The sequence below is a fragment of the Solanum dulcamara genome, chromosome 11, assembly GCF_947179165.1.
Source record: "Solanum dulcamara chromosome 11, daSolDulc1.2, whole genome shotgun sequence".
NCBI classification, from domain to species: domain Eukaryota; kingdom Viridiplantae; phylum Streptophyta; class Magnoliopsida; order Solanales; family Solanaceae; genus Solanum; species Solanum dulcamara.
This window is the reverse complement of record NC_077247.1, coordinates 48,269,741-48,330,688: the sequence shown is the minus strand read 5'-3', so window position 1 is coordinate 48,330,688 and position 60,948 is coordinate 48,269,741. Positions and strand designations below refer to the sequence as shown.

General features: G+C 34.6%; 6 protein-coding genes across 6 annotated transcripts; 3 read left to right on the top strand and 3 right to left on the bottom strand.

Annotated features, from left to right (window-relative positions):
- Nucleotides 1-2,924: 2,924 nt before the first annotated feature.
- On the top strand, nucleotides 2,925-28,095 carry LOC129874259 (protein MOR1). Its single transcript, XM_055949521.1, has 54 exons — nucleotides 2,925-3,342; nucleotides 3,501-3,606; nucleotides 3,700-3,823; nucleotides 7,247-7,326; nucleotides 7,408-7,585; nucleotides 7,677-7,741; nucleotides 10,802-10,884; nucleotides 11,903-11,988; nucleotides 12,162-12,275; nucleotides 13,260-13,379; nucleotides 13,615-13,717; nucleotides 14,414-14,550; nucleotides 15,892-15,957; nucleotides 16,052-16,169; nucleotides 16,276-16,316; nucleotides 16,919-16,990; nucleotides 17,072-17,176; nucleotides 17,288-17,393; nucleotides 18,042-18,154; nucleotides 18,250-18,337; nucleotides 18,443-18,543; nucleotides 18,688-18,795; nucleotides 18,888-18,993; nucleotides 19,068-19,147; nucleotides 19,219-19,365; nucleotides 19,442-19,517; nucleotides 19,613-19,737; nucleotides 19,819-19,929; nucleotides 20,009-20,158; nucleotides 20,273-20,347; nucleotides 20,443-20,524; nucleotides 20,650-20,771; nucleotides 20,853-20,954; nucleotides 21,038-21,112; nucleotides 21,195-21,290; nucleotides 21,364-21,465; nucleotides 21,573-21,674; nucleotides 22,238-22,420; nucleotides 22,493-22,604; nucleotides 22,810-22,886; nucleotides 23,098-23,177; nucleotides 23,609-23,671; nucleotides 23,769-23,895; nucleotides 24,823-24,945; nucleotides 25,030-25,107; nucleotides 25,245-25,403; nucleotides 25,504-25,662; nucleotides 25,922-26,019; nucleotides 26,126-26,282; nucleotides 26,368-26,481; nucleotides 26,607-26,702; nucleotides 26,789-26,860; nucleotides 26,943-27,243; nucleotides 27,362-28,095. Exons 1-54 carry the CDS (start codon nucleotides 3,183-3,185, stop codon nucleotides 27,625-27,627), a joined length of 6,090 nt encoding a protein of 2,029 aa, XP_055805496.1. The 5' UTR covers nucleotides 2,925-3,182; the 3' UTR covers nucleotides 27,628-28,095.
- Nucleotides 28,096-28,944: 849 nt separating this feature from the next.
- On the top strand, nucleotides 28,945-32,312 carry LOC129873431 (uncharacterized). The gene is made up of 4 exons (XM_055948528.1): nucleotides 28,945-29,078; nucleotides 29,231-29,350; nucleotides 31,384-31,583; nucleotides 31,720-32,312. The coding sequence occupies exons 2-4, from the start codon at nucleotides 29,261-29,263 to the stop codon at nucleotides 31,976-31,978; spliced, it is 549 nt and encodes a 182-aa protein (XP_055804503.1). The 5' UTR covers nucleotides 28,945-29,078; nucleotides 29,231-29,260; the 3' UTR covers nucleotides 31,979-32,312.
- Nucleotides 32,313-33,999: 1,687 nt separating this feature from the next.
- Nucleotides 34,000-35,259, bottom strand: LOC129873930 (dof zinc finger protein DOF1.1-like). The gene has a single exon (XM_055949123.1). The coding sequence runs from the start codon at nucleotides 35,116-35,118 to the stop codon at nucleotides 34,252-34,254; it is 867 nt and encodes a 288-aa protein (XP_055805098.1). The 5' UTR covers nucleotides 35,119-35,259; the 3' UTR covers nucleotides 34,000-34,251.
- Nucleotides 35,260-41,750: 6,491 nt separating this feature from the next.
- Nucleotides 41,751-50,527, bottom strand: LOC129873614 (uncharacterized). Its single transcript, XM_055948743.1, has 18 exons — nucleotides 50,087-50,527; nucleotides 47,887-48,006; nucleotides 47,380-47,505; nucleotides 47,224-47,286; nucleotides 46,322-46,429; nucleotides 45,637-45,714; nucleotides 44,870-44,962; nucleotides 44,670-44,756; nucleotides 44,026-44,127; nucleotides 43,780-43,899; nucleotides 43,602-43,664; nucleotides 43,095-43,228; nucleotides 42,853-42,934; nucleotides 42,699-42,757; nucleotides 42,552-42,597; nucleotides 42,313-42,404; nucleotides 42,155-42,224; nucleotides 41,751-42,043 (listed from the first exon to the last, which is right to left on the bottom strand). The coding sequence occupies exons 1-18, from the start codon at nucleotides 50,330-50,332 to the stop codon at nucleotides 41,972-41,974; spliced, it is 1,761 nt and encodes a 586-aa protein (XP_055804718.1). The 5' UTR covers nucleotides 50,333-50,527; the 3' UTR covers nucleotides 41,751-41,971.
- A 1,799-nt stretch (nucleotides 50,528-52,326) lies between these two features.
- LOC129873644 (probable polyol transporter 4) lies at nucleotides 52,327-55,792 on the top strand. The gene is made up of 2 exons (XM_055948772.1): nucleotides 52,327-52,838; nucleotides 54,074-55,792. Exons 1-2 carry the CDS (start codon nucleotides 52,661-52,663, stop codon nucleotides 55,435-55,437), a joined length of 1,542 nt encoding a protein of 513 aa, XP_055804747.1. The 5' UTR covers nucleotides 52,327-52,660; the 3' UTR covers nucleotides 55,438-55,792.
- Nucleotides 55,793-57,667: 1,875 nt separating this feature from the next.
- Nucleotides 57,668-59,621, bottom strand: LOC129873645 (uncharacterized protein At4g19900). The gene is given in 2 exon segments (XM_055948773.1): nucleotides 57,668-59,242; nucleotides 59,245-59,621. Coding segments are annotated over 2 exon segments (1,350 nt in total). The 5' UTR covers nucleotides 59,264-59,621; the 3' UTR covers nucleotides 57,668-57,911.
- Between the last annotated feature and the right edge of the window lie 1,327 nt (nucleotides 59,622-60,948).

Below are 60,948 nucleotides of genomic sequence, written 5' to 3'. Positions count from 1 at the left end.
ATTTCCATGTTTTAAAATTTCTAACAAATTGAAATTTCTAATAAACTCATCCAATCAATAAAAGCTCTCACTATGTGGAGAAATAATTCATTACCCAAAAAATGATAAATACTATAAAACAAAAATTACATATGACAGATTTAAAATATGGTTATCTTACTAAACCTAACAGAAATTTATTGCTATAGTAATGGATCACATAAAAGATTAAAAGTATTATCAACTCCCGCATAAAAAAGACAATACAAGAGCAAAAAATACCCAACTTGACAAGATAGGACCATTAGATAAAAGAAATAAAAAATAAAAATATTCATGTGTAATAACTTATACTTATTTCATTTATAAATATAATAAGCGGTCGTAATCGATATTATTATTTTTTCTTCATTTTTTGAAGTACAAGCTTGAAATCTGCAATCAAATTAAATTACTTGTTATGTTCAATGTTTTTAAAATTCAAACATGCATAATAAGAACTCAACAACCTCCCTATGGCCTAGGCCAAGCTAAATTAAGAAACAAAGAAAAATGCTCTTCATCTCTTTATTTTATATATGGGTCGGTCATGTTTCATTGTGAATTTGAAAAAAAGCATTTTTTATTTTCAAAGTAATGAATGAAATTCGAAAATTGATTCAGTTGTGTTTGATTATGAATACAATTTTAATTGTTTTTGTGAGTAATTCAGAGTGAAAATAACTTTTTTATATTTTTTAAAAATTCTGAAAATTTCAAAATTTAATGATCAAATGTGTTTTTTAAAGTTTAATTCACGATTATGATCAAACGTTAGACTGTGAAAAATTCAGTGCTCTCGAATAATGACGATGAACATACCATTTACATTAGCTAAATTTAATGGTGGGATGAGATATATTGCTCATAGAAAAATATAAGATGATAAAAAAAATCATATAGTAATGTTTTAATCTCTATAAAAGTTTAAAACTTGATCTCCTGTGGATTTTCTGTTTCATTTTGTTTTTTTTTTAAAAAGCGTAAAAGAGCTTTTAATGACCCAAAAAGAATCCACAAAATGAGATCATGAGATAGATAAGTCTATTTGGCCACACTTGTTGTCATAATCTGAAGATTAAAAATTATAATTAAAAGTAAATACTTACCTATAGAGAATGGAATATAAAAGTACAATTGAAATTAAACAATATATGAAAAGAAAAAAAAGACGAAAAAAAATGACTCCTCAGCTAACCAATACAAGAGACCAAGGTGCTTTTGCGTATGGTGTGTAGCAGGGAATATTTGCCTCTTCCCATAATTAATTAACAAGTAAATAAGAATAGCCATTCTAAGCCTTCTGCCAAATTAATAATTAACCTCTTAATCACAAAGTATTTCCTACTCACCAATAGTATTTATATCCATTAGATGAAAAAAATTAAAATTACGTACAGTGAGGTTTATTAGCACTGGAATATTTCCCTGATTAATAAACTGCTCCTTAATTTGAATTCCAAATTTTTACAAATTTCTCTTTTATTGGGTCCCACCACAATCCCCCTTCAAAATACACCGCTCAACCACAACAAATCAAACCTTAATCCCCCCCACGCGCCTCTTATTATAATACTCATTTGAATTTGAATTAAAAATACCTCATTTTAAATCTTTGACTAATTGTATTAAATAGTACATATTATTTTGTTTAATTTAGACTATCCACATCCATTTAATCTATTCTATGATACAACACTAATTTATTTAACCAAAAGTACTCAAAAATTATTATAATAATATCACAACCTCTTTTATCACAGACCTTTTCAACTAGTTTGAAATAAAAAATATAATTGATTTAGATTGCATTTACTTAATTAAAATAAATATAGTAGTAGTTTTTTTTAACTGTATCTCAACAAACTCCAACAAAAAAAAAATTAAAAATTTCTTTGGGGGAATTTGTTTGAAACGCTAATTTTATCGAACAATACTTATAATGGGGTGATAAAGATGAAGTCAAAATTTAAAATTTATGAGTTCTGAATTTTAAGACAAGACAATGATGATCATAATAAGTAAGAAAGAAGCAACAAATGATGCAGGAGATTTTAAACCCACATATCGAATAATCACAGCTTTGTTAGTCACACGCATCTCACTTAATTGTCCGTTTTTCTTTGTATAGAAGTTCGCACACAAAGATATATATTCTTGATTTTTAGTACAAATATAAGGTCCACGCAACAATTATTGGATTTTTCCGAAATCGTTATAGAATCATTAAGATATTGATTTATTATTTATCGATTTATCAATTATTGTTCATTATTGATTTAACTGTTAAGATTAAACACGAAAAAAATACAAAGATCATTTAGAAACAAGATGACAAACCAAATGAACCATGCACATGATTTGACATCTTGCTCAAAAACGAACACTGACACATTGTAAAATTACCAAGCGTTTGATGCAACCAAAAATAAAAATATGAAATTAACTTCCAAATTAAGGACTTTATATATCGAATGATATAAATATAATTTATTAATTTACTATTGAGTTATCAATTAACCCGTTAAGAAAAAAACTTTAAATTATTAATAACCGATGACCCAATAATCAAAAAAAAGAAAAATCTTTTAACCAATAACCTAAATCAATAACTTATTTTTAGTTCGGGTTATCAATTTCAATTTGATCTTGAACAACTTTACTTTATTTTCAATGTGAATTTTTCAGCATAAATTCAAATATAATCAAAATTCAATATAGGTACCAAAAACCTAATGAAAATCAAGATTATTTTTTTGAAAAAAATTAGCATTTTAATTCAGTATTCAGTTTATTATATAACATGAAATGTTATTGCTCACTAACTATTTCACGCTCCTTCCTGTGAGGGTGGTTCTTTTTCCCATTGAAGCGTAAAACATAAATTAGCCCCCTCCGCTCTCTCTTTCTCTCTCTTCTCTCTTACCCCCACTCTGTGTTTTTTTTGAAACGAGAAAGATAAAAGGTATTATCGCACTCGATTGCAACCCATATTTTCCCAAACTCGCCGGCACTCGGCTGAAACCAAAACGACAAACAAGGAAGCAGAAATAAATCCCAAAACGACCCCTTCCTCTTTCTCCGGGTGCTTCTCCGAGCGGTGTATATAAACATCGAGAAATTCATATACATTTCCAACCTTCTGTGCATATATAGGTTATATAATGTCGGAAGATGAGAAGTTGTTGAAAGAGGCAAAGAAATTCCCATGGGATGAGCGGTTAACGCATAAGAACTGGAAGGTTCGAAATGACGCTAACATTGACCTTGCCGCCGTCTGCGACTCCATTACTGATCCCAAGGACCCGCGCCTACGTGAATTCGGTGAGTGTTTACTTCAGTTAGGGTTATGATTCCGTTAGATCTGGATTACATTGCGTACGATCTCATTTATAGCGATCTATATGTTTTGTGTATGTAATGTGATTGTATTTGTTGATAGATTTTCATTTTTGAATATTTTTCTTTTTGGAATTTTTCAGGTCCTTTTTTTAGGAAGGCTGTAGCAGATTCAAATGCGCCCGTTCAGGATAAAGCTCTTGATGCTTTGATTTGTTACTTGAAAGCTGCTGATTCTGATGCTGGGAGGTCATATTTTATTTAATTACTTTTAGCTTAATTCTATTTAATTGTTGTTGCGTTGGTTAATTTTATTTGATGTGTTTATTGGATGATGAGTAGATATGCGAAAGAAGTATGTGATGCAATAGTGGCTAAATGCTTAACGGGAAGGCCCAAGACAGTGGAGAAGGCACAGATGGTGTTTTTGCTTTGGATAGAGTTGGAGGCTGTTGAGGCATTTTTGGTATGTGTTAAATCAAAATGCTTTATTTCCCAAATGCTTACCGTGTACTCGGTAGTTACTCTTGTTTAAATAGAGCACCTTTTCGGGTCTTCCACTCTTTTGCTCACTTCTAGGCGTTATTGAGTTGAAGTAAAATAGCAAACAGTATGGAAGTAATTTTTTGGCCATTAAAAATTCTTACAGAAAGCTACTTATATTTCTTTAAATTTTTGTTATTGTTTCCTTCATGCAACATTCATGCTGTTGTCTTGTATGCTACTGGAACTTATTTGAGTCACATTTCGTGCCAGAGAATTCACCTTTTCGTTAGTTAGTGGAAAAGTTATTGGCAATATATTCACCTCTTTGTCTGAGATTTCAGTGGCGTTTTATTTGTATTTTGTGCTATTTGTTGTTAGAAATCTAAAATGTGTAATCATAATGAAGTGTAGAAAATGGATTCAGCTGCTAAAGGGCTATTAGTGTTGACTCAAGCTTGTATGACTAGCATATCTGGTGGTTAAAGAATACAGTTAGAAGGCTTCCACGGAAATATTTTAAATTTGATGTCTTCCCCTAAATGGTGCGAACAATATTATTTAGTAACTTGAGGATATCACATTGAAATACCCAAGTGATGGAAGCAACAAGTAGGAGCACATGCAGTTGTTAATTTATAATTGCTAATTTTTAGAGGATATTTCTCGAGGGAGTGAATCTAGCTCTGAATACGTTGTTTAGTGCCTTTTCTGCTTCAAGACCGGTGATAGGGTTGATGACAGCTGTTCTTTTGGTCTTTTCATCACCAGGTGATATATGAAACCCTCACTGTATAACTGGAAGACTTTTGGACTTTTTGTCTAAGAAGATGAACTCTTTTTGCTTAAGACGGTTGATTGTTATCATTTTGTATAAAATCCATTTATATTCTTTCTTTTTAAATCATACACGTTAGAGTTGCACTTAGAGGGTAAGAAGATGGACACTTGGAATTGGAGGCCAAAGTTTAACTTGTATGGAGTGTCCGTGCTTCAAATTCATCACGTAGGATAGTGACTCATATTTTAACTCTGCGATTCTGTTGGCAAAAAGTCGTGATTGAACAATTCTTTAGAATAAAAGTCATGACTCATGATAAATAAATAAGAAGACATGTTAATTTGAAACAAGGAATTGCATAATTGCTACTCTATTTTATATGTTCTAAGATTATACTGTTTCTGTCTTAGCGATGAGGTGTACCATTAATACATAAGTTTATCAACTTAAAGCTTGCCTTTTGGTGTCTTAACTAAGCTTTGATATAGAGGATCTTCTTGTTATCAGAAATAGGGATTTTACCACTGATCCTATTGTTCCAGAGTGAGTATTCGTCTTTCATTTTTGTTCTAAATGAATGTAAGCCTATTTTTGGGGCTACTTCTATAATAAAAACTATGTGCCACGTTACGCTAGTTCTCTTCTCATCAGGGTCAGATATAGTGTTGATGTTATTGCTCATCTGAGACCAGTAATTTTGTTTCAGACTTTGTTTATACATTCGAAAAATTTGCTAAGTTCAAATAATAGATTTCAAACCTATTAAATCAAATGGGCTATGGTAGAATCTCGTACTCGTACCCATGAAGTTCAAATCTTGGGCCCACCTTTGTGGAGCACTGGAGCCAGTCTCCATTAGTGCTCCTCTTTTGTGTGAAGAGAAGTCTCAGATGTGAAATGCTGAAACATGTATAGTCATTGTATTAAAAGCGAATAAACCCAATAAAGCAACAAGGTCCCGGGTGCTTGAAGCGGAAAATGAAAATTGAAGCGCATATTTTTTCGAAGAGAGTGTACAATTTACAGATAATTAACAGATGGCAAACATATATTAATTTAGTGCTATAATAATCACATCACATCACAATTAAAATTACAAATTTCATCTGATTTGTAATAATGTCCATATCTATCCTTGATCAAAAAAAAGTTCATATCTATCCTACTCCTTACGTTGAGATTCAAAGGACTGATTGCTTCTAGTTTGGATCATTTTGCGCTTGAAACACACTTCTCTGAAGTTGCATGGCTTCACCCATAAAAGAAATAGTGATAACCCCTCCCTTCGTAAAAAAACACGAAGTTGATGACCTTTTTTTTGAAAGAAGTTGGCATTAGTTACACTAAACATTGCACGTCCTTAGTGTACAACATTGCACATCCTTAAGTGTACGCTTCAAAATGTAATTTTTTCTCCTCAATTTTTAAACAATAGCAAGTTTTAGCCATCTTGTTCTTCTTTTCTCATATTAAGCTACACTATTTTCCAGTGTTGTCAAAGGCGCGGTTAAGCCCCGAAGCTAGACACAAACATGTTGAGTGCTTCACCTCACTTCATGGGCACCCTTCAATATCGTCATCAAAACTCTAAAACATACTCTTTCTTGTCAATGAGTGCAATCATGAGCATGCGACACTACACAATTGATATTTCACTTTATAATTTTTTAAAATTTCTTTTGCCATATTAGTTATTCGTGTTTATGGTTAATAATCTTGGACTACACATACATATTTATATGTTTTCTCCATTTTCGCTGTTTTTCATTAGAGCCCACACTTCATTTGTGTTTGCGCTTTAAGCCTGAAAGACCTTAGAGCTTTTTTGCAGTTTTCGCTTCTGATAAGCACCGCCTTTTACTAATTCTCATCAGTAACCATGCGATTCGAAACTCGCCATTTTATTTGGGGGTTTTGGAATCTTCATCCAAACAAATTGGGGATTATAGAGTAATATATGTCAGATGAAAGTGCTGAAGGAGGTCACAATAATTACTTCAGATGGAAAGATAAGTTGATAACTTCTCATATAACATGTGAAAGAGTTACTTTGGAGAACCAATTGCAATGGTGACCTTGTAATGATTCCATTATGATGCTTGGGAAACTAATAATTGCTTTAACAGATATTATTAGTACTGTCTCTTTGTGGGTGATCTTATTAGTCCATTCCAAGGTCTATCATGAACAACCTCTCTACCCCGCAAAGGTAGGGGTAAGGTTTGCGTATATTTACCCTCTCAAATTTCACTTGTGGGATTACACTGGGTATGTTATATTTTTGAGAACTAAATTAGTCCATTAAGCATCAAACAAACTGTTTAAAGTTGTAGTTGTGTTTATTCTGTTGTTCCAAATGTTTTAGTTTAGAAAGTTCTCAGAAGTTGTAGCTTTTAAGTGATAATCTTCTCTTAGCTAATGACAAGATATTGTTTTGGAACAATTTTCTTCTGATGATTGAACAGTCTTTGAGTCAGATGCTTTATAATAAGTTTATCTTCTCTCCACTTAAATAATAATTATATTTTGCATTCTTTTTGTGCATTTCTTGATTTTTGTTCAAGGGTGCCCCCTGCTATACATTTTATTAGTTGCCTTTCTCACCAATATAGTTTTGTGGTTTAGGATGCTATGGAGAAAGCAATTAAAAATAAAGTTGCCAAAGCTGTGGTTCCTGCGATTGATGTCATGTTTCAGGCTTTGAGGTTTGTGAAGATCTGTGTTCAAATTTTAGATTAGTCTGCTTAGTTCCTAATTGGATTATGACACTTTACCAATATGAATAGTGAATTTGGGACAAAGGTTGTTCCACCAAAAAGAATCTTGAAGATGCTCCCTGAACTGTTTGACCATCAAGATCAGAATGTTCGTGCTTCATCTAAGGGGCTGACACTGGAGCTCTGCCGCTGGATTGGAAAAGATCCTGTGAAATCTATATTGTTTGAGAAAATGCGTGATACAATGGTATACTGCTACCTAGGAAACTTCTGATGTTTTTATGGTGTGTTTTGGATGAGTCTTCACCTTACCTTTCTTTTTCTTTTTTCTTCTTAAGAAAAAAGAATTGGAAGCTGAGCTTGTCAATGTTTCGGGGACTGCTAAGCCAACACGCAAAATAAGGTATTTTCTCCAATCCGACAAATTTTCTTTTTTTTTCTTTTTTTCTCATTCCATAACAGTTTATCCAAATTTTAGCCAGAAAGGTGAATTATTTGTGCTGAAGTCATGGTTCTTCTGATTCATGTCTTTGATTGTGTGGGGATGGATTCTTGGCTTGGTCATCTTGTTGAGGACAAAGGTCAATCATTTAGGTCACAGGTGCTTGATAAAGAGACAGATTGCACCTCACCTATATGATTCAAAAATATAATTAGCTTGAAGGGTCTTTTTGCTCAAGTCCTCCATGTAGGTTCTTTTACCATAGCAGGTGGAAGAAAGACGGGCTAGGAATTCCACCTCGAATTATCTAGAATGATCCCCTATAGTAGGCCTGCATGACACAGCTACACGAAAAACTGTGTAAGCTCATTAAGAGCACTGAAATAGAACTTAAGATACACATTCTCGTCCTAATGAGCTACAATTTTCTAAGACAATGGTAAATTAATTAGGTGAGTGGCACTTGATAAAGAGAGAGTGATTGCATCTAACTATATGATTCATTAAAGATCAAGACCATGAAGAAGCAGCTTGCTCAAGTCTCCTCAGCGCTTTTACGTAGCAAGTGAATTGGAAGAAACTGTTTTGGAATTACACCTTGAATTATCTAGGAATGATTCCGTAGAATGGGGCTTCATAATGCAATAACTAGAAAGAAAGCTGTGAAAGCTCAATTAAGAGCAAAAAAATAGAATTTAAGATAGCTCTCTTTTTTTGTTAAAAAACAATGCAGTTATGTAAAAACATAGTTACGGGCAAACACTTGAAAATAGATTACCTGATTCCAACAGTCGATGGGTGGATATCATGATGATCTTTCTTTGATATTGGTGTAGAAATTACTGCATAGCTGATCAAAAGCTTTAATTTGTCAATATTATAATTCAGCTTTATTTTGCTGGTTGTTAGCCATAAGTTTGAGACAGAAAAGGGTGTTACTCTGTGAATTATTTTAGTTTGATGGACGTTTATTGCCGCGTGATATTTATTGTGTCTATAGGGATCTTGATGACTCTGGGCTATATTTGTGTTGTCATTGCTTGTTGCATCAAAAGTTGAATTAGCAGGTTAATTCGTGTTGCATGTTTGACAAGTGAATTGGAAGAGACCATTTAGGAATCCTATCTTGAATTATCTAGGACGAGGAACCCCCAAGAGCCACAAACAATTAATACTTAAGGTACATTAGCTCTCATTCGATTGATTATCTTTTCCTGAAGACACATATAATCAATTAGGTGATAGGCACTTGATAAAGAGATCGATTGCACTTGACTATATGATTCATAACTATAAAGGTCTTTATTGAGTTCCACATCAGGTGGGAACCGTGTGATGAGGAAATTTGACTCCTTTATATGGTCTTGGGAAATCCTCACCTATTGAGCTAGCTTTTGGGATTGAGTTAGTCCCAAAATTCATTTCTTTAACAACCTTGAAGGAGCTACTAGCTCAGGATCTTAGAACAATAGTAGGTGGTTTGGAAGAAAGTGTCCCACCTTGAACTATGTAGCAGTGACCCCCTTTAGCAGCGCTGCTTAATGCAACAAGAACAAAAAGCCATGAAAGCTTCTGATGTAATTACTACTGAATACACCTTTGGTGTATTGCTGTCTATAAAATGTCAACTTTATCAAAAAAGAAAAGAAGCCATGAAAGCTCTAATCATGAGCACAAAAGTAGAACTTAAGTTTTATAAGCTCTCATTGTATTGTCTATAAAATTGCATGCGTTACAATCAGTCAGTAACAAATGCTTCAAAATAAATTACCAGATTCCAAAATTCAATAGGTGGATATCCATGTTGATCTCTCTTCAACATTTTTATTTTTATTTTTTATGATGAAGTAAGGAAATTTCATTAGAAGGCATCAAGAAGATGCAAGGAAAAAATTACAGCAAACGAAGGGGTTTGCTCCTGTACAAGAATTTACTAAATAACTGATGGATTCTCAATAACTTAAATTTGTCAATACTTTAATTAGACTTTTTTTTTGCTGGCTGTTTTCTGTAAAGTTGGAGGCACATTGGGGGTGATTCTTTGTGACCTATTATAGTTTGATGGTTGTTTATTTCAGTCTGATATTTGTTGTCTTTAGTCGGAGCTTGATGTCTCTGGGGATTCTTTTTTCTGTGGTGTCTGATTGCAAGCTGCATTGGAAGTTGACGTTGCGAAAATTGAAATTGATATATTCTTCTTTGAATGAGGCCTGAATAGTGGCTACTACAAAGTATGTATTATTTGAGAATTTGTGATGGTCACGATGAAGGTTGGGAAGACATTGCAGATGGATATAATAGAAGGTTGAAGAAATTTAGTCTTTGCTATCTTTGAGGATTAGTTGGATAACTGCAGATTCCAAATTCCTTAACTAGGGTTTTAAGAAGGTTTTGTTTTCCATTTAAATGTTATTAGCACCCTGCTTTTGGAATTGTAAAAATGTGTATATCTTATCTTTGCTTCACTTTTGCTGTCTGTCACGATGTTATTTAGTGCTACTAGAAATTGGTAATACTGTACTCACAGTAACTATCCATTGCTGTATCCAGCTTGTCTTACTTGCTGCTCGCTTGTACAACATTTTTTGTACTTGTGTATTTTGTGGATTGTGAAAGGACACATGCAGTATTGACTAGTGCAATATACAATCTTTATTGATGGAAGAATGTAAACGTTTTTGTCAGAATGTAACCAGACTTGGCAGTCTCCTCTAAGTTTAATTTTAATCTAGTTAAACATGTACCTGTTCATAAACATTCTCGTTCAACATGCTGATTTTTTTGCCGTGTTAGGTTTGATGTTAGATTGACCTGATAAAAAACCCTGATAAAAAAGGTTTGATGCTGATTGAATATTTTTCATTCTATAGATCTGGGCTGCCATGTGAGATTACCTAATGATTTTCAGTCAGGACCATTCCATTTATGCATAACTGATTAACATCACTATGATTAGCAACATTTTTCTGGTGGAGATGATTAGCAACATTGTTTTAAACTTTTATTTTTATTTATTATCAGATCTGAGCAGGACAAAGAGCCAGAACAGGAAGCAGTTTCTGAGGCAGTTGCCTCTGGCCCTTCTGACGAATCTGCTGCAGACGGTATGTAACTTAACTCAAGATTCCTTATCCATTTGAATCAATATTTTCTAGATAAGTCAAAAGTCTTCTAGCACACCAAACTAGTAAAAAATATTTATAATTGGGGTATGTGGCTCAACCACAATACCCCAAGAGTCAGTGCAGCTCTCTACACAAAGGGGAATTCTCGATTTACATTTGAAAAAAAGATCTTGTTAATAATCACACTCAGTATTCTGGAATGTTCTCATATTTCTTTCATGCCAAAATAAGACAAATAGATTGGTATTCTTCTCTAAGATGCCCTTACTTTTGCTGCAGATCTTCTGCAATCTCCTACTTGACTTTGCGTCACCTACAATGATGGCAATTTTTTTTTTGGTTGGGAAAAAGATACATGAATTGTGAACATTGAGAATGAATGGTCATGTCTGTGACATGCCACTAGTTGCATGAATAGTTATGGGGGACAGTCCTTTTTATAATTTTGGTTCTATGGAGGGGAGGACATAAGAGAACTTTTGATGGGGCAGGGAATCAAATTTTGGGAGTCAAAAGTTCTCGTTATTTCTTTCCAAATTGTGTAGACAGTTGAGTAGATTTTTGGGAGGCGCCTAATGTATTTCCAAGCAATACCCTTGTAAATATTATACCATACCATCTTGGTGATCCTGAAATGACTATTCACCAACACAAATACTGTTTAAGTTGTAACTTTGCCCATAAATCTTAGGCAACTAGGGAGAAATCACCTAAAAATATATATTATAGAAAAACATAAGTCACAATGCAACAGTTGATGATTTGTCTTCTCCCCAATAATCCGGCTCTTCTTTAAAGCAATCCATATCACTATTTTGTTTGGCTTAGTTGCTGTTTTGCTCATACTATTGTCATTTGGTAAGGAAGTGCATATAATTTAATCAAAACCAGGGAAAATTGCAGCTAATTGCACTAATTTAGTGTTTGGAATTTTTCTCAATGTGAAAATTTTCATTGCAGTTTGAATTATCCCACTTGACACACCCTCTTCTTTCAGTTCCACAGGAGATAGATGAGTATGACCTTGTGGATCCTGTTGACATTTTGACCCCTCTGGAGAAGACAGGATTTTGGGAAGGAGTGGTGAGTGTTGTCTCTTATTCTTTTAGGCTTCCTGTTTATTTTATTGCATTAAACTGTTAGGGTTTTTATATGTTTAAAGTTCTGTGAGGCATCCTTTTACTGATGTGACAAATTTCTTTACGAGTGACACACATATTCATTCATTGATTTGTTTTTCAATTGATTTTGTGTAGAAAGCAACCAAGTGGTCAGAGCGTAAAGAGGCTGTTGCAGAGCTAACGAAGCTTGCATCTACAAAGAAAATCGCACCTGGTGATTTCGCTGAAATTTGCAGGACACTTAAGAAGGTTTCTAATTTTATCCTCCTTGGTTAAAGAAATTGATCGTTTATCTGATGCAGAGTTTGTGATGGCTAGCTGTCAATGATTCTTAGATTTGATTATTGACCAGTAGTAATTTCTTATTGATTGGGAAGTACAGAAAGATAAGTATGATAGGTTTAAAGAAGAAAAGCATTGCTAAGTGCCTGTCTAATACTTATGTGGCTCTTCGTACACTATGGCATCACTGGTGGTGAAATCAACCAGTGGTGCTTGTTAAGTGTCCCACATCGGTGGAAGAAATGGGTTGTTGTCTCCTTATATTGTCTTGGGCATTCATCGACTCATGAACTAGCTTTTGGGTTGAGTTAGTGCCAAGGTCCATTCTTTAACAGTGCTAACCATGAGCTAGTCTAGAAGCTTAGGTGGAACCCCTTCACTTTATTTCTGATGTTCTAAAAACTCTCATCTCTTACTTTATTTCTGATCTCTCAACTCCTCGCACATTAAATGGTTCTAGCTGAGTTTGTACGAGCATGAGCTCTTTACCATTTTGCCGATATGTTCACGGATGTCTGTTTTCACATCAATGAAGTGAATTGAAGCTTATGCTTGGGCATGGTAAATAGTATTTTGTTTGCTAAGTGTCGCTTCACCTACAGTTCCGTGATGTTGCTGTTGATTGTGGTGTTACCAACTGTTTCAATGTTTTTTTTTTTGAACCCATGAAGAGTTTTCTTTCTCTTTTATTTTATATTCCTACTTTTTTACTTCGTGGAACTGTTACTCTCTTTTTTGTGTATTTTTTGTGTTTGCGGTGTTTTGACCACATTGTTGTAGTCTATCTCAAGTTTATACTTACTTTATTTCAATTATTTCTTTTTGTAAGAATTGTATGTTTGTGGCATTATATTGATGGCTAATTGGTTCTTGTTTATTTATTGTTACATTGCACATTTGGTCATGCACCGTCTTTCAGTACAAATTGACTGTTGTCTTTTGACTTTGCAGCTCATCACAGATGTAAATATTGCCGTGGCAGTTGAAGCCATCCAGGCAATCGGAAATCTTGCAAGGGGACTGAGAACACATTTTTCAGGAAGCTCTCGCTTCTTGTTGCCGACATTACTGGTAAGCATTTGGCTTTAAGACGAGCATCTTTCTTTGTTATATACTTGGCGCATGTATATCTCTATGTGAACTTGCTATTTCGTGGACCTTAAGTTAGACCCCGTGTTTGGAAATTGAGGTTTGTGTTCTGTCCCTTGTTAGAGTGCAATTAGAAGACAGGTCTCTTGGGGACTGGTCAGCCTTCATTCACTTCTTGTTCCCGTATTTCTCTTTTACATTTTCTTTTTCTTTATAGGAAAAACTGAAAGAGAAAAAACCAACTTTGACGGATGCACTTACTCAAACACTCCAGGCGATGCACAAATCCGGATGCTTAAATCTTGCTGATATTGTTGAAGGCAGGTTCCCATTTTCAATTCTAATAAGCCATCTACATTTGTTGCAAATATTTTTCAGATACTGCAATTGCTAATATAAATTCAACATGTGAAAATTTTTAAGCTGTCATATGTTGCTTCTCTATGTTCACAGCGATAATTTAATCCCCTTCTCTATATGATTCCTAGACTTTTACTTGAAAGAACTTTATTGAATTTAGAAGACTTTCATGTCTTACATTGTGAAGCTGACAAACATCTAAGGATGCATCTGGTTCGTCTTTACCTACTTTGTGCAAGATTTACAATTATAGTATTTGACATATGCCATTCAAGATATTGGTAGCTTCTACTTTTGTCCACAATTTGACTGAACAATATTCAAATCTGTCAAAGTGTGAACAAGATTTTGATGCCTGGTGGTGCTGCATGAGTCCAAGACACAGCATCGATGATGCAACAATATGGCGGCATCTACTGTCTAACGCTACCTAGATACTATAAGGAAGCTCTTGGTTACTGCTTATTTCTTAGTTTCTTAAATTGCCTTAGGGACTTTCCAGAAGGACTTGTAGTAATATGGAGTTATTAAATTGCCTGTATTTTTGTGGTGGAGGTGTGTCTTATATGTTGTCCTTTGCCTTGTAAATAATTGATTTCACTAAAGTAAAACATTGTATTCGAAAAATTACCTAATTTGTTTATATATTTTTGCAGATGTCAAGACTGCCACGAAAAATAAAGTACCCCTTGTGCGATCTCTGACTTTAAATTGGGTGACGTTTTGCATTGAGACAAGCAACAAAGTTGTTATTCTAAAAGTGCACAAGGAATATGTTCCCATTTGCATGGAGGTTAGTTTGATCGTTGCCATGTACTTTGTTTCTTATAGTGATCTTTTTCTTTTGATATTTTAACGTTTGTATTGTGCATACCCAAAATCAATCACTCCCTCCATCCCAATTGGGTTGATACTTTTTCCGTTCTAATCTATCCCAAAAGAAGGATACCTTTCTATGTTTAGAAATAATTTAACTTTAAACTTTCCCTTTTACACTTAGTAAGATGAGTTATAGCCATTACTAATATCTATGGCTTGTTTTAGACCACAAGTTTCAAAGGTTTTTTCCTCTTTTTAAAATTTTGTGCCAGTCAAACAACATGACATAGATTGGAAAGGAGGGAGTATTAAACTTTGTTTTGGGAGTACTCTTGTATTTGCTGGTATTCTGCCGGTGTTTTACAAATTGCCTTATTCTAAATCCTGGTAAGAAAGATTGTGGTTTATCACAAATTTTTGTGAAGGCAAATGTTTAGTGACTTTAATGAGATTCGTCTATACACTTTTTCCTTGGTACGGAATTCTCTGGTTCTTATCTTTTTGTAGAAATGGTCTAGGATGTTTTCAGCATGCAATGAAAATTCAGTGCTTGTTTAGCTTGGTACAATGGACCCAATGTGGTCTAGCTCTGCCTAGGACCCCGTGAGTGTTGGAACATAATGTACCGGGCTTTCCACTTTAATATGTATAAACTGTAGTTGAAATGTATGAAAATAAAGAAAGTTACCAAGTTAAAAAAAAAGGGTATGAAAATAAAGTTAATGGGTATAAAAGAGCGTCATCAATGCCAAATAACACGAATTTGTCAATTTTTTTTAATTGGAAAATTTCAAAACAGGTGGCCTAGTCATTAAGAGGTAATGGTCAGATTTAGTTCGATTGAGGAGTATGTTTCTTTTTCTTTCCTCCTTTTTAAAAAGAAAAGATGATGTTTTACTGCCAATTATAGTTTTGTGACTTAGTTGAAGTCTTATGTTTGGATAGTTGCTGTTATAAGGACATTGATCCTTTCCATTATCTGATAGGATGTGTCTTAGTTGGTTTCATCAGGTCTTCCAAATATCTTCTTCCTTTTGATGGGAAGTGTTATTAACTTGGACTTTTTTAGTTGCTTATTTGAATGTTGAGGTGAACCTACACATCTTGCACTGACATAGCTCCTTTTCACCTCCTGATAGTATCTCACACTCTCTCTCTCTTAGATTATTCACTACTTGCCTATATTTGCTTCATTTGCATGGATGCTAAGTTTATGATTCTGTTTTCTTTTAAATTATATTATTATTATTATTATTATTATTATTATTGTTATTGTTATTGTTATTATTTTTACTACTACAATTATGTTTTACAGAGCCTGAATGATGGAACTCCAGATGTTAGAGATGCTGCTTTTTCAGCCTTGGCAGCTGTGGCCAAGGTACTTATGTCTGGGATTTCTTTTCTCTATTTGTAGAGCTTCTCACTCAACTGCCCTATTGACAACTGTTGCTATGTTTTTCCTTCTGCATCAGTCGGTTGGCATGAGACCTCTGGAAAAGTCATTGGAGAAATTAGATGATGTTAGAAAGAAGAAGTTATCTGAAATGATTGGGGGCTCTGATGGTGGTCCACCTGTCACATTCACCTCTGGTTTGAAATTCTTCTAGTTTTTCAAGTTCTCCTTTGTATATGCTGTATTATCTATTTATTGCTTACATCTTCTGTCTTACCATACTCAATTGTATAAAATTGCCAGCTGCAGTCCCATCATCTGGAGGAATTGTGTTGTCCACTCAGGTGACTATCTTTCTTTTAACATACTGATCAATTGTATTTAAAGTATGCTACATAGGTCTATTTGAGTTATTTTGGGAGAATGTGGGCAAACTTTTTTGTTTTACTTTACTGCACTTATGAATATATTTTCCCAAATTAATTTGACTTGTTGCTTCTAGCTACAGCTTGGTGCAATTGCATTTAGACATTCGTTGGTACAATAAAATTGTGTTCCTAGCTACATGGAGCAGTTTAGAAACTGTTATTTTTGTCATTAGAGTTGTATTCTTGCTGATCCAACACTCTGTATGGCTAGTGATGGCCAACATTATTTGTTCGTTTTGTTTTCCTTTAAAGTTTTTTGGGTAATTCAATATTTCGAAATGATCTTTCCATGTCAGTCTATGTTGGTATCTATTTCCAGTTAATTTTCAGATCACTTTTTGTCTATGTTCTTCAGTTTTTAAAGCATATTAAATTAAATTTGCTCATCTTTAATCAGGCTGTAGTAGGTGTTAGCTAACAGAGTGCAAACAATAGCACTCCATTTTGTAATGATGCTTAGTATGTTACAAAATATTTCCTTTTGAACCAAAAAGGTATCTTGCTCTTTTTTCTTGTAGGCTTTAAGTGGATCACTTATTAAGAGGTCTGCGGCGAGCATGCTGAGTGGAAAGAAACCTGTACAAGCCGCTGTGAGTTTTGCATTGTTTTTCTACCACAATTATCTTTCTTTTGCTCTTTGTTCTTCCTCATTTTTGCCATATGATTCTCAGCCTCCTAGTAAGAAAGGGACATCTGCAAAATCCGGTACAAGTAAGAAGGGTGATGGAACTTCTCAGTTAAAAGCATCTAAGTCTGTTGAAGTTGAAGATGTTGAGGTGATGACTGTTATTTTGTTTTAACTTTAACTTTTGTCTTACAATCCTTTCATAATCCTTGGTACTGTGAAAAACATACATGATCAATAAGTTAATTTTGAATATGAACAGCCTGCAGAGATGAGTCTTGAAGAGATTGAAAGTAAGTTAGGGCCGCTTATACAGACGGAGACAATTACTCAGTTGAAGAGTGCTGTGTGGAAAGAGAGGCTTGAAGGTTCTTTCTTCTTTTTTTGGTCTTTTTGTCCTTTTATGCTATTCATTGCCCCCCCCCCCCCCCCCCCCGTCTTTTTTCTTTTGGGAAAAAAAAGGAAGATGGAACCCTGTATGTACAATGGCCTACAGAGTATTCAGTTGAGAGTATCTATTATATTTTGTAGTTTTGATTCACCTAGTTATCTGTTGTTGCACTAGGATCATCTATCATGTTGTGGTCACTGCTTGTTTGTGTCCTCTTACTGTGTCATTTCTTTGAAACAAGGTGAATGTCGTGTCACCTGTCTTTATTAACCCTTACAAAGTTAGTGATGTTTGATCTCCTTCCTATAACCTTCAACAAGAATTTGTACTATAAAACATGTATATACCCCCATAGCAGTTAGCATGCGTCCACGTAAGATGTGGATCCTCTTCTGTGGACTTTCCGTTCCTCGAATGTTGCCACAGTTTACTTAATTTTAGTAGCATTTCTTTTTGTTTGTTTAATTTGCTAGTTTTCTCTATTAGTCCCTGCAGTTTTCCTGCTTTTAGACCTGATGTGGAAACATCTTAAGAATGTAATATTCTTTTCAATGTATTCCTTTACACCTCTGTTAGTTTCTTTTTGGTTTGAAAGTTGATAATATTTCTCTACTATCTTATGCAGCTATTACTTCATTCAAAGAACAGGTTGAAGCACTACAAGTGCTTGACCCATCAGTCGAGATTTTGGTCCGTCTTCTCTGTGCTGTTCCTGGCTGGAGTGAAAAGAATGTCCAGGTTTTTCTCTTTTACCTGAATTGAACTTAGTGAAGATGATTGATCTGGAAAGTGACATGCTTCCCTGGTTCTTGTCAATATATGTCGAAGTGCAGGTCCAGCAGCAGGTTATTGATGTAATTACTCACATTGCTTCAACTGCATCAAGATACCCAAAAAAATGTGTTGTGCTTTGCATTCAAGGTCTCTTCATTTTTCCCTTTTTCTCCTACTTAGTTGCATCATCCGAACATGCAATTTTTATTTTATTTTTTTGGCTAATTTTAACTTGAGATTCATTTTTGTCAGGTGTAAGTGAAAGGGTTGCTGACATTAAGACTCGTGCTCAGTCCATGAAATGTCTAACTACGTTTTGTGAAGCTGTGGGCCCAGGGTTTATTTTTGAGAGAGTAAGTTAAGTTTGTACATGCACTGTTTTTACTTTCTTAACTTCATGTTATGAAATACTAGTATTTGGATGTTGTTATTGAAGTATGACTTGTCTATACTTTCATGTTACTCAGCTATTACTTTTTGTATCTGCTTTGTTTTAGCTTTATAAAATTATGAAAGAGCACAAGAACCCTAAGGTTCTTAGTGAAGGCATATTGTGGATGATTACTGCAGTTGATGATTTTGGTGTTTCACTTCTTAAACTCAAGGTATTCTGATCTTATAAAAATCTGAATTCACTTGAGATTAATTCACAATTTTAGGGCGGCTTAATCTCTGAAAATGGTTATTATTCCTATAGGATTTAATTGATTTCTGCAAAGATACTGGCTTACAATCCAGTGCCCCTGCCACAAGGAATGCAACCATTAAACTTATTGGCACTTTGCACAAGTTTGTCGGTCCAGGTGAGCTTTCTTGGAAATTCTTACATGCCTTTTAGATTATTGCTGGGGCTGAAATGTACTTATTGTATTTACAGATATCAAAGGGTTCTTGTCAGATGTAAAACCTGCTCTTATTAGTGCACTTGATGCAGAATATGAAAAAAATCCATTTGAGGTATATTTGATTGCCTTCAACATTTCTTGTCCTTGTGACTAGTGGCTTTAACTTCATCTCCATGTATGTAGGGGACATCTGCAGTCCCAAAGAAGACTGTGAAGGTATCGGATACCCCTTCCTTGTCTAGCGGTGGGCTTGATAGTCTACCACGCGAAGACATTAGTGGAAAGATAACTCCTGCTTTGCTCAAGGGGTTGGAAAGTTCTGACTGGAAGGTACCTCAATTGTTATCGATGTTATCAGTAATTGGTGTCTTAATAGTACTGCTGTAATTCTTGTTTTGAATTTCAGGCTCGCTTAGAATCTATTGAAACTGTAAATAAGATATTGGAAGAAGCCAATAAGCGCATTCAGCCTGCTGGAACTGGTATGGTGTTCTTACTGTGCTGTGAGTGATTATCTGGCAATAGTACTTGTGTACATTTGAATGTCACTTCATCCCCCCCCCCCCTAACTGTGCAGGAGAGTTGTTTGGTGCTCTTAGGGGTCGTCTATATGACAGCAACAAGAATTTAATCATGGCAACTTTGTCAACTTTTGGTGCTGTTGCTTCTGCTATGGGACCAGCAGTTGAGAAGTCGAGCAAGGTTCAAGTTGTTCAGAACCTAAATTTTTTATCTCGGTTTTTTTTCTTGTTACTGATTATCCAATAATATTTTTCCTTGCAGGGGATTCTGTTGGACATATTGAAATGTCTTGGTGACAATAAAAAGCACATGAGAGAGTGCACTTTGAATACATTAGATTCTTGGCTTGCTGCTGTTCATCTGGATAAAATGGTTTCCACTGCGCCAGTTCTGTGCTATGTTTTAGTTTTGGTTAGCATTGTTCACCCCATTCACAATAATTGTTATGTAGGTGCCTTACATTACTACTGCGCTAACTGATGCCAAACTTGGTGCGGAAGGACGCAAAGATCTCTTTGATTGGTTGTCCAAACAACTAACTGGAATGAAAGAATTTCCTGATGCTGTACATCTTCTAAAGCCTGTAGCCTCTGCTATGACGGTAAATTGATGGCTCTTGCACTAATCGTTTAGTATCTGGCATATAATCTCTGCCTTCTTTTACTGGACCTAATGTCTATTTCGTACACTAAAGTGATTGCATTCTTTATGTTAGGACAAATCAGCTGATGTTCGGAAAGCAGCAGAAGCGTGCTTTGGAGAACTTGTTAGAGTGTGCGGGCAGGAGACGGTATATGAGCTTTAAATATTTTTGAGTTATCTCTGCTTGTCAACCAATTATTTGCTTGACGTCTTTCTTTTTTATTGCGTTACTCTCTGATGTAGGTGAGCAAGAACTTGAAAGATATTCAAGGACCTGCATTAGCTATTGTTGTTGAACGATTGAGACCATATGGGGTCCTTCAAGGTATACTCTACGCTATGTTCTAACTTTACGTTTTCGTTGTCATCCTCTTGTGATGGTATCTCTACTCAAAATCTATCATTTCATCTTTGGTTTACGTGATTGCAATAATTATTATTGCTTATCAGAAACCTCTGATCTGGGAAGAACAACTTCCACTGGGACAACATCGAAGGTGGGGTCAAAGATAGGAAAATCCTCTGGTCCTGCTGATCGTGCTTCTAGGCATGGAAACAGAGCTGGTGCTTCGGTATGTTTCTATGTGGTTGAATGACTGAAGGCAGGGAACAACTGGAGTACTGATTTTTCTTCCTTTAATTTGTTTCTCTAGAGAGTTATTCCTGCAAGGAGCTCAAGGCAAGAGACCCTAATGTCTGTTCAGGACATTAGTATCCAGTCACAAGCTTTGATAAATGTCAAGGACTCAAACAAGGTATATCTATATTTCAGGAAATATTATATTTGTGTTATCTATTCCTTTTTGTTCAACGATGCTATGATCAAATACACTTGCAGGGTGACCGAGAGAGAATAGTTGTGCGCAGATTTAAGTTTGAAGAGCCACGATTGGAACAGATACAAGATCTTGAGGTTTCTGGAAGATTCATTTAATGAAATTATAATAATTCTAGTTTTCATTTGATTGGTGAATCTCATTAATCTTTAATTGCAGACTGACCTGATGAAGTACTTCAGAGAGGATTTGCATCGGAGGCTTCTCAGTACAGACTTCAAGAAACAAGTTGATGGAATAGAGATGCTGCAAAAGGTGCTTTTATTATTAGATCAATGTTCTTTTGGGAATTGACTATAATCAACCATATTCCGTTTGCTCATTTCAGGTGCTTCCATCAATTGGGAAGGAATTAATTGAAGTTCTTGATATAGTACTAAGATGGTTTGTCTTGAGGTTCTGCGAATCAAACACTTCCTGCATATTAAAGGTTTGTTCCCATTCCTGTCCTTTTCCTCAATGCTATCATGTTATTTTAGCTCTGTTGCTTTCTGCCCTGAAGTCATTCCGCTACTTCGCTGTGATAATTTTTCTCAGGTTCTGGAATTTCTGCCTGAGCTTTTTGAGATGTTAAGGAACGAGGGATACATGATGACTGAAGCTGAAGCTGCCATTTTCCTTCCTTGTTTGGTTGAGAAGGTACGTGTCCAATGATCTCCTTTACTTCAAATTGTTGTGATGTTCTTTATGCTTGTTCTTTGAAGCTCATAGGTCTATATGGGCTCTCCTTTGCTATCTCCATAATATTGTATATTCATTTGTGATTTTTGTTTCGGGCTGTTCCTATTGTATTTAATCTTAGATGTGTGTATATATAAGCACATTTGCCTGTAATTGGGCAAACTGCCGTTTCTGGTATTGCCTTGCCTTCAGATGACATGCTGTGTTAGATGTTTGGTTTTTATACTAGTCTGACATTATTTCCTCGTTTTCTTTAATTGCGTGTTTCCTAGTGTCATAGTAGTTTAGTTGTTATGCTCACTTCTTGGTATCGGTTGATTAGATAGGTCGTAATAGTTTTATTTAGTATATGGTTAAATCACAAGAACTGTTATTGGTACTATATTCACACATACATGGATATTTAAGCGCTGTGCCGATGCTTTGTATATGTAACATCTCCTCTTAACCAACATATTCCTTCCTATTTTGTTCACGTGAACACCGACTTTGTCTCATATATCTCCTTTTAATCTTTTCAGTCTGGCCATAACATTGAAAAAGTGCGAGAAAAAATGCGAGAGCTGACTAAGCAAATCATCCAAGCGTATTCTGCTGCAAAGACTTTTCCTTACATTGTGGAAGGTTTACGATCAAGGAGCAATCGAACTCGTATAGAATGTGCTGACCTTGTTGGCTACTTACTGGATAATCATGAAGCTGAGGTAAATATCTGAGTTATTGATCTTCTCATCTCTAGAGGTTGCTAAATCCTCTTCTGTCCTTCCTGGTGATAGATTGGTGGACAATTGAAATCCTTGCAAGTTGTTGCAAGTTTAACAGCAGAACGAGATGGCGAAACTAGGAAGGCTGGTTTAAATACTCTGGCTACTGGCTATAAGATTCTTGGTGAGTGTGTGTGTTCTGTGAGGTTCTTTAGTTATGAATACTGGTATAAGTTTGACTGTCTGAGTTTAGCTGGCTTCCGGTTTTAGATTCTGTGAGCCCTTGGCATGTGTGTTTTGCCTCCTTAAATATGTTTTTTTCAGTGAACTGGATGAATGACAGAGTAGTTTGGATGTAGTTTTAAGGTTCTTAATTAAATGTCTTTCAGGTGATGACATTTGGAAATATCTTGGAAAGCTGACAGAGGCACAAAGAAGCATGTTAGATGATAGATTCAAGTGGAAGGTTGCTAAACATTTCTGCTAATTTTTTTTTGCTTTATTTTCTTGCATATTTTGCTGAGGGTGTTTCGGAAACAACCTCTCTACCTCCACGAGGTAGGGGTAAGATCTGCCCAGACCCCACTTTTTGGGATTTCATTGGGTATGTTGTTATTCTCTTGCGTATTTTGTTCCCTTACCTTTCTCTCACAACATTGCATACTAATTTCTTCCAGGCAAGAGAGATGGACAAAAGAAGAGAGGGCAAACCTGGGGAAGCTAGGGCTGCTTTAAGGCGTTCAGTGAGGGATAACGGGTATCTATTTATTGCTAATATTTGGATCTTCTTGTACTTTCGGTGTAGAAAGTTTCAACTAGGCAAGAAACATCTTTTGGAGGGTATGTTTAATGCTCAACATTTCATCTAGACAAGAGACAACTTTTAAGGGTATTGAGTTGCCTCTTTCCCCAGGATTGCGAATCCAACCTATATGTTAATCAACTGTCCAGGACCTGGATGATAATTATAGAACACTTTGACCGTGTAACTTACTAATTGACGGTTTTTGTTTGTGTTCTAATTTGTCTTACATTTTGTTTCGATGAAAAAAACATTTGTTTGAAAATTTCAAAGGTAGAATACCACATCTATTTGTGCTTTCGTTCTGTGTTTTGTACCCAGGTTGAGCTCAAATTATTTGTTATTTCTTCTTCGACATTTGATATTTTTGGTTTCCTGATCTTTAGGACTGATCTGGCAGAGCCGAGCGGTGAAGTTTCACGGTCTATAGCTGGCCCAATATTAAATAGGTGTTTAAGAGATCCTTGCATCGTATTTCTCCTACCAATCTGAATATGAGTTGCTAACTTTTTTTCTTTGTATGTTTGTTTTATCTCTTCTTTCCAGGGATATTTATAACAATACAGAGCTTCCCATGGAAAGAAATGTGAATCTACGGCCAGTTGCTGGTACAATTGGTCCCTCAGACTGGAATGAAGCTCTTGATATTATATCATATGATTCACCTGAGCAGGTTGTTTCCCCTTTTCCTTTTCATGAATTAGGATTGACTTTTATCTTAATCCCTTTTCATACCCCGTGTTTAAAGCAATGAAGGATTATATAAGCTTAAGTACTCCATACACCCACCAACAACTGAATAAAAATGAGCATTCTCCAAACAAGACTACTTTAAGGGTGTGTTTGGCATGAAGATTTTTCCAATTTTTTCATGTTTGGTTCGTCAAAGAGTTTGGAAAACACTTCCTCTAGTTAAACAAGTTCCTTGAAAATGAGGAAAATGACTTTCATGGGGAAGTATGGAATACAAGTTCCATAAGTGGTATTCCACTCTTCCCCATCCTCTCCAACACACCCCATTGCTCCCACCTCCACCCCTACCAGTCTACCACCACCCATCCCCATAGTGTCTCCAGATTATATGTTGATAATATTTTCTGCACACTTACGGAACACCAGAAAATAAGTAGGAAATCCATTTAGTTTCCAAGAAAACATTTTCCACTGAGATGTTTTCCATACCCTGAACCATATTGGGTGATCCAAATGATTGCCATAAAGTTAACATGATCCTCAATGTTTGTATTGTTGCTTAAGAATATGAATGGTTTTTGTCCCCATTGAAATATAGAAATTTGGGTCCCTAATTAGACTGCTGGAGTAGTATATCTTCTTCTGATGATGATTTCTTTCTTTTTTGATTTTGGGGATAAATTCTCATTGCTAAACTTGTTATGAGTTTATCAAAAATTGCGTACGTTGTCTAAAATTCAGCACAGCGTATGGTGCACATTTTATTATAGCTGGTTATGGGTTCATCTTTCTGTTTGTTTGTGTGTCTATGTCCTGGTTTTTCTGCTTCTATGGATTCATCATTAAAGAGGATGGAGGGTAACTGTCAATTATTCACTGATTCAAGCAATTCTCTCCCTTGTTGCAGTCTGTTGAAGGAATGAAAGTTGTGTGCCATTTGTTGGCCCTAGCAACCAATGATCCTGAAGGCAGTGCTATGGATGAAATTGTCAAAGATGCAGATAGGCTTGTTTCCTGCTTAGCAAATAAGGCGCGATATAAATCATTCTTTGTGTAACTAATTCGTTGTTGTCTGTGTATGCTTCAAATTGCTCATGTTCTAGATTTACTACAGGTAGCAAAAACTTTTGACTTCAGCCTGATGGGTGCATCTTCAAGATCTTGCAAATATGTTCTTAACACACTCATGCAGGCATGTGGTTATCCAATTTCTATTAATTTTGCATCGACATTGTTTTTTCCTTGTATATATGATCAAGTATCAGAACAGTTATTGGTCTAACACGTATTGGGAAATATCTCAATTTCCGGCTGTTTCCTTGTTTGCAGACATTTCAGAATAAAACGCTTTCTCATGCCGTAAAGGAGAGTACCCTAGATATCCTCATTACTGAACTTTTGCTTTGGCTTCTTGATGAGAGAGTACCCCGCATGGATGATGGCAGTCAGCTCTTGAAAGCGTTGAACGTTCTGATGCTAAAAATTTTGGTACCTCTGCTTCTGACATTGCACAAAAAGAGTGCACTTTACCTTTATTTTAGCTGACTTGTCCTGATTATTTTCTATCTATTTTTGGACACTAACATAGGACAATGCTGATCGAACATCATCCTTTGTTGTGTTGATTAATCTATTACGGCCTTTGGACCCATCAAGGTGGCCCTCTCCAGCAACAAATGAATCACTTGTCATAAGAAATCAGAAGTTTTCTGATTTGGTCGTCAAATGTCTTATAAAACTTACAAAGGTGATTTTTCCTGCTTTTTGGTACTACGGTTGTGGGTTTTTTAAAGATTGTGACGACTAGCAATTTTTGAGCTGTATCTACATTCTTATGCAAATATGTACATCTGCCGCCTTTTCTCTGTTTGTTCTATGTGATGTGGTAAGTTTCTGGATGCAAAATCTATACAAGCTCTCCCATGTTGCAGTAGTAGTGTAGTGGATTTGTTTCTTTCTTTAAGGTTGATATTGTGACTATTAACCCTTGCTTTCACATTTTATAGGTTCTTCAAAGCACCATATATGATGTCGACCTTGATCGTATCCTTCAGAGTATTCACATTTACCTGCAAGAACTAGGAATGGAAGAGATCAGGAGGAGGTAGCTTTCAATTAGATTTCAGATTTTGCGTTTTTGGGTATGCACTTCGATATGGATTAATCAGCTATTTTTCTTTCCTAATCCTTGTTTTATAAAATACTGAAAGAGCGGGAGCGGATGATAAACCTTTACGAATGGTGAAAACTGTGCTGCATGAACTTGTCAAGCTACGTGGTACTGCCATAAAAGGTCATCTGTCCATGGTGCCAATAGACATGCAACCACCACCCATCATTCTTGCCTACATTGATCTTAACCTTCAGGTCATGCAATTTTTAGCTGCCATATTGCCTTTTCTGCGCTAGTAATTCATGTAGAATTTCCCAATTGATGTCAATAATCTTTCAGACCTTGGCCGCTGCGAGGATGTTGACTCCGTCTGTACCTGGCCAAACTCACTGGGGTGATTCTGCAGCAAATAATCCAGCACCTGCAACACATAATGCAGATGCTCAGTTGAAGGTATAATGTGGCATTTTTTTCTAGCTTGTTTTTTCTTTCGAAAGTGAACTTTATCTTTCCTTTGCAATATACTTTTGTTGCATTGTACTAGTAAATAACATAGTGTTATGTTTTGTGTTTTACAGCAAGAACTTGCTGCCATATTTAAGAAGATCGGTGACAAGCAAACCTGCACAATTGGTCTTTATGAGTTATACCGGATCACACAATTGTATCCCAAGGCATTATGCTTTATCCTTTTCAGTGTCAACTTATTTGACTTTAAAGATGAACTTCTTGTAATATCATTTTGTCCAATCTGTATTAGGTTGATATATTTGCTCAGCTACAAAATGCTAGTGAGGCATTCCGAACTTATATTAGAGATGGTCTAGCGCAGGTGTGCATTGGATCTCTTCGTACTACACATTTATAGATTCGTAGTTACTAGTCATGAAATAATTGTTCTTATGAAATTGCAGATGGAAAAGAATGCTGCGGCTGGAAGGACGCCTTCCAGTGTACCCATGCCAACTCCTCCTCCGTCTTCACTAAATCTGTCTTCTCCCAAATTTGGCCCTTTATCTCCTGTAAATACGAACCCATTGAATGATGCAAAATCTGTAAACAATAAAATTGAACCATCACACTTTACTTTGCCACCGTCGTATGGGGAAGATGATAGAGGTGGTAATGCTCTACCCTCAAGAGGACTATCATCTGAACATTTGGAGTTGCGTCAACAATTGGGGGAACAGAGAAATGATAGATTTCCTTCTGGAGGTAACATGTGCCAAACTATTTCTATTCTAGCTTTTGTGTTTTCCTTTCTCTTTTTTCATTTTTGATATATTAACTGTTCACCTCAAATGTCAGTTACAAAGTAGTTTTTTTGTTGCAGTTACCAGTGGAACACTAGAAGCAATCCGCGAAAGAATGAAAAGTATTTCATTAGCTACTACCACGGGGAACGCGGACCCAAGTAATAGACCACTAATGTCCATGAATGGTAACATCAGTCATGTGGTGTCAAATCACGCTCCTGGCACTGAACATTCTAGTGTTGAAAATACCATTCAGAGTGGGGTTCTTCCCATGGATGAGAAGGCACTTTCAGGGCTCCAGGCACGAATGGAGAGGCTGAAGAGTGGATCTATGGAATTCTAGATGACAGAGCTTCATGATATTTTGCCGCAAGAGTGATTCCTCGGGCATTTCCCTGTGAACTTGCATCATAAGATGCTTTATGTTTGCCTGAGAAATACCTTGAACGTTTATTATTGCAGTCGTCAATCCGCTCATGTCTGATTACAAGTGGAAAACAAGGAAAGGTCGGTCAAATGTTGCCATCTCAATTTTATGGGACAGAGATTGTGTTCTTGAGATCTCGTAGATAATGTAATGCTTCAAGATGTACCATAATGGGTTTTTCCGGCAGGGTTAGCTGTATATTTTTGTAGAGATATCTACTGATTTGATTTGGTCTAATTTAATTGAGAGGCGCTCGTGTGTTTCAGAAATCTTGATCTAGTATGTCATGCCCCAGTTGATATCTAGTTCTGGCAAGGTAGTTGAAAGTGTTGTAAGCTGTATGATAACACTTTAATGTTGAAATCTTCCTATTTTCACGTTTCATTCCGACTCCTTCGTGGTACACAATATAAAGGATAGTATATTACTGTTATTGGTGCTCCAGAGTAATATTGTTTAGTTATCTGTGTTTTGGAAGTAAAAAATCTGAAGATTCTAAACAATATTACATGAGATATCAATAACTTGTTTTGCCTTGAATTTAACTGGTTATTGAGTGTGCTTGTTACAAAAGAAAGAATTCATCTGGGTGCCTATTTGTTTCAACCAGAACTGTCTTGTACTGAAAGGGGGCTAAGCACATCCCACGTTTGTGAGTAAATTGAAATTTAGTTGTTCAAACTTTTTATATACACGTAAGCTTTTTGATGTTTTTGTCAACGTGATTGGCTCCCTGTGGAACACACGTGACCACTTTAATTTCCTTTACTGGACATGTGACCACACTTTATTTTAAAGAGGAAAACAGTAGCTTTTTACAATTTAACTTTTAAACAATTATATTTATGTTTATAGGAGTTTAAGTCATATGCATCAAACATCATAATTTTTTATAATTTGATAAAGTAGTAACAAATTTGATATCATAACCTAAATTACATGATACTACGTACTAGTAAGGATTGTTTGGTTCAAGTACATGCCATTCAAAAATTATAATTATAGTTTATTAATGTATACTCTTAATCTTTTTACAAATACGTATATATATGTATATCGCTAATCAACCGGTTGCATATTTACATATTGTACTATTTTTTTGTACAACCAATTAAATATTAAATTATATTGTACAAGTTTTTATATTGAGTTAGTTGCACTAATAGCACAACCAAAACACCTCTTAAAATATGTAATTTTGGTTTAACTTAAACCTATTTTTATATTTTCCTACATTGCAAGGACTATTGCATCAACAAAGCTAGTAGCTTTGTATAAATAAGTTGAAGAAAAACGAAAGTAACGTAATTTGGACATCTTCTCAGAGGACTCCTTTCATAGCTTCGCACATTTTGCTTCCTCACCAAGTACCCCTTCAATTCAAATACTTATTACCAATCCTTTTTAATTTTTTGGGGATATGCTTTAGTCTAACTTTAATTTCTAGCTTACGTATACACATCTAAGTTTTTCATTTTTGCATAAACTATATTTTGTTTGGGATTGAATTTGGTTGCAGAGAGCAAATATATAAAGTTGGTATAGGAAGATGGCTTCAAAACTGTTACTGGTTTTGGTTTTTGTGCTTGATCTGATTGCTTTTGGACTTGCTGTTGCTGCTGAGCAGAGGAGGGCTACTGTGAGTTCGTTTCCCACAATTCTTTTTTTTTCCCCCCTCTTTTTGTTATATTTTTCGTTCAGCTTTCCGTATCATATTGTATACTACTGTATTGTGTTTTCTTTTGTTTTGGGTGGGTATGTTGAAAAATTGAATATATTATTAGCTATTTTAGAGGGTTTATAAATCCTCAACCCTTAAAATTCTTCGTGCAATATGAACAGTAGTTATGAACTAACACTAGCAAGGTTGAAGATAGTTGGATTAAGTGCTAGTACATTGATTATAGCTTGTTGAGGTGATATCCAGGGTAGGACCCAGAAGTTGATTTAATAAAATTGAAAAAAACATAATAAAATAAGGTGGGGTGGGGGTGGAGGGCTCATTTGAATTTTGAACAAGTAGGGTCATGCCCTATACTGGCCTAGTACATGTGTCTGCTTGTTGTTGTCTATCAAATTATAGTCTTATTTCTTTCTTGGGTTTAGTGATATGGGTCCTCTTTATGTATTCTGCTATATGGAGTTTTCATTTCTACGTTAACTATTGAATCAATTAATAGTTATTATTTTATAAAGTATTTTTTTTGTCCAAAAATATTGAAATAAGAAGAAATGTGACTTTATGATATAATAACTACTAGTTGAGTGATCATCTGAGAAATCTGACCGAATTTTATGCAAGTAATGTCTTTTAATAAGTCTAATTAGAGGTTCTTTGCAAATAAAGGTTTTGCTAGTTTTACACTTAGCCCTACTCGAACTTAATGTAAGCGTAACAACACCAACAACTAAGCTTTAATCTTACCAGTGTCTGTAAATTGGATCCTTGGTTCCATTATGTTTATGTTTGCTAAGTTCACATTGATACCTACAAATTCCTCCATCTGATCATAGATCTACCTCGTTCACTTTTACTACCATCTATTACCATAGTGTGACGTCTACAGATTAGTTTGCATATGCTGAGGCTCGTCATGATATCTGGTCAATATTGTTACCTGAATGAAGGACTTGGTGACTTAGATGCTTTTGGCTATGTCAATCAAATATTTAAGTTAGAAGCATTATTAGCACATTCTCATTGTTATATTAAGCGCATGAACAGATTTGCAAGTGTGACCAGAGATAATTTCCTATCCAACTTCTCGGGTGTGGATAAACTTGGAAGGAGTGCTAGTTATATCCTAAACTCAGTTGATTTTAAAAAGTTGTTTCGATGATTCTGTGAGATTCCACAAGTAACATGATGCTCTTTTAAGGTTTGGAAAATGAAATTGGAAAAGTAACTTGTTCAGTCACGTCGCCATATAAACAAGTGAGCGGATTAGGAAGTGTGACCAGAGATATTAAGTACATTTTGACCTTGCCGTACAAGATACTTTGTATCAACTTTTATGCAGATTATATAATTGAAATCTGTTCAATTAGTACCTTCATGGTATTATTACATCTAGCTTAGTGTTCTCTCTTCTTCCCTTGAATCTCTATGTGTGTGGTTGGGAGTTGAAGTGTCTCAACTCCAAGCGATTACAATCTTATGTTAAGTCTGTACTAAATCAACCCCAATATGTAAGTCTACCCCCTAAGAGACTTAACCAATGTTGATTTCTTGTTCAAATGCCAGCAGAGTGGAAGTTGTCCGAGCATGTGAGGATTACGTGATCTGATGTGATCAAAGTTTTCATTTACTTTTTGAGGTTAGAACAGACAGGAATCAAGCATGACAGAGTAGTTCTGCAAGTACGACTAAGTTACCAAGTAACACGTTCTGCAGTAGCTCAGACTTCATCTGTAGAATTTTGATCGACATATTCACAATGGACATGGATCATAGCTTTCATGCAAGGACAGTTATAATCATTGTAGGACCCAACTTAGATGGTGGCCTAAGAGGAGGAAATATGAGTTCTCAAGATCTGAGGTTTAGTTTAATGTAAAAGCATTTCTGACTTAGCTCTTTTGGCTATAAGGTTGATGGTTTTATACTTTAGAATATTTAGTATATAATATACATTTTCAGTAAAATTTAATTTTTGGGTTCCTTTATTTCAGGCGACTATCAACAGAGATGCAGAGTATAATTACTGTGTGTATGAATCAGATGTTGCAACTGGCTTGGGTGTTGGTTCATTCTTATTTCTTTTAGCCAGTCAGCTCCTCATAATGTTTGCAAGTCGATGTTTATGCTGTGGGAGGGCACTGCGACCAGGAAAGCCCAGAGCATGGGCTATTGTCTTATTTATCACCTGCTGGTGCGTTTCTCCTTAAACATGGTTCATTAACTGCATTTTAGTGTTTGCTAGCCGGAGTAGAGACATAATGATTTCACTGATGTATGTAAGAATCTAGTTGAATATGTGAGAAACAATTATGTCTTGAATTTTTCAGGATCACCTTCTTTATTGCTGAAGTGTGCTTACTGGCGGCTTCCGTTAGGAATGCCTACCATACAAAGTATAGGACTCACTTGGCACAACATCCTCTGTCCTGCGAGGTTTTGAGAAAGGGAGTCTTTGGTGCTGGCGCTGCTTTTGTTGTTTTGACTGGCATTGTCTCTGAACTTTTCTACGTCAGCTATTCCAAGGCCGATGAAGGATCCATTCCTCCAAGAATGGATGGTGGCATAAGGATGAATGCGTTTATGTGAACCCATAGAGGAGAAAAAGATTTTGGTTGTACACTCACTAAACTTTTGCATTGACCTTGATTTGTAGGATTACTTAGAATGTGATATTGGTAATGTGGTATACTTAACCCTGTTGGGTAGGTGATTTGACTTCAACAGAATTAGAGATTCTGATCATATGCTGTTGTGACGTATGTGCATCCTTCATCATTGTCCAAAATACATAGACGTAGATAGGTATGACTGCTACTTGTAAGTTCTGTCGTACAATGTTTTGGAGAGACTTTTTCCTGGGGCCTTATGAGGTAAAAAATGGGTTGCCCATCTTATGATATACTGAGATGACTTATGTTCCTATTGCCATTTCACATTCTGTACTAGTAGCATATTCAGTTTTCTTGACAACTGAGACATCTCCGAGAGCTGTTGGCTCACTGTTTGAAACTACGTGAATAATGGACCTGCCTTCCCTACTATTCTTCTCCACTTAGTTACCAGTCTTTTGTCTCTAGAAGTGTTTGAAATTCATGATGTGCACCTAACTCATACATCCATGTTGCCATATCTTCATCATAAACTAGATTTCTTGGACTTCTCTAGGTTCCCTTGTTTCTATTGTAACAATAGAACAGCAAGGAATTTCTTTGACTTCCCTTTACCCTTTTTTGTTGTCTTGGTGGATTTCCATTTCCTCTTTTTTGTCCTGTACTAATTGGGCAACTTTCTAATCTTAGTTTATTTCCAAATACGTATAGGGCCTTCTTGTCAAGGCAAAGTTACTTTCACCATTAGCAAGTTGGACATATCTACCTATCAAATACCCAAGTCCTTGTCCATATTCTTGACTTTTATATTAGAGATCATTATCATCTTGAAGGGTCTACTTTTTTATTTTATTTAAATGGGGTTTAATACCTATTATTTGATTGTGATTGTGATTGTGATTTTTCAGCCTTGTCCTTTTCCTCTCCTTTCACTTATATTCCTTTTACACAAATGTACTAGTAAGTTTATCCCCATATTTCATGGTGGCTAGAAAGAAAAAAGAGCATTCAATATTTATATTAAATCAAATGATAATATGATAAGTGTCATATAAATATGTTATTATTTAATTATAATTAGTTAACATATATTTCCACCTCACTTGATCATTGTAAAGTTATGTAGTTAGTGATAAAATCGGATGGACATACATTTTTTTTGGTGGAAAACTCTTCATAACTTTTTCCTATGACCAAATAACTATGGTGGAACGCACAAACTGTTACATGTCGTTTCATAGCTGATTAGAATTATGTAGATATTAGTAATGCATATTTTAATTTTGCGAGCTTCGTATAAGATAATACATAAATTCACTCATAACTTAATTATACACATATATTAATTATGCAGATTTTTAAATTTTATCAAATTTCGTATTAATTTTATATCTAAATAACTTATTTTCTAACTAGCTACTAAATAATTTATACAAAAATTCATAATAAATAAATTGCTTCTTTACTCGCTACCAAACGATCCCTCAGTATTCACCAAAAAAAACACTAGTACAAGAAGTAGGGAGCAAATGGAATGACTCCTCGAGCAATTAGAGAGATGTAGGGGAGAAAAGAAGTCTTGGCAAGAATTATTGATTTAAAACAGATTAGACATGTATATCCACAAAAAAGAATCTTCCATTCCATTCAATCACATCTAAAATCATCCCACCACTAGTTAGCTGGAATAAGACCCCATCAATCTCTTTTGTTCTAACTATCAATATTCACACCCTTTCCTATCAACAATCCATATGCATATAGAAAATAAACCTAATCAACCTAGAGTGACAATAGATTTTTCTTTTGAGCGATAATATTTATAGTTGAAAAAATATTTAACGGTAATTGAGTTAATGTTATTATATTCAAAATTGCTAAAATCTTTAATCACATCTATATATATAAAGTATTAATTATAAATACTGATATATATTCATGCTGCTAAATATAATATAGCGACAATAATGTTTATCACAAATCATTTACTTGGTCGTAGTGCTACACAACCTTCGTGTACTTGTTTTCTAAAAGAGAAATAACGGAAACACAACATTATAGCATGAAAGCTGATTATAAAAAGGGGTACGGTATACATTTTTTTGAGGGAAAAAAAGGTTAATGGTAACATTAATACTAATTAATTAACAAGACTTGAACATTATCCCAGCATGAAATGAAATTCACATCAAAACAAATTCTTTAACTAATTAATCAATATACAAACTAACATTTCTCTTGATCCTCCTCTTATGGTTTGATCTCTAAATCATCCCATGGTATATTGAGATCAGCTGCAGTACTCAACGTGTCGAATTGATCGTTCCAATTCCAATAATTACTTGACATATTTTCATTTATAATAAGATCATAATTGCTCGTTTCTGGAACTTTCCATGGCTCATGAGAAAGGAGATCATTGCTGCTTGTAATTGGCATGACTGTTGTTATTGTTGACTCCTCCAATATTGTACTATCAAAATTCCCCATATATTCATTATAATAAACATTTGAAGATAATTGAGTATTAGCACTAGAATTGGGAATTAGTGAAAAATGTGTATTCCCATGATCTTGAGGAATTGAAAAATGTGTATTCCCGTGATCTTGAGGAATTGATGACAACTTTACACTTGAAAATATGTCATATGATGATGAAGGAAGATTTTTGATATCTTCATTCATAGTACTATTTCCCCTTATTGTGACACTTGGCATGTAACTTGTGTTCATGGTTGTCGTGGTGATTAGTGGACACCTCTGATCATTTATTTCTAATCTGACATATTTCCTTTCAGTTATATGATCAACGAGATCAGTAGGCCTTAATCTTTTATTTTTTCGCCCACCACCTACCGGAACGTTGCGAAGGGTGCCACCTTCGGTCCAATGCCTTTTACAACCTTTACAGTAATGGCGAGGCTGTAACTTGTTGTAATTGTTGTAGTAACAAAATTTAGTGCTGATTGAGTCACACCTTGGACATTTCAACGACTCCGGTCTCGGTGGCGGTTGCCGCCTTATAGACGGTGGTTCCGGTAGAGTATGCTGGCTGCTGGAGGTCCAATTATCTAGACCATCATCATCAATTGAAACCAACTTAGTACTCAACCCCATAAATTGGCAAACAATTGATCCCTAGCTAGCTTAGCAAGTGAAATATAATTCTAAGTAATTTTTGCCTTTGGATGTTGATGCAAGAAGAGAAATGAAGATGAAGAGAATGGGAATATTATTATATGGTGAATTTTCTTTGAAAGAAAGAATATTATTTATGAGGCAGGTGATGAGAAATGAGAATGTCTATCCCTAGATATTTTTTTTAAAAATGTATATACTTGTGAAAGGGGTGGTGGTCTGGGGGGGGGGGTATCAATCTATCTGTAAAATTAAAATACAATATAATAATTATATAATAAGATCTAGATATAAAGTGATATTTAATTTTCTAGGTATATATGTATATCACTTGAGAGCAATAGTTGTATGGTTTTGATTGATACTTGTGGGGTGCACTCTTTGGTGGCAATTATATTAAATTATGACTCTTAGGTTTCCTTTTTAGCAGACAACCTATAACATCCCCTTCCATTATTAATGTATCATAAATTATTTATTTCAAATCGAATGTTGCTTTTTTTTTTTCTTGATCAAGTTATAAGACATTAGAATTTATGAACTGAATCAATGTAAAAAATATATTTATATATTTAAATTATAAAAGAGGTTATTATACGCAACTCGCAAGTCTATACTAAGCGTGCATAGTTCATCGATAAGTAACAAAGAACTTTTTAGTTAGAAGGTGAAAGAAAATAATAATTTAAAGTAATTTCAAATAAAAACACTCTTCTAATACACTTTTTCTTCACTGTTGTTTTTTCTAATTGTAACGGTAAAAACAAATCCATTCGTTTATGGACATCAATATGTTTTGGTATCTAATATAATCATGTCTTGTGCATACTTTTTATTCCAATATATTTTTTCGACTAAGCGTTCGGTCCATTAGTTCCGTCGTATATAAACATGCTCCTAAGAGGGAGGTTAAGCAGGGGCAAAACTAATGCCTAGGAAGTGAGTTTGATAGCCTTAAAATTCAAATTCTATATTTAAGAAAGTACTTCAAAAAAATTAAAAAAATTAAATTTTGTCTCCGCCTTAAATCGGACTCGGAAGAATATGTATCGTCGATAGTGGGAGTTTGGTAAGGGAGATGTTCCATTCCATACACTAAATTAGTATAGAAAAAGCGGCCATATGGATTATTAAGTAAGTGATGTAGTCAATTACTCAATTAATTAAAAAAAAAAAAGTAAAGGGAAACCAACAAAAAATATATGCAGATCCAAGAAGATGCCTACAAAAGGGTACCACCGTCCTTTTTTCTCATATTCCGTTAAATTACACATACAAAATTATTTTTTTCAGTCAAGTTCGTATCATTATTTTTAGTGAATAAAAGGGAATGGTCGGTTTGATATTGACTGACCCCCTTGTGAAATTGCGATGTTATAAGAGATTGAGACGACATACACTTGTAGAAAATACCTATGTGTAAAGAAATACTCCCATCGATTCCCATGGTTTTATTTTAAGTATTTTAGTTTGATTAGACAGTAAACACATAAATAATAAAATATAAGAGATTTTTGAATTTTATAGTATTAGACTTAATATATGTAATGTATTGTATATTCTTAAATAACAATTGAGAGTTTTGACGTAACTGATAAAGTTGTTATCATGTCACTATTAAAAAAATAGTACTTTCCCACCGAAAAATGTTTAGTGGCTATTCCAACTAATATTTTGATTGAATTGGCCATGAGAAAATAAAAAATAGGCATGTTTTCATACGAGTAATTAGGAAGTATTCCACTATTTTAGTGAGAATCTATTTTTCACCATGCATTTTTTCACTGAGCTGATTTGATAGAAAATAAATGGAAAAACTATGTCCTATAGCCTGAATTTCTCACTGATTTGCAACGGGAAAAACCTTTGTTTCTAGTAGTGGGTGACAAAAGCTTACGAATTCGAATTATAAAAACAACGACCTCTTATAGAAATATAAATAAAGCTATGTATAGATCTTTATGATTCGACTGTTCTTTGAATCCCTCCCACAGTAAACATCAAACATGTGTTACAACATCCCGGTCATTATTTTCAATGATATGATGATGAATGTATTGGCTGCAACAATATCCAGTCGTACAAGTCAGCGGTAGTGTCAAATATGTTTGGTTTTGTTCATTTCTCGATATGTACTAAGGTATGCTTCTCATATAATGACAGATTCAAAATATAACAAAAATAAATAAAATTTTCACTCAGAACATTCAAAATATAACAAAGTAAAAACATAAAAAAAATTAAAGAAATTCAATATCTGTTGTATATATACCTCAAATATAGAAAGATGCATGCAAGGATTCTAAAACTTTCAAAATTGATCTATATTGACTGTTGAATTTACTTTTTTATGTAATTTCAAAGGAACATTCAAGCGTGCAGAGTTCACTTATTTTTATCATGATTAATACTTATTTTTTCATGTTCTTTTATACCTCTATAAAGCTAAATTTACTTTTTATTTTACTAGTTTGGTCTTTATTTGTTACGTTTTGGCATCCAAAAGAGAAAAAAGGTCATTTTGTAGAAAATTTCCTAATTAACACTCCAGAAATCAATTTTTAAAAAAAATCAGTAGGAACTAGAATGAAGAATACAATTATAGTGAGAGAAAAATCACATAAGCTACTCTTTCTCTCTTAATAAACAAAAGAAATAAAGATTAAGAATTGAGTAGCTATGATAATTAAACAAATGGAGCCTCAACAACCCTTAGACGTCCATGCCTGACAATTGGAGAGTGAACCATATAAACGGCGTCAAACATCAATAAAACAAGAAATTAGGATGAGTCCGATTCTAATGTCATAATAATAATAAATTAAAAAATCATTAGAAGTGAACATTTTCTTAATGTGGGACTCTTAATAAGTTTACGCAAATGTTACCATCCACAACACTAATTAAAAATAAAACAGAGAGGGTAGATGAATATTCAAATGAAATTAATTAAATCATTTTATATATGAAAACCACATGCATATAATCAAAAGATGGTGGTCAAGAGGAAAAAAGTATAGTCAAGTACATAAATAAAATTCTCCAGATATTAAATTAGTTTGATATATTATTTGTTATTAGTACAAATCAAAGAAATCAAACGTGGTCGGTTTGTTAGGTAATGTCACTATGAGAATGTTTTTCCCCTTTGAATAATAAAAAAGACAAAACAGAATATTTGTTGGTCGAACAACTAGGACTTCTTCTTAATTAGCTTACTTATAAAGCTTAGATATTATAATAATGAATTCAAGTTGAAATTATGAATATGAAAACACATTCTAATTTGACAGCCTAAGTGTGGATTAATTAATTGACAATAACACGTGTGGACATAATCCCACTATATCAATTCCTTGTGTGCTATGTATCTTACATAAAAAGATAATCAATTAGGTAACATTACGCTTATTCTTAGACGTTACGAAACTGTAGCAAAAAATTTAAAATATACAAACAAATTAAAAAGATTCAACATATAGTGTATATATACGTATTTATATATATATAAAGATAATTAATTATATAATATAATTTTCTAGCAAATGAATTTCAATTGACATGTATTGAACAAAGATGCCTCCATCATTGCTTGTTCTATGTTCGATTCTTTTATTAAATATTTTTTGTTTTGTTTATTGTATTAATGTTAATTAATTAATGGGAGAAATCATTAGACATGATGGGGGTGTACCAAACAAATGGACCACTTGAGAAAAAAAGAATTGCATGATAAGGTTCCAGCTTGGCTAAATGAATATGGAGATCTCATTCATGTACTAAGGCAGATAATTATTCATCATGATATATTCCCATTAAGCTGAGCCGCCTATTTGCATGATTATAGCCACTATGCAATTCTGAACGAGAAAAAGTTATGAGATTATAATGTGATAATTACTGATACAATAACATATCGAGTGAAATTTCACTAAATGAGATTTGGATAGGGGAGAGTGTATGCATACCTTATTACTATCTTGTGGAGTAGAAAGATTGTTTTTGAAATACCTTCGTCTCAAGTGCATCAAACCTTAGTAAAGAAAGAAGAAAACACCGAAGAAAATATAGCAGTTAATAAGAAAATCAGTATAAAGTCTACAAGAAAGAAACAATAACTACATATGGCAAAAACTGCAAGGGTACGACTAGTAGTATGACAAAAATATGCTAAACAACAACATAACTAATGAAATTCCACTAATAAATGATAATATAAATTGTAATTTTTTGGTGCATAACTTTTTAGACGAATATTTTATTCACTACGAAAGTAAGATACATGATATCCTTATTGTTTACATAAAAAAAAATAGAAGGATAAATATAGTGTTATTATGACAGTCCCATTCGGATCTAGCAACAACTTATTTATCACGTAGTGATAATTGATAAACTACGAATGTGGATGCTTGTGACCTCTCTATTTTAATAAAAAGTCTTGAGTTTGAACTCAATATATAGCGTTTCATTATGGATCATTTTATCTCCCCAAGATATACGACTCTAAATTAGTCAAGGTATAGGCTCTATTCTCCTATCAATGCCGGACAGAACCAGTGATGATTTATGAATCTGTCACACAAGTTTAATTCGAAAATTGCAGATGCATTATGAGAAAATATATATATATTACATAGTGCTTATCTATGTGCACGTACCTTAAATATTGTCACAATCTAATGCTCTATATAAATAATAATAGAAACAACTGCATTAATTTATATGCTGAAAATTCAATATTTACAGTTACGGTATCAAGAAAAAGACCTTATAGGCATTAGTGGAACCATTCATATTACGGAATCAAGTCCACGAGCAATTTTGTCATGAGGTTTATGTGATAAGCTATAGCGTAACCAGTGAAATCCCATAAGATAGGGTATAGGAAAGATAGAGTATACGCAGATTTTATCATTATCTAATGGAGATAGAGAGGCTGTTTTCAAAAAATCATCAGCTCAAATACATTAAACCCAAGTAATAAAAGATGAAAACCATGAACAAAGCATAGCAATAAATAAAACAACAGTGTAAAGTCTACAAGAAAGAACTACTAACCTTCTACCCTAACAGAGAGTATTATCATGAAAAAAAAAGTATAGAAAGAATTAAGTAGGTCAACCCATATAGTTAAGGGGGAAATTAAGGGAAAAGGTCCAATTCCATTTTTTTTAAAAAACTAAGTTGATCCGTTCTTGAAAATATCACCCATCAAAGCTTTTTAAAAGGAATTATGTGTATTTATATATAAATATATTTATGTGCTTATATTTAAAATTCAAATATTTCGTTTATCTTTAAAAGAAATATTATTGTTATTAACTTTAAATTTTAAAATCAACCAATTTATCAACTAAACTTGAAGAGCGCGGTTAACAATATCGTGGTATTATTCTGATACTTTAAATTTTAAAAACAACTAATTTGTTGCTAAACTTGAAGAGCGAGAATAGTAATATCGTGGTATCAGCCTGAGAACCTTTTCTTCTTCTCAATCATTCAAGATATTATGTGAATTAATATATTACTGAATCCAATGAGTGAAACTTAAATTAAAGTAACATACATTTTAAGTCTTTTAAAATTCTCTAATGATTTCCTTTACAAAGATAATCTTGAATCTTTCTGATACTTGCCTCAGTGGCCTTATCCAGGTTGCTTCATATCTAGACATTATATTCAATATAATTCATCTACATTAATGAATTTCCTGGGACTATAATTAAATCATTAAGCTTTAGTACATTAACTAACTTGTACTATAATTAATTACCTGTAGTTAGTAATAGGAATATTTGGTGCGACGTAAGAGAGAGAGAAGGGGTGGTGCGACGTAAGAGTAAACAAGGGTTGTGGTGCGGTGGTGGGATTGTTTCACTCTTAATCAGAAGAAAATCATATTGAAAGCATCATTCCCAAATGAGCCCTGCAATGCGCGATCAAGATTTAACCAAAGCTCCACGGACTCCGGGCTCCGTACGCGTGTGGAAATTCCAAAAAAAAAAAAAAAAGGTTTCTTTCATGTTCATCAATTAGGCAAACTCTTGCACAAAGGTCGAGAGATTAGAGATCGGTCACTGCCACCGCCTACCATTTTGCAGCAAAGTGCAACAACTCTGGAAGAATGAGAAAGTTCTCTTTTTGTCTTTCTATTTTTATCGCTTTCATCTTTTAATATTCTTGTTTTATTTACTTTGATTTTACAACACTTACTAGTTTTTTTAAAAGGTTTTGATAAAGTTTTCTGAGGTCTCCACCCCAATTTTGCAAACTACAGAACTCCAGTTCCGAAGCATATGATTCACACTATGATAAAGCACTTTGTCTTGTCTAAACCGTGCCTTCTATTAAGAACTCAATATGAAAGCTATTCCTGCATTTTCCCTCTTGTACTATTCGATAATGAATAAAATGCCCTAAAATATTCGTGTGACCATATGTACGGTTGAGACAAGGGGGCACACAGGAAATGGCAAAGTGTAATGACTAGTAATAGTTTGTACATTCACGTGAAATCTAAATGGAAACTAAAACTAAAATTACAACCAAGTCAAGCATACATCTGAATTAGGGCAAGAGAGATCTTCAATTCACATAGCGAGTAGAAATGAAACGAGAGGCAAAAACTAAGCACATTTTATAGGATAGATTATCATACACCAACTCCCCCTGCTTAAACACATGGGAAAACACTTCATCACAACATACAGATTTCTCAGTGCATGTTGACCTACTAATGCTATTCCCTGCAAGATAAGATGCCCCTTAGCTGGATGTACTGCAGCCCTAAAGTAACTAGATGGTACAATATATAAAACACAAAACCACTTCAAAACTTGAAATCCTTCTTCTTCGACTTGCCATCCTTTTCCTGCATTTTACGTTTCCTCTTCTTCTCATTCTGCAGTAATTCTATCTCATCAGTATTGATAATAACTCTTCTAAACCAACAATTCAATGAAATGTAAGGTGGTGTGGAAAGATAGGAAGAGGAGGTGAAATAACCACACACCTCTGCTACCATGTCACTGAAATCCTCACGCTGGCTACGAAGCTTCTCTTCCTCTCTAGCTTCCTCGTATCTATAAAAAGCACAAGAAGGTTTTAAAACATTTAAACTAAAAATGTAGGAACCTCTAATCATAAAATATTAAAAGAATCACTACTTACTTGGCTGGTAAAACATTGTCCATAAGTTCCAACTCTTCAGGTGCCAATGTGACATCAACTCTATCCGACTTCTGACCTTTGAGCAGATCAACCTGCAGTGGACATTCCAAGTAATTAGCCTCAAATTCTAATCGCCCATGTCACTCTATGATGATCTCTGCTTTAGTTGTTCATAAATAAAATCCAACGAGAATGTAAAGTTGCATTTAAACACAGGACACAGAAAAAGATTCCCTTACCCTTTTGGCACCAGCCTTGTCTTGAGCGCCAGTGTTAATCACATACCTAACAGGATGAGAGCATAAATCAATTGCACAGTGGAGGGAAGGATAAATGCTAGTGGCCAAAACTATATTAGCATGAGTATAGATAGGTAGATTACTTACGTATGGGATGTTCCAAGAAGAGTACCAGGAGCTATCTTTTCTTCTTTTTCTTCAAGCACCTTAGTAGACAAAGAGATGTAATGAGTTTCTTTACAAGGACGGAAAAGTAAGCAGGCGGAATGCGACAACTGGGAGACAAAGTTGGCCTAATTACCTGGTAGAGGGGCTTCTCGGGCTCCTTCCTCTGCTGCTTGCGAAGGTCAATAACATCAGGAGTCTCAACTCCAGTAGGAGTACTACACCAGAGAGAAAAATACATTGAGAACAAAGAGCCTAAAATGGATCCCAGTAAGACGAATAAACTAGTGAAGGGAATCGAAAATGAGGAAGATTTCAAGCTACTACAAGATTTCTCATAGATATTGGATAATTAAAGGTATGGATGAAGTGCAGTACCTCGAAAGGCTGTCCACTGACTGAATACCATCCTCCATCTCCTCTTCCTCCATCTCCTCTTCCTCCTCCTCTTCCTCCTCTTCTTCTTCTTCCTCCAAGTCACCCCAATGTTTAGTCTTATCAACAGGTTCATCCTACAAATGGAGATGAGCAGCATGATTTTAATTTACGTAAGACACCAAGCAAAAAAGTGAGGCTCTCAAGCCTTTTTGGCACCAACGACAAGACCACATTTATGAATGTATTAACAGTATGTTTTAAAGAGAAAGAAAAATATTAACAATATTGAAAAATCATAAGTAGGTCTTTACCTTTGCACGGTTACAAAAATCAAGTAGTTAATTAATGTATTCTCTGTTTACCATTTTGAAATATGGTGCAATTTCCATAAATTTACCATATAACTAGATGTCATGATAAGTGACAACTACCTAAAATAAAATCTTAACCCATAAATTTACACTCCAAGAGCATACACAAAGCCAAAAAAAAATGAAAACAATGTACCTCATAATTAGGCTGATCTTGTTGTAATACACCAAAGACATCTCCGTATACAGGGCGCCCATACTATGTCAAAGAAAGAAGGGAAAAGGTTGAAATTAAAATAAGAAAATCTAAAGCAGAACAACCCGAAAGGAAGAATATTAAATAACTCTAATATACTGAAAGGTTGTAAACCTACTTCATCAACAGGTGGTTTACCCCAACCTCCCGGCTGATAGCCAAACTTGGCTCCTGGAGGAATAGGAGCATTGAGTCCAGGGATCTTCAGCTGAGGATAAGAGGGTGGAGGACCATATCTCTGCATAAAAAATTGGAGGTATGGAAAATCACATTAGCAACGAACTCCATCATAGTAATAAAACAAGAACCTCAGGTAAGAAACGATTCTTCCAGTAAAAGAACATGTAGTTTTAAGTTATCTAACCTGCATATTGATGAGCCAAGGAGGAGGAGCACCTTCAGGCATACCAAGTGCCTCTTTCAGTTCATGAGACAAAGTTCCAGGTTTCATTTCCCTCAACTTGACCTGCATATCAAAATAAAATGATGGTTAACAGACAAAAATGCAAAGGATAGGATATAGAAAGCATTAACAGGTGTACAGCCTAACAACAATCAAGAATTAACACAACAGGTACACATCTCCAAGTTGGATAGTCCTATCCAAACAATCCCAGTTTGGTCATATAAGACTACAACAGAAAAAAGACTGCCATTGTTTTTCCCAGGATCGGTGAAATATCAGCAAGGCTGAGAATGATTAACAAAAAAGTTAGCACGAAAGCTAGAGAAGAAAGAGCGTGTATTTGGCACCCAAGGGTGTGGGGTAATGGTCAATGAAGTTGGAACATGAAGGTCTCATGCCCAAATCCTAACGGAAGCAAACAAATACTAGGTGTTTTCTTCCCCTCTATCTAAGTCTTTGGGCCAGATATTACGAGAAGTAGCAGATACCAGGAGGAATTGGTGGAATACTCTAGGTGCGCACAAAGCTAACCTGGACACCACCATCATTAAAAGAATTGAAGAACACGACTTTGACGAACAATATTTATGGCTATTTTTTACCTCAAACTCCTTCCCTTCATAATACAGATCACCAAGGGATGTCAACTTCGGTTTAGTTTGATACTTAAAAAAGGCGTCATGTAGAACCTGTGAAGAATAACCCAGAGCAGTAAGCCTCAGAAAAGTACATAAGCAGTTAACTATAGTCTTGAAGTATTTGAAAGGTCATTATCATTGGGAAACCAGAAGCTCATATAAACCTGATAATCAATATCCATCTTCCCCATTTTTGGCTGCATCCTTTCCCGCTGCTTTTGTTTAAGCTTCTTACTGTCCTCCTTTTCAATATAAGCCTGCACCAAAAGAACAAATGAAATATTCAAACAACGCCAAGGAAACTAGATATACTACATACGCTCACAAAAAGGTATCATATTTTAATAAGTTTTCACACAACAGATTTGTAAACTCAACATTTTACACCAGGTAAAAAGTTTTAGGATCTGTCTGTTCTGCAATTAGAACTACCAAAGGGTCGATGGAAAGAAAGAGCACATTTCCTATGTAGAGTCTAGGTGACTAGAGAGTCTTTTTTGGTGTAAGAGGAATATTATAATTGATATTGCCTCACTGATGGATCATTTATAATACTTCAAGATGCAGGTTGACCAAGACTTTAAGTTGTACTCTTCTTGTAACTTCTTCGTACACATTAATTTATCTTTTCATAAATAAAAGAAAATGTCGTAGGGTGTTCTTCTATTTAAAAAAATAGGGTCACCAGGCTCATCTCAAGATAATGTAGAATGTGAAAGCATCAAGGAGTTTCACTTGAAATTTAAGCTTCATTTTAATTATGATCATTACATTGATACTACCTTGATCGAGTGCCAACATATTCTCATTTTTCTGTAGTCAGAATGAAAAGTCTTCATTTATTAATAGTGTATCTACAATAATTCATACAACATATTCCTACTTAACAAAGCTGTCTGGGAAAGAAGGATAAAATTGGACAGAATCATACTTGTCTAATTTTCTCAATTCCTGTCGCAGCTATAAAGTCGGGAAGTTGAAATGGCTGTTTCTCAATGCCACGCTTCCCCTGAAAAACGAAATCAGTCAGTGAGATAAAAGCAAATAAAAAGGCGACACTAAGAAAACTCTATACAAATACTCTGTGTCTTATACGACTGCACTAGTGTACTGGCAGATCCAGTCACAACAGAAAATCCAACTTTGAACCGACAAATAATGCAAAGATAACTAAATATTAGAATTTGGATAGGAGAAAAATATTAGTCACTCGATCTTTAAGATGCTCAAGGGAAGCCAGATGTTTTTTTACAAATAAGAGAAAAGTGAAACCCCAGCAACATACACACCAAAAACTGACAAATGCATGTATCCCAACCCACTAAAAAATAAAAAAATATATATACAGAAACATAGACATCATGCAGGGATTCTCCTTGTCAAACACCTACATGTTTGAGGCTCCACCAGTGTCACAGCCGCTAGCCTGCAAGAACCACATATATATACATATAAGAGAAACCTCATTTTTCTTCTATGATCCCCTTCATAAACCAAACCTTTTTCTCCTATCAAGCAATTCTACTATTACTAGTTGTTACATGCAGTGCAGGAGGTAGACATTATTCTTCACTTTAATTAACCTTATGATACATGTATCATTTGTGATGACTAACCTGCAAAAATTTCCGTTTCTGACACCAGTGTCTTGGAACGGGAACAGTATTCCGGTAAGATTTCAGAAATACCAGGAGCTTAGGGTCTGCTGCAGTGGCATCCCATACCTAAACATATATACATAATAAGTACCAAGGTAAAGTGGGCTACACTTGGAGCCAAAATCTAGAGTCTAAACACCAATATAATTAGGAGTTATCTCATATAAATGAGAAACCAGACATTTTTACCACACCAACATTGTCATACTATCACAAGAGTTAAATAAAACCTGTATGACTATCGTGCAAAATTTACTTCTAGTACAATGAAAAAAGAAGATGATTCTGAAGAAGACAAGCAGAGAAGAAAGAAACAACAGTTTATTAAATTTTATCAAAAGAAAATTATATTATATATAGTTTTATCTGTGTCATACTGATCCTCACAGTACAAAATATTCTGCTAGATCTGGCACTTCACATTTTCTGCACAAGTGGGCTGGAAAGAAGACAGCACACAAGACAGAAAACATATCTCCCACAGTAGCCAAAATTGAAGATGCAAATACCTTCCTTATGATAGGTGATAAAACCATATTTTAAAGAAAAATAATGTCAGAATCCTCATAAAGTCTTACTAAATAAATGATTCATATCATAGCCATTGACACAACCAGAAAACAGATCCGGAAAGGCAAGCAAAGAAAATTTGTGGAGCTAGGGATGGGCATAATCACAAAGGAAAGAACACAAATGACAGATAGAAGGTCAGAACGTTAATACATTTCTATAAGGATAATAGTTGATAACTCATTTTGTCTCATGATAAGACAAATACACAGTGTAACCGCTAACAGCACACAAAACTGCATAGAGTATGTATGTCAGGAAAATAACAATGGAACAAATGCCTTCCATACCTCAACAACATCAGGCTTCATAGAGATTTGTTTCAGTTCTGCGATCTTCATCCTACGTTGAAGCTGAAATGAAGAACAGACTGAGACCTAACTGAAGGTAAACAACTTAGAAGTAAAAAAGAAAATATCAACAGAAAGGATGCTAAGAAATCTAACTTTTTTCTTTTTGTTAGAGACGCCCTTCTCCTTTTGTTGTGCATCCTCTTCTTCCTCTTCAGAATCAGAATCCGCCTTTTTCTTAGAGGCTCCATCAGCAGCAGTTTCATCCTTTTTGTCATTCTCCTGAAGAATTTCAATTGAAAGATATTAGGCAAACTGGCTTCAGTAGAAAAAGATAACCACGGAAACATTTCTATACTTAGAGCCTCTTTGGCTTAGCTTATCTAAAACAGCTTATAAGCTGAAAGCAGCTTAAAAGCCAAAACAAATAAGCTGGGGTAGCCCAACTTATAAGCTTATAAGCTGTTTTAGATAAGCTAAGTCAAATAGGTCCGCTTATTTTTTGGGGCATTTTTTAAGCACAAAATGGCTTTAAGTTGGGCAGTCAAACACTCAAAAATAAGTTGTTTTCAGCAACTTATAAGCCAATCCAAACGGGCTCTTAGATGCGTGACAAGAGACCAACACCTGAAAATCCATACAAGTGAACAAAGCTCTATGTACCTCAGAACCAGTGGCATCCGTGAAAGTGAATTTCTCAAAAACCTTCCTGAATTCCTCATCGAACTCACCATCTAATTCGGCCATCTCTGGTACATACTCCACTTCAACTTGAACCAAAGACTGTAGAAAATTGGGGTGTTGTCAAGTTAATTTTTTTTTAGGTAAATATGCATCGAAGGTAAATAAATAATCATAATACAATAAAACCAACAATAAAAGGCATTCTTTTTTAAGACATTGGGCACCAAGTTTTTACTGCTTCCAGAGTACTTTTACATCCAGTGCGGCTTCAAAGGTGAAGCTCGAAAAACATATGATTGGATAAAATAAACATGCTTTTTTCTGCAATTTAGCAACAAAGGATTCTAGAAGGTTCAATATTTCTACAGATATCACAATAATATCTTAGGAAAGATTGCGTCAAAAAGGAGGCAGTGAAACAAGCAATCATGGTGGTTGCTTAGACCGGATCATCCATATCCTTAGCGGAAACAAATAGATTAACAGAATTTCATAATCACCCGCTGAAGTCAGATGTTCACCAAATGCTAACTATTTTGTACACATTAAAACATGCAAATAAAATACAGTCAAATAATCCTCAGTATAATATAGTATATGAAAGCTTACAGCTACAAGGAAAAGGTTATAACATGTACCACTTAATTTGTGAGTTGCAACTTCTAATGAACAATTGGTTTTTGCTCATATCATTTGCAAAACGGAAATCAGTCCATGGCATCACCTTTTACAACTGAATAGAAAGGACGTAATTATGTCAAAGGACACCAATAATCCACAGAGGTGGATATTCTCAATCCAGCATCCCGTGAAATAACAAAAGGGAGCAGGGAATAGACACCCACCAATGTCAAATTCTTTTTCGGGTCTTCCGCATCACTTTTTCTTGTGTGTGAATAAAACTGGTGCTTAATGCCCACCGACGTTAATGTAATGGCATAAAATTCTTCCATCCTTTTACATTCCAAAATTTTTTAAGAAAAGAGGTTGTCCAATTTATGTATTGTAGCAATAACTTTATCAAACGTATAGTGATACATAAATATGCAATATATATATATATCTTTAAAAGTAAAAGGTATCCACCCATATTACTTATTTTTTGAGAAAAGAGGACAAAATAGAAAGGGGACCACCTATATTACTTATTAAGGAAAGATAAAAGGTTAAGGTTGCCAACTTTTATCATTACTATAAAGTGTTGTTAAATGCTCGATTGAGCTGCGTTTAAACCCCAAAATTAGGTGCAAACTTGGCCTTACTTACACTTCCTTGTGCAGGCATCACAAAGGCATACACCTTGTCGCTCATAGGAACTATCTTGAAAACAGTGGTACAACAATAATATAGCAATAATATATGAACTTCTTATTGATTTTTAATCAAGTAATGAACTTCTTATTGATCAAGATAGAAACTTAGATATGGATCTCCGCACAAGCACATAGTCAACATCTTTTTTCAATGTGTTTATTTTGGTTCATTTGCACCATTGTTAAGTGAAGCACACGCTTTATAGTCCATTGTACTTAAAGCCCCATCAGATTTGACACATGCCATCATGATACACACACTACGTCCTGAACATCTTAGATTGGGACCAAAATGGTGAAAGAAGTTTCCATGAACTTATTCTAGTATATCCTACAAGGATGACATAATCTACTTACCCTACAACTATGAACAAGTTCAATATGAAACCCATGAACAACGGACATCACATATGTAGTCACATGGGCTTCCATTATTTTCATTCTCATCATTCCCAATTGAGGAAATTTATTTCCTGATTCCACTTAGCAGATTTCATACTAAATCCAATGTTCCCTCCTCCTCCTCTTATCTTGTTTACCCGAAAAAACAAAACATAATAAGTAGTTCTTCTTATACTACAGTTTCGAAACTACCACGGTCACTAGAAAACTCACAAGGTCGATACTCGACTACAACTAACGCAGCTCAATCTTTTTAGACGAAAAGAGCCTCAGCATTTCAAGCTAAGAAGTTCCTCAACACAAAACCCTAGTAATGTCGATCTACAACACAGATACATGGAATCATTCATACAGAGAAGATCTATTTCCACAACAAAATAACTCATCAACAACACTAAGCGAATTATATTCACCGAAAAATCCAGAAAACCGTATATATAACATTAAGTATAAGCATAAAGTACCTTCTGAGGATCGGAACTTTCATTAGAACTATCCTCAGCGCCGCCGTTTAAGTCTTGTGCACCATTATCACTGTCTTCTCCATTTGCAACCTTAGACGCCGCCTTCTTCTTCTTCTGCTTCCTCCGCCTACGGCGTCGGTCGCTTTCCTTTGACTTCTTAGAGGCGGCGTTAGGGTTTTGAGGTCTCAAATCGCCTTTTGGATAACCAATGGCTTCTGTTAATCCGTTTGCTACTTCAACCGGCATACTACTCCGGCCGTTTGAGAATAATGTAGATTTTCAGTTGCGATTTTTTTTTCCGGTGGAGTTGTACGAGAAGGGGAAGAAAAAGAAATATGGAGGGAGTCGGAAGACGAAGACAAGTGAAGGAGAAAATATCAGATTCGTTGCAATTGATCGTTGGGCTGAACCGCTTTGTGTTGGGCTTATGTTAGAGTTTACACCAAAACAACACACATTTTGAAGTGCAAAAGAATAAAAACATTTTTATTTTGAAATCGTGACTATTCGATACGATTCATGAATATTCCAACATGTCAGCTTAGGTTGAAAAAAGCATGAACCTATATGATTACGTCCATCATAATTTGCATACCACAATTTTGAAATATATTTTCTTCATCTTCTTTATTGGTAGCTTTTAAATCATTACATCCAACATATTCCTGAATAATCAAATTATATCGATCGGTCATAATTTGCATGTCACTATTGTGTATTTGTTAGTAGCTTAAAGATTTAACCAGATAAATAATTTAGGATATAACATGAATACATATCGATATACATTACTTGTATGCCATATTAGTGAAATGTGTTTCTTTTTTTTTAGATTCAAAATCATAAAAAGAGAGGTACCATGAATGAAATAAAATAAGTAAATGAGGGTAACATGAACGAAATAATTTCAAATATATACAATAAACTAATTAGTTTACAACAAATATAGTCATGTTTTATTTACATAAAAAAAAAAGGATAAAATCATAAAAATATACAGTGATTATACAATATAACTTGTTATGAGTCATAAAAAGTATACACTGACTAGGATTGTACAGGGCAAATCGATAAACCGCACCAAACCGACAAACCGAAAAAAAAACTTGATTTGGTTTGACTTGGTTTGGTGTTTGGAAAAAAAAACGACCATTATAGGGTTGGTTTGATTTTAACTAAAAAAAATCAAACCGAACCTAAACCGACCCGATTATAGATATACTACTTTTAAATTATGTTATACATAAAAATATTTATTAAAATATAATTTATAAATATTTTTCATAATTTTTGTTTTCTTTCTTACATTTAGATTTGGACTTGAGAAGCCCATCTAAATAATATACAAAAAAAGCTCATCTTGTAAAGTTAAAACTTCAAACAGTGTTCTGCCTCCATCTTATATGTTGATATTTTGTACTAAAACTCTTTTTAAGAAGCACTGCTCTGTATTTTTTATTAGATACTATTAAAAATCCGAGAAACCCGAAAAAATTTGAAAAACCCGAAAAAACCCAAAAAAACCGGAAAAAATTGATATCGAAAAATCCGGCTTTTATTGGTTTGGTTTGATTTATAGATTTAATAACCCGACACAAATGGTTTGGTTTGGTTTGTAAAAAATCTGAATCAACCCGATTCATGTACACTTTAACACTGACTATATAATATAAGTTACTTATACATGAGTTATACCATGAATATATATTATAATACACTATATACATGAAATATACACTGAATGGTCATTTTTTTGGTTATTAAAATGATCGAATGACCAACTATTGAAATTATAAAATTATAGCATAAAGCCGTACGAATTCGTCATGATTTGTATGTGAAGTTTTACCTGTTTTAATTCCGCATGTCTGCATCTATTTACCATATCTACCGCTTAGATTACGAGTATTTTAATCTAAAATCTTTCATTAAACTTAAAAGTTAGTTTTGCATAAATATCAAGAAATAAAATAATTTTGCCGTAAATGTAGGAGAATATAACATGGTTAAATTAGGACCATACATAATACTCCAATTAACTGAATTACATCTAGTGTCCACCAATATTACATTACATTGTAGATTCAGTTTAGTCAACTATAATGCACAATCATATGAGAAAAGTAGTTACTTTTGTAGTTTAAAAAAGAGAGAGAAACCTGAAACAACACAAAAATATTTAGTCAAACGAAAGACAAATGGAAATATTAAGTCTTCATAAATGTCTCATTGAAGTCATAACAGTTGTTTTCTTTTTGCCAATAGGGTGGCACTTTACATCATAGGAAATAGGAAACATTCTTAACCCTCCAAAGCTGGAGTGTCGGACTCACATTGGTTAGAAGTTGGTATTTTCTGAATTCTTGATTCCTCAGATCTAGGGATAGTCTTTCCAACACATGAGGAAAGAAGAAAGAAACTGCAGATCCCAGATTTTAGACACTTAGATATACAATTTTTGGTTTCTTTCCCCTTTCTTGTTTAACAAAACCCCAGAAGAAGGAAAAAAAACAATCTTTTTCTGTTTAATTAGTGTGTAGAGAGGGATTTAGATATAGAGAAGATACAAAGGAGATGGGTATCCAAGAAAATGGGAATGGGAGTGTTCTGAAGTATAAGAGGATGGATTCTGATGCAATGGAAGAGGATGCTGCTGTGTTATGTGAAGAGAAGAGAAATGACATGAGCAGCAGAAAATATGTTTTGGTTTGTGCCGTCTTTGCCTCACTTAATTCTGTGCTTCTTGGATATGGTTGGTATATCTACTTCTTCTCCTAATATATAGTGCTTGTTCTTGTCCTTTTGTGTTCCATTCCTTTATCTGTTCCTCCCATCTTTATGTTAATTCTCTTTGCTTTACCATTGGTTTGTCTGTCTTCATGATATATTTTTAAAAGGCATATCTTATATTTAGAGTGGAAAGATTCATTTATGTTGTGGATTAGGATTCTGTTTGCATCATATATTGATTCCTAAGGCTAGATGATACTGGATTATGCTGTCTGTTGTTGTGCTTCTTTTATTTTCCTAATGTCATCATAAAGCTCCAAAAGTTTAGTAGATTTTGTTCACTTTTAAAATCTATCACTTAAAGAACCTTATAAATAGCCAAGACCTCCTTATGACTCTTGTGGTCTGGCCATTCCCTGGAACACGCACAAAACGGGAGTGTTGGTGAAATTACAAGATTACAAATTACAATTGAAAAATAAAATGAAGAAAACAAATTCACTTTTGGCTGAGGCGCGGATATCTCGCTCTCTTTAAGGAGATTCGAGCCCACTGCAGCAAATTTTTTCACCGGTCCAGCAGTAATCCTCTTGACTTGTCCCCTCCAGGATACAACAGCCTTATCACAAAATGTAACTCAACAAACTCTCGACAAGAGTTGAATTTAAAACTCCACAAAAAAGAACACCTCCCTTCAACTAATAAGAACTCTTTTTTTTGACAAACTTAATGCACTAAATGTTTTCTTCCATTTCAAAACAAAGAAGACCTCTCTATTTATAGGAGAGGAAAGCATTCAAAAGATGAAAAAATAATAGAATGCCACAATTATCATTTAGTGCACCACTTACTAGTGATAATTAGGTTAAAAGAAATTATCATTTAGTGCACCATTTGCTAGTGATAATTATGTTAAAAGAAATTATCATTTAGTGCATCATTTACCAGAGATAATTATGTTTAAAAAAATAATGGATTGAGTAATATATGCACTAATGCAACATAGAATAAAGATGACATTAGATGCCATCAATGGGCAATTGCTAAAATTGCAATTTAATAAAATGTTAAAATGCCACACTAACATGAGCTTAGTGCACCAGGCTGCCAAGTGTCTTTTTAGGTTTAGCATTTTGGTCCCACTTCCCTTTAGTTGTTCAGCATAATACTAAATGCTTTAGGCATAGACCTCAGTGTTTTAGCTGGTTATTTGTTCAATTCATAGCTAGCATGTAATAGGAACTATTCAATTTACAGATGTTGGTGTTATGAGTGGAGCTATTATATTCATTCAGCAAGACTTGAATATTACTGAAGTACAAGAAGAAGTCCTTGTTGGAATCTTGAGCATAATTTCACTTTTGGGGAGTTTAGCAGGAGGAAAAACTTCAGATGCCATCGGCAGGAAGTGGACAATGGCTTTTGCAGCCATTGTGTTTCAATCTGGGGCTCTTATAATGTCTCTTGCTCCTGACTTCAAGGTGTTAATGATAGGCAGGTTTTTGGCTGGAATAGGTATTGGTTTTGGAGTTATGATTGCACCTGTTTATATCGCTGAGATATCACCCACGGTTGCTAGAGGGTCTTTCACTTCCTTCCCTGAGATATTCATCAATCTAGGAATTCTTTTAGGATATGTTTCGAATTATGCTTTTTCTGGTTTATCCCCTCATATAAATTGGAGAGTCATGCTTGGTGTGGGGATTCTCCCCTCAGTTTTTATTGGTATCGCGCTATTTATCATTCCAGAATCTCCAAGGTGGTTGGTGATGAAAAATCGGATTGATGAAGCAAGGTTAGTGCTACTTAAAACTAATGAAAATGCTAATGAAGTGGAAGAGAGGCTAGCGGAAATTCAGCAAGCTGCAGGGCATGTTAGTGCTGAGAAGTATGAAGAGAAAGCAGTGTGGCGTGAACTGCTAAATCCTTCACCTGGAGTTCGAAAAATGCTGATTACAGGTTGTGGTATTCAGTGCTTTCAACAGGTCACAGGTATTGATGCAACTGTGTATTACAGTCCAACAATTTTTAAGGACGCAGGAATTATGGGAAACACTCAGCTCCTAGCTGCAACTGTTGCTGTTGGATTCACAAAAACAATATTCATTTTGATAGCCATACTTCTTATTGACAAAGTTGGCAGGAAACCTTTGTTATATGTCAGCACAATTGGTATGACTACTTGTCTGTTTGGCCTTGGCCTCACACTTTCTTTACTGGGGAATGGTTCAGTTGGTATCGAGTTGGCAATTTTATGTGTATGTGGAAATGTGGCCTTCTTTTCTGTGGGGATTGGACCAATTTGTTGGGTCTTGACATCTGAAATCTTCCCTCTGAGACTTCGAGCCCAAGCATCAGCTCTTGGTGCAGTAGGAAGCAGGGTTAGTAGTGGTGTGGTTGCTATGTCTTTCCTCTCTGTTTCACGTATGATTACAGTAGGAGGAACATTTTTTGTGTTTGCTGCTATATCAGCTCTCTCTGTTGCTTTTGTACATAAATGTGTTCCAGAAACAAAGGGGAAATCATTGGAAGAAATTGAAATAATATTCCAGAATGATAGGCCACAAGAAGGTGGTGAATTGGAACTTGAAGATGTCAAACATCTAATGCAGACACAATGAAAGGGGCATATCATATCAAAGTTTTAGCAGCAGCCAGAAGAAAGTTGGCTTGCTCTTGAGACACTTATTTGATTTGCCAGCTTCATATATCTGTGAACTGTGGAGAATCAATTGCATTATACAATAATATAAAGTTATAAACAAGACAAAAACTTTATATCTTTTTGTGGTTAGGGATGAAGCTCTCTTGTACCTTGATGACATTGAAAATCGATATCTAGAAACTTAGAAATAATACATAGATTTTCTTCTTCATCCTCTTATCTTTTTCCTTTTTTGTAAGAACAACAGAGTAGCGATGGTGAATATCTGTATATAAAGTTCCATTTGATATTCCTCAGAGACTTTTACTGGACCATTGTTTCCTCCTTCTGTTTCCATGGCATTATCGTGAGTTAGAATGGATTACATAATCACATATGCATGTTCACCTTTTTTTTTATTTTTTATAATCGAGAAATCCCTGAGGATCAATGTTAGCACAATCCAATAATCAACACTTGATTGGTCGGTCCCTTTATCCTTCCCACATTTTGCATATGGTAGGGTTCAAACTTGTGACATGTGCCTAACTCATGCATCAGGCACAAGATCAATGCCCTGGGTGGTTGTTTATGGTTACCTTTTTCATCTTTTAGTTTATGCTTTGTGCTTTTAGTCTTTAACAAAACTTGCAGAAATCAGAAGGTTCTGTCATGTGTAGGATGAATAACTATAAATGAATAAAAGTTGTTCAATGCTAAATAGCAAGTCAAATTTTTTGGTCAGCCCTCAATGGAAAATGAATTAAATGATATGCCTCCTTTTTCCATCTATAATGTTCATCCTCTTCTAAGGTGTTTAGAGAATGATATCTAGCAATTATTTTGAGCATTCTGGTAAAATTGAGTTGGGAGTACACCAACCAGATAGACCTGAAAGTGAAAGCTCTTAAAGGACCACATGCACTACATAGTGCAGAAAACAAAGAAAAGGACTGGTCATTTAAGTTTCACCAGCTAAACATTAATTAACTTTTTTTGGTCCTGTAAGTTGGTAAATTTCTCATCTTTGTCACTCCAAATACACCAATTTGATCAGCAATGCAACTGGAAAAACTGAGTGAAAACAGGTAAAAACACGAAAGTAGATTGGCCCAAGTGTGGAGTAGTATCTACTCAAAAGACAGCACCATGTGCAGCATATGCATTTCCTAAGAAACTTAAACAGTGCTTTAAATCCCAAATTGAGCAAGCTTAGGAAAGTTTATTTAGCGATTGACCGCTAGATACAATATTAGTTCATCTTATCTACCTTCTTTTTTGTGTTGAAAGCAGAGAGTACAGGATCACCACCACCCTCAACCCCCACCAAAATGAAGAATAAAATAGAAGACAATAATAGAAGTGTCAAGCATACCATTCTAGAAACATGAGATCACAGAGAATAAAACTCCTCACCTCTTCAGAGAATCTAAGTTTGATGACATTACTCTCGTCTTGAAAGTACAATATGGAGGTCAATACAGGATACAAATTCAGTTTATAATGAAGTAATGTAGCTCATTATCAGTGTCAAGAAACCACCAAAGAGCAAGTGTCAGACAGAGTTTAATCCCAGTCAAGGAGCAAAAGAAGCATTAGTAATCTCAGGAAAGTTTGAAGGAGTTGCAGATTCAATATGTTTGGTTGTCCTTTTACTTTAATAAACTGATAGGAGGAGAGATTAAGGAAAATTCCAAGTATTCTTCATGATAATCCTGTTTCAGGTTAACAAAATATCTGTGCCCCGAGACATATCACTGAAGGTGGTTGGATCACAACATCTCCATGACTTTTCTGCACAAATCACATTCACATGAAGCTAACCGGGTAGCATTATGAATTATTAGTGTTAGTGGGGTAGTTTTTGACTAATTCTTAGACTAATTCCAGCAGAAACTTGCTTACGGACCTAAATATCATAGAGGTAGCACACTGTCTCCTACAGATTTAGAGGGAAACATTTCGTCGAGCTGGCATAAACTCATGAACAACAATATGAACGAACTCTGGACCACAATTAAAGTAAGGACACGAGCTGATCTACTAATAACTAAGTGTTTGCTCAATGGATAAGCTAACAGCATCACATTACATATAGTGGTCCTGAATCAATTCACCAGTTGATAGCCGCCCTCCCAACTACTCGTGTAACTTTGATATTAAAGAAAACTGAAGTGTTTGCCAAAGCCAAACAAAAAATCAAGATGTTTATCCAATTAAATAGTGACCAATAGCATTTCAGTCTATGGCAACTTAGCAATAATTCTGCTGTTCTATCTTTGTATAATTTGTTCAATCACATAGACAATGAAGTAGAATACATGGATCCTGCATTATTTCTGTACCACCTAATTTCTTCAAGACAACCTATGTAATGAACTTAGATGGTCCATAATCACACAACAACAAATGAAGAATAAAACATGCTGACTAATTTTCCGTGGTGTATACTTACAACTTTGATGAGTAAGAATTGCAGAAAACACAACAATCTGACATTATATGTTGAATTATGCTTCCTTCTTCAACCTCAAGCTCTCGACTCTGCTTGTTCCAGAGATGCACTGCCAAACTTCCGCTCTGAATCTGCTGGAGTTTCAAGAGTAACCATTTCGACTGAGTCTCGTTCCTCGGCCCAAGAAAGAGACTACCAATCCTATTCCAATCAACTGGATAAAAAGCCATTGGGGGCAAAACAGTGAAATTGTATCCATCTCTTCCACTTACCCTTGACACAACCCTTGAAACCAAATAAGGGCCATTATGACCCCATTTGTTCCCATCAAATGTAAGTGCAAATTCTTCAATGAACTTGTACAACAAAGGATGCCTCTTATCAAAAATCATGACAGCATTATTTAACCTGCTCCAATTTCTTGTTTCAACATCAATAGTTTGAGCCCCAATAACATTCCTTAGCTTCCCAAAACTCTTCAACACTATAACATCAGTATCCAAATAAATCCCACCAAACTTATAGAGTAAACCAAGTCTTAACAAATTTGAGAGGTTCTGACCTAAAGAAACTTCCCCTGGGTCTATATTACCCTTCATTAAACTATCAATCCAGGCTTGAGCAATAGTATTTTTAAACAAGTACATGAAATCAGGTGAAATTGCAGTTACCCTTAATCCTTTCTCCAAGAAAGAGTTTAAAACTTGCATCCCTCTTGGAGAATCCATTGAAGTGGACATAATGACCAAACAGCCATTTGGGTGTGCCTTGAACAAACTCTCTACAGCAAACAGTTCCCTTTCACCAAAAGATTCAATGGAAGAAATCCAAGTCATGAAAAATCGAAACTTACAGGAAGAATTGGATGATTTAGAACCAAAAAACTCCTTCATTCTCATTGAAAACACATTGATTCTTGCCTCTGAAGGAAGAACTTTCACCAAAGACTTCTTCTTCCTCCTTCTTCTAGGTCGATACGCCATTGATTTATATGTAAAACCCACCAAGTTTGGATTTTTACGGGAAATTATCAACTGGGTGTTTGGTTTTACAAGTGGGGTTTCTTCTTTTACAGCATATATCACAGAAGATGAAAGTTTAGCCGAAGAAGATAAAGACACCAACTTTCTTGATTTTCTGGCGACATTTTCAGTTAAAAAGCTTGAAATCTCCGGCGAGGAGTTGGCCGGAACGGGGACTTGAACGTAGAACACAGTGGAACTGTTGTAAGCTAAGAGAATAAGGAGAAAACAAGAAACAATTGCATATAAAGACCTCTTCTTAACAGTATTACAAATGACAACATCCATAGCCTTTTCTTGGAAACTAAAAATGTCTCCTTTTTCATAGTTGGTGTCTGAAGCAATTTTCAGCTGTGAGAAAGAGATGAAGGTGAGAGTAGAGGAAGTTGAAGAGCATTTTTTCAGTGGTGGAGGCGGCAAAAAAAGTGCAGGAAAATTGAAAAGATAGTTTTTTTTTAGTGTTTGTTGTGTTGTGTAGTGTGCTTTTTGGAAATTTTTGGAAATCAAAAAGATTAGCACTATATGAAAAAGCTCTTGGGTTTTGAGCTTGTTTTGTATTTTTGTGGAGTAAGGACTAAGGAGGGAAGGGAGAATGAGAATTAAATGTAGTAGAGTTGGTTGATTGGGATCTCAAGCCAATAGCTTTATGAAGAACAAACTCTATATTGCATTAGTTACTAACTCCCCCTTAGATACTCAAGGGTGGTATGGTTTAGAATAAGTTATTTCGCCATAAATTATTTCATTAATTATTACGATAAAAATGATGAAATAAATAATTTAATAATTATTTAATATATCAATGACTCTTTAGAGCTTTTAGTAGAAGGGCCGAGGGATAATTAAGTTTAGGATGAGTTTATATTTAATTGGAATAAAATTATAAAATAATTTTTTTTGAATTAATTATTCTGAATTCTCGTATTATTTTTATCCCATATTAAATGTGGGATAATAATTCTGAGATAATTAATATGGGGATAACTTGTTTTTAACCAAATGAACCCTTAAACTTCATTTGGTATGTTGATTAAATTATTATGAATTTATAATTTTGGGATTATAATTTTTGGACTAATTTATCTTATTTGAGAGATAAAGATAAAATAATTTCAAGTTTAATCATCTCAAAATAACTTGATTCTAACTAAATGAGCCCTTAAGCTTCATTTGGTATGCAACAACAACAACAACAACAAATCCAGTATAATCCCATAATGTGGGGTCTGGAGAGGGTAGAGTGTACGCAGACCTAACTCCCACCTTGAAAGATAGGGCGGCTGTTTCCGAAAGACCCTCGGCTTTAAGAGAGGACAAGATAATAGGTCAGATAGGGGCAAGCATATAGAAAATAAGATGAAAACAGGAATAGCAAAAGGAAAAGTCGTGCAGATGAAATTATTCTAAATTTATAATTTTTGAACTAATTAATTATATTTGAAAAAAAATTCAAGTAAAATGACACAATATAAAATATCTTAGAACTAAATTTGTGATAAAATTTATACTGTTAATCAAATATAATAGTATAAATTTTATATCAAATTTAATTCGAAAATATCCTACTTCATTGCATCATACACATGAGCCATAGAATGAGTAATTTCTGTTTAGCTACAGGGAACTGCAGCATCTTTTCAATTAATATCTGACAAAGGTTAATTTCCTTTACTCTTTATGGTCAAGCAAGAGCAATTTTACAGTTTTGACTCTTCCCTCCAAAGTGATTATGGTATTAAATTTATAGTAGAGTATTTAATTAAGCAAAATATTTAGTAAAGAAGTAATTAAAAAGTGTTTTAATAAAAAAAATTATGATTAAAATTATTAAATATCTACTTTAAGTAGTGTATAAAAACTTTATAAGACAAATTATAGGAATAGATTTTTCTTTTAATTTGTGCCTTACATAAGTGTACCAACTCATTTGAAGCACCATCTCACATTACTTTCTAGGAAAAATTCTACAACTAAATTTTCATTTCTCATTTTTATTTTATTTTATTTGGTT

Excerpts from the sequence above, each read along its gene's own strand:
- LOC129874259 (XM_055949521.1), top strand. The coding sequence starts at position 3,183 with ATGTCGGAAGATGAGAAGTTGTTGAAAGAGGCAAAGAAATTCCCATGG. Across the intron at positions 22,887-23,097 it reads ATGATAGATTCAAGTGGAAG|GCAAGAGAGATGGACAAAAG; the intron begins GTTGCTAAACAT and ends AATTTCTTCCAG. Across the intron at positions 24,946-25,029 it reads TTTCCTGCTTAGCAAATAAG|GTAGCAAAAACTTTTGACTT; the intron begins GCGCGATATAAA and ends GATTTACTACAG.
- LOC129873644 (XM_055948772.1), top strand. The coding sequence starts at position 52,661 with ATGGGTATCCAAGAAAATGGGAATGGGAGTGTTCTGAAGTATAAGAGG. Across the intron at positions 52,839-54,073 it reads TTCTGTGCTTCTTGGATATG|ATGTTGGTGTTATGAGTGGA; the intron begins GTTGGTATATCT and ends TTCAATTTACAG.
- LOC129873930 (XM_055949123.1), bottom strand. The coding sequence starts at position 35,118 with ATGGGGTTGAGTACTAAGTTGGTTTCAATTGATGATGATGGTCTAGAT.
- LOC129873431 (XM_055948528.1), top strand. The coding sequence starts at position 29,261 with ATGGCTTCAAAACTGTTACTGGTTTTGGTTTTTGTGCTTGATCTGATT. Across the intron at positions 29,351-31,383 it reads CTGAGCAGAGGAGGGCTACT|GCGACTATCAACAGAGATGC; the intron begins GTGAGTTCGTTT and ends CCTTTATTTCAG. Across the intron at positions 31,584-31,719 it reads GTCTTATTTATCACCTGCTG|GATCACCTTCTTTATTGCTG; the intron begins GTGCGTTTCTCC and ends TGAATTTTTCAG.
- LOC129873614 (XM_055948743.1), bottom strand. The coding sequence starts at position 50,332 with ATGCCGGTTGAAGTAGCAAACGGATTAACAGAAGCCATTGGTTATCCA. Across the intron at positions 44,757-44,869 it reads AGATGGATATTGATTATCAG|GTTCTACATGACGCCTTTTT; the intron begins GTTTATATGAGC and ends TATTCTTCACAG. Across the intron at positions 43,900-44,025 it reads CTTGGCTCATCAATATGCAG|AGATATGGTCCTCCACCCTC; the intron begins GTTAGATAACTT and ends TTTTTTATGCAG.